We start from the raw sequence: 70,598 nt of genomic DNA, 5'->3' as shown, positions 1-70,598 counted from the left end.
TTTTCCAAATGATATAACATTAGCTATTGAAATTCAGCATCGATTCTCTAGTAGCACATTTTTATTTTTCAATTTCATTTATTTGATGTCTTCCACTAAATATTCAATGCATTCATTATATTTAAAAAACGTTGAAGTTTAGATATTGTTTTTCAATTCCTCTTGATTTTAAAGACACAACTATTGAATCTCAACAACATACCAATGCAAATATTAATTACTTAAAATTCAAAATAAATTATTTAAACATGATAAGTTACAATTGAAATTGAGTCTTATGAGTTTTTTAAATGTAAAGAGAATAATACAATATTTAGAAATTAAATGTATATAGACAAACAGTTAACGCTATACTAAAAGAAATCCTCAAATAACTAAATATAAGAGTTTAATTCCTCTATGTTTCAATTTAATAAGGATTGGTATTTGGTACTACTTGCGTTTTTTTTTTTTTTGGGAGTTGCACAAAAAAAGATCAATTGCTATACCGGTGTATTTTTATGCTTAAAAATAACAAAGGACAAAAGATCAATTCCTGATAACAAAGAACATTTTACTTTTCATTTTCATCACAAACCAAAACGCAAAAAAAAAAAAAAAAAAAAAAAAAAAAAAAAAAAAAAAAAAAAAAGCCCATTACACCCCATTACAATAAGCAATATTCTACCACCCCATTACACTGTAGACATATATAGCAACTTCTTCATCACAAACGCAAAATGAAAAAATCCATTGCACCATGAATGTCTGGTTCTTCTTCATCACAAACACAATTTAAAAGTAATATGAAAATAGAACGTGGTAGTTTCCCATCATAGGGCTATCTATCTATAGATTGAGCCATTACCAAGGAGCTAATTCGTTCAGAACTTAGTTGACTGCTTCTATAGATAGGGCGAAGCGTCCTTGGCTCAGCGTTATAGCACATAGGGCTTCGATGCTACTACAGCGCTTCGCTAACTCGAAGCGCCTCGCTATGAGAATCTAGCTTCACTAATGCTCGGCTAAGTCTTGAACCTTCGTGCTGACCGTTCGCTTTCTCAGTAGCAAAAGCGTTTCTCTTTGCCCCTTAAGTAGAAGGACAAGAAAGAGATTTTTGGTTTTATTGCTCCCGCTTCCTCACATCTGTGCTCGTCAAGCCAACTTTGCTTTTTGGGAGGTGAAACAGTGGTTGAAGTGGACTGCATTCCGGAAAAAGTGGCCTGCTTGAAAGAAAAAAAGGTTGCTTAGTAGATTCATCGCAACTTGTGTAACAGTCTAGGATAGGTACTTGCATATACCTAATATTAAATTCAAGTCTATTAAAGGTGAGATAACAATGGATCTTTTCTTTATAAGTAAATATTTGACTTTATAAAGAGAAAGAGCAATTATGTAATCTGATCTTTTCTTCAATCTAGTGCCACCCCATCCAAAACCACCCCATTGACATCCCTAAAGCAGTAGAGAAGTCAAACAGATTGAAGCCATTCTTTTTGCATATCTAATTATGTAACAGCACACTCCTACTGTTTTGAATGTGGCATAAACATTATTGACTGGCAATTGCAAACATATATATCAGGAGACTTAATAATAGAGTCAGTCAAAGGGACATGAAAAGTCACAATCCTCTGATTCATCCCAAAAACTACCCTGAATCATCTTTTCTGTCTCTTCTCTTTTAACTTATGAAACGCATAATAATTGGTCTAAATTAATATTAACAAAACTATATCTTGGTTTGTTTACTGCAAGTGCAATATCAACATAAAATATCACTCACTGTTGAGTAAAAATTAGTTCTCTCTATGCTGTCATATCACTGAATTCATAACAAAGAGAAAAAATAAACTATTTTGTTTGTTTTAAGTATTCTTCCTAAAATATGCAGCAGATATACTATGCTCAAGCTGAAACAAAAGTGCACAGGGAAATAATTTTTTTTTTTTTTATTGCTGATTCAGCAGATAACTTATTGAAACAATTTCCTCAATCACCCTCTTAATTGAAATATTGCATTAACGAATGCTAGAGATATATAAATGTGTAAGTTTTGTGCATATTTCAATATAGTTTCTCTCAAGGCAAGCTTATTTTCCTACAAGTTGGCCAACCCATGGTAGGTATCATGAATGAATAACTCCAAGCATAAAAGCAGATTTAAACACAATGTAAAGAAAAAGAAAAAGAAAAAAAAGACGTATAACCTGATTATCAGGAAGCAAGTTGATAACTCCACCTCGCTCAATCTCCACTAAACAAAAATAAATCATAGCTCAGTTTCCACACAAAAACAATTCAAAATTGACCAATAGCTCAGTTTCCACACACAAAAACATATAACTAAAATTCAAAAAACACAAAAAAAAAAAAATTCAAATTGACCAATAGCCACTGAAAGGGAGCGCATCCAAAAGCAAGTACAACATTCTCGTATAATCATTTCATTAATTTTCTTTCTGTTGTCAGCACTTAAAGTTGAACTGACTACATTTGGCGAGGGTGTTTTTGCATTTCCAATGGACATTGAATTGTTCCATTATGTTCTGTCTGTAACTAAAAAGGGATGCTAATGAAAATGGCAGCCTTCATAAATAATGGTAGAAAATCCTAATGGCCATGTGTCATGGGATGAGAAACCTTATCAATGTGATTGCTCACATTTGTTCCTCTAAATCCATTTTAAATGATGAGTCTGTAGCTTCTGATAATGTATAGAATAGGAGTTGGTTCCACTTGTCATGAGAAACCCATGGGGCTCCTGAATGGCTTTTTTATAGTTTTTTTAGTTCTTTTTATTCTTTCTTATAAATAAATTTTAATAGTTATAGCAAACTTACTGAACATTCATCTCAATGTTTGCAATTACAATATGTTCTGTGCAGCTAAATAATTTAACAAAGGAGAACACAATTCTAGTTGAGAAGTTACGCATTGCTAAGATTATGTACAACAACATAGATGGTGACAACAAAGAGATTCTATTTTCCAAGAATGATGTTATCAGTGCTACCTGTGCAAAAACATATGAGGAAGCAGTCACAGGGTCATTGGATAAAAGTCTCCAGGCAGGTATTCCTTGGATATTTTTTAATTTGTATGATAAGTGTCTTTGTATGTCTTTAGATTGAAGGGAAAGTAGGGATTGCAATGTTCTTTCATAGATTATAGATTAAAACTGGCCACGGGCCAGGATAAGCAGCCATGGGATTAGGCTAGAGACAGAAAATAGGCATTGATTTAGGTGCACACAGGACTAAATTAAAACAAATAGCTCAGTTTCCATACAAAAACATAAACATATAACTAAAATTCAAAAAAAAAGTCAAGAAATCCACACTAAAATTGACCAATAGCTCAGTTTCCATACACAAACATAAACATATAACTAAAATTCAAAAAAAAAGTTAAGAAATCCACACTAAAATAGTAGCTCAGTTTTCACAAAAAACAAATAGCATACCTTTAACTCTAATTCGAATGGAGGAAAAGAATGAAGAGAAAGGCAATAGCAATAAACCTAGAAATTGAATAGCCGTGAAAAAAAAAAGCATCGTGAAAAAAATATAGGTTTATAAGATAATACCTGTGGGCTGGTCTCGACGGGCTGGGTCGGTTGCATTGCCGACCGACATAGTTGTTGGGCCATGGGCTGGTGAAGAGTGGGTCGGTCTGTTGGGTCGGATCGGGGAAGAGGCAGAGGATCGGTCTGTGAAGGTGTCGTTGGGTCATGCCGTGGATCGGTCTATGAAGGTATCGTTGGGTCATGCTGTGGAAAGGAAGAAGCAAAGGATCGGTCTGTTGGGTCGGATCGGGGAAGAGGCAGAGGATCAGTCTGTTGGGTCAGATCGGGGAAGAGGCAGAGGATCGATCTGTTGGGTCTTGCCGTGGAAAGGAAATGGCAGAGAATCAGTGTTTTATTTTTGTGTGGGAGGAAGGTAATGGCAGAGCGTCAAAAGAGAAGGCTTTCGTGTGGGAGGAAGGTAATTGCAGAGTGTCAAAAGAGAAGGCAGTCGTGTGGGAGGAAGGTAATTGCAGAGTGTTAAAAGAGAAGGCAGTCGGGTAGTGTTTTATTTTTATTTTTTTTATTTTATATTTATTTTCTTTTTAATGTTATGCTGACATGGAAAAATGTGGAAGCTTCAAAAGCTTCGGTTTTATATATATATATAGATGATATTTGCTGCCACTTATTGCTTGAGCAATAGCTTAAGTACAACTATGATAAATTCATTTAAAGCTATTAAAGATGTGTGTTTGAGACTTATTAAGTTATGTTACAAAGTGAATATTTTATATCAATATCTATTTGTTAGCATGTGTTTGAAAAATTTAGGATAAATGAGTTAGTGAACTATAATTTGTTATTTTTTGCTTTCCAAATTACAAGTAGTGATATATCCTATTAAATTGGTACCGCTTTCTTCTTTTTTATAATAAATAAAAAAATTGAAAAAAATTGTTCTTCCATTAGACCTTTAAAGCTTTCAATTTGAAACTTTTGTTGTGAAAAATAAGTGGTAGTGATGTTTGTGGCAGATTCGGATTTAGGATTGAGGTCAATCTCGATGCCATGGTTAGTTTTCTATATCGTATGTACTTTGCGTATAGTTTATTGTTTATGATGCTTTGTTTACTCACCTATTTAGAGTAACGTTCATGTTACAGACATCTCAGAATTTGGAAGCCCATTTTGAAGAATGCTAGCACTCTAGCAGAGATGTTCTACATGGAAGTCACACAAGATCTATGTCTATTTGTACTCCCTCAAATAGCAACATAATTAGGTAGGATTTCTTACCATTTTTGTTATCATTGTTGCTAGGTTGAAAGTATTCAATGAAATAGAAATTTTTTTGAAAGGTTTGGATTGAAAGTTGCTTCTGTAACTTTGAATCTAAACCCTTGAATAAAAAAAATTGGAAAAAAAAAGTCAAAATGTCAAAATTGTTGTGAGAGAATTTCACTCTACAATAACCTAGTGGTATATTGCATGGAATCTTCATTCATGAACGGGTGCATGGAATCTCCATTCATGAACGGGTGATGTTTAAGGATGTAAAAACCAATTAACTAAATTGTTTGATAAATATATACATTACAATCTATAATATAAGCCAAGAAATAGCAAACGAAAAGGAAACATAGAATATAAAGGCATCTTTAAAGATTTTGCATTAGTACCAAGAAATATATTCACACAGACTATTAAAGGAAAAACAAACACAAACACAGACCATACACAAACTACTATTAAAGAAAGAATACAAAAAGTAAAGAGAGAAAGCTATGAAGAGAAATTTTCATATCTTGAGAAAGAAGTGTTTGTAACAAAAGAATAGTTTGCGGCAACATACATAGGTTTATACATATATAGAAGAGTAAGTCGGCACCTCCTTTACTGTGAAGGAGTTTGCATTGCATACAAACATGATTTAGAGACTTCCACGTCACTCCAATAAAATCCAATTCCTAATGGGACTCTTAATTCATGGCAACCGGCTAAGTGACATTAATCTTATTATACGTATCTATATATGATCTTCTAATATTTATCATATAAAATCAGAATTTTTGTTTTTCTTTTAAATAATGCTGACATGGAAAAAGAATCTGAAATAAAAAGAATATAAAATAAAAAGAAAAAGAAAATAGTGAGGCAGAAAGATGAAATATATCTTTCCAATGTGGGACAAAAGAATTCAAGCCAAAGGCAAGGCAAAGCAATCAAGCCAAAAAGGCCAAAGGCAAAGAATTCTTAAGTACCTACAATATATATATATATATATATATATATATATATATATATATATATATAGATTAGACTAGATTTTAGATTATGCAGATGAAGGCCATCAATGCTGGGTTAGGTGTCTCTCAACTCTCAAGACAAGACTCCTTTAACTGTGCACCGTGGCCTTTCTTCGTCCGCACAAGTCCTTCAGCTATGTTACAAAGTGGTTTGGTAAATTTATTAGATTGTGTTACAACTTTTACAAGTCGTTTGAATGTCTGAATGTGGTGGTGTGGTGCTGCCACCCACGGACATAGATAGCTCTCTATAGTATGAAGTAACTTTCTAAGTTTCTTTTTTGATACACGATATAATTTTTACTTTAGTCTAATCTAAGTGTATATGTATGTAAAGTTTCCTCTTGGAGACTCAAACTCCAATCCTTGCCCCCCACACCTTAAAAGCATTTATACCTATGAAATGACCACCACACTGAGAATACATGACAGTGCCTTTCTAAGTTTCAAACCTTCTATTTTGTCATCAAATTTTTTTTTTTTTTTTTTTTGATAATCTAATCAATATTTATTTAGTAGTTAGTACATCCCCCCATTAATTGTCAACAGTGTCAATCATGAAATCTTAATGTTTTATCAAACATATCCAGTAGGATGCTCTTCATTTGAAATGGATCTTGTTCCCTCAGGTTGATTCGGTCATCAACACATCCATTCTCCTATCATTGTAACTTAGCACCACCCCATGGAAAATAAATAAATAGCCTCATGAGATGAGAAGTTGCCCCTACTCTTATCATCAGTGAAGAGAAATGGTGATCTCACCCCCAAGAAAAACTAGCATTCTCATGAAAACATATAACAGAATTCTTAAATTTCAAAGGAATTGCAAATTTCCACAAGCATGAAAAAGGCAGCCTGAATAAGCGAATACAAGGCACAAATTAACCAAGAGAAGCCTCTCAAGTCACAGCTTAATATAGCCTCAAATGGCAACTATCCGTGTAAGTTAAATGGCCTTGTTATGCTTAAAGACGTCAATAAACTTATTCTGACTTCCAAAGGAGTATCACAGAAGTGCTTGAAATCCCCATTTATGGATCAAACACATTAGGGTTTTCATAATATTCATCTCCATACCAACAGTGACAGTTGCTGGCTCTCATTCATTGAACAAATCCACAAGGCATTCCTTCAGTGCATAATGTAGTGCAACAAACATCTTTTTCCTTAACAGTTTCAAAGTTTCCTTTGGCCTTTTGAACTTTTACAAGCTCTACGAAAAAATATAACTGGATGTTAAAGCCTGCAGTAGTCTTTGGTCTAATTGCTTTAGAAGTTTATTTCACGCCTCTCTGCAAAAAATTTCCCTGTTACTGCCTGGTCAGGGAGCAGGGCAAGCCATACTCCAGTATCAGCTCCTTCCTCGACTGAAATGTTCCCAGCATAACCTGTCATAGCAGTCTTCACCCAGCCCGGGCAATAGCAGTTAATATAAATTTTGTGACCATCTGGCCGGTCAGAGAGTACCTTTGCCATTAGCCTGGTGTAAGCATTAATTGCAAGTTTCGATACTGAGTAGTCAGTAAATGTTTGAGGCCAGCCACCTGATGTCCAAGTGCTGTCTTCTACTTGCTGTAAGAAATTAGATACAGTCCTATCAATCAGTTCCTCTGTGAGTGAGTCCAAATTGCCTAGTTCTTCTCTCAAAGTCACATCTTCAATCCTCTGTCAGACTCAACACAAGGGGGGGAAAACTTCAGTCAGGAGACTGTAAGTAGTTTCATGTGGAGCTTTGAAAAAAATTAAATTCACCATGGAGCTTGCAAGCATCACAAATGAAAAGTTACTTGAGACTAATCTTTTACACAGCCTGTTATTTTTCAAGTAGATAGCATTACAACATACCACTTACCACATGGTATCTCTTACCCTTTAAAAAAAAATGCAGAAAAAGGACAGCAGAAGTTCAAAAGAATTCAAATTTTATTGAGGAATAAGCTAAGAAAACAGAGTTTCTGACTAGAAACTTACATGCCAGAATTATTTGAGTAAAAATGAGATGAGTAAGAAGAATAAAAAGTATTCTACATTTAATTAGGCATAGCCATTGGTATAAGAGTCAATGTATTCTGCCATAGCTGTGGCAGTAAGATCGTGATTGGATAATACGTCCACTATTAGTAGATAAAACGATATTTTCAACTTCTAATCCCAATCCAGCCAGTTACATCTCCTAGCAATTAGACATCTACCGCATCACATGGCATAACATGTATCTACATTTACTTGTTAAGTTATCTGACTTAAAATATAGAATATGCACCTCTTCACAGATATACGAAGCAAGCATAGTATAGCCACAATAGGAGGCTAATGGACCTTAATTTCCATCTGGGAAATCAGACAAGGTTGAAAAGCCTTTTTGAAAATTTTTTATCAACATACATTTACAATATAAATCTTCAACTTCAAGACTACATTTTTTTTTGATAGATAACTTCAAGACTATATTTCCGGATCAGAAATCCATCCCAACAGGCAATCCCAAGAGAGAGAGAAAGTAAAGCACAATAAGAGCTTTTACTTACATTTCTTCTGCCATTCAATCTACCTAACCGCGAGCTCACACTAACAATTCGAGCACCAGCTGTAGAAGGCTTCATCATGGGTATCATAGCTTCAGTCATATTTTTGGTGCCAAAATAATTGGTCGTAATAACCTTCCGGGCATATTCGACTGAATTATCAGACCCAAGATTGAAATTAACACCTGCGTTATTTACCTGCAAAATATATTTTTGCATTATATTGGCTATCATATAAGTACATCTTAAAAACAATGACAGAGAAATTTGAAATAAAAAAAGTTGCACCATTTAGTACTGGTCTTTTAAATTTTAGTTCCTATCCAAGATTCATGTGTAGCATTTTACATGTTTAAGCCAAGGATCAATTAAAGTTAAAGTCCCTTTCCTTTTGGCAAAGGCAAATCTAATGCAAACCAAAGTCATTTTACAAAGAATTGCAAGAAAAGAAAGGAGCAGCTGGCCTTGTAAGCTACACATATACATAACACAGAAAAAAGAATGTTTAATAAAACAACAACAACATAACCAATCCTTAGTTCCAAAATTATGGTATCAATTAAACAATAGATAGAAAATTATGGTATTGAGAGCTTACCAGAATATCTAAACCACCATAGTTTTGTTGTAGCCAGTCAGAAAACTGTTTCCTAGATAAATGATCTAAGACGTCAAGTTGATGGAAGACAACATTGAGACCACCTTCTTGTAAGACCCGAGCTGCTTCAAGCCCAACATTACTGTCTCTTGATGTCAATATGACAGTCAATCCATGCGTTGCAAGCTGTCTAGAGATCTCAAATCCAATTCCTCTATTAGCACCGGTTACCACAGCAATGGTTTCTGAGGACCACCACCTATAAAAAAAATAAATACACCCAAAAGAGATATATATAATTAGAATACCATCCTTTATTTATTACCAAGAATAGTTTAGAAAGTGGTGGGTAATATAAATTTTGGATGAAGAAGAAGAAGAAGAAGAAGAAGCAGCACTCCAAGGACACCAACTGAGTCGAAGTATGAACAAGATTTCAACCATGTTTACCTGGACCTGCAAGTTTAAAACAATCCTACTTCCTGCACTTTCTGATCAACCAGGAGGGTTAATGGGGTAGAAACCTAGTTTCGAAATAGTGAAAAAAAAAATTGGGATTTTCATTTTGGGCACGCAAACTGAGGCAATAGCATTGAGTTACGAGGCTGAGGCTGAGATGATAAAAAAAATGTACAAGGATGGGGAAAATGTAGAGCAACAAAAGAACATATTATTCTTTGTATTCACTAATTTAAATGAATGGCGGCTGGTATTCTTCATTAGACTAGGTTGCTATGCTGACGCTGTTTTTATGGTTATGCAATTTTGGAATCGAAATGGTTTTGCTTTTCCTAATTCAGCCTTAACTTAAAAGAAAAGGAATATGGATTGTTCAAAACAGATGAATCAAAAACATACAGAACGGACAAATGATTGCGATTCGATTCGATTCGATTCATTTAAAAAAGAAAAGAAAGAAAAAGAAGACCTCTGGTGATCGGAATAGGGAATGGTCCTGAGAAGGGAAATTTCTTGCATTCTCTTTTCTCTTCTCTCCTTAGCTCGTTCTTTGCTTCCCATCGGAGCTGCTGCGTTGAGATTGATGTCTATCTATGAGTATGAGTATGAGTATGATTATGAGAGATGAGAGATGAGAGATGAGAGATGAGATACACCACCACCGGTGCGCCTGGTCTTATGGTATGTCATTATTATACAACCCCTATAATTTAGGTCAATACTCTTCTAATAGCAATACCCGCCCTTTTCTCACCATCTCATTTTCATTTTCATTTTTGCCCCCTTTTTTGGTATATCAGAAATTCACTGTACTTCCATCCACGCCACAACGACGCGTGGACGCATATGCTCAACTCGGCATCATTTTTACATGCCTTTATTATCATTCATTCTCAATTTTTGGTTTGGAGTCTCCACTCATATCAGGTGGGTCGGCTTCAGTTCACGTAACTTGCCAGGGAGAACCTGACCCAACTATTTGGGTATATGTTCAGGTCGGTATTGGGTTGGGTCTTTGTTTTTTTGGGCCTATTTTAGGATTTGGATTCCTTCCTTATAAAATTAAATATGAAAATTAATAATGTTTGGCCTTTGTTTTTTTTTTTTTTTCCTACCTTTCATTTAGACAAGGATAAAAACATTACATCTTAAGACACAAGGTGTTCAACAATACAAAGTGTTTCCTCTATTCAAGAAATAAAATTAGGAATGTCCCTAGCATATTGGGCTAGACTATTTCTAGACCATGGGACATGTTGAAACTGCACTGAGTGAAACTAGTAAATCTCAAACAAAGAACCCAAAATGTTATTAGTAATTTGAATGGGAGGAGCTGAAATACCACTCAAGGCATTCAAAACCACCTTTGAATCACCCTCAAAGATGGCCTTGTGGATCCCCATGTCCCAAGCAAACACAATCGCTTCATTCATAGCTTTCGCTTCCACTTTAAGGGGTCCCAAAGGAACTTGCAATTTCTTGCTCATTGCCACTACTACTGCACCATGATGATCCTAAATAATGATACCAAGTCTAGCCTCCTTTACCTCACTATAGGGTCCATCCAGCTAGGACCCACTCTAACCTCATGGATATGGACCATGCATTTTGTAACCTCATTTGCTCTATCCAGATGCTTGACAAGAATAATTCGAGGCAGACCCCCTGCTGAAGAGGTAGCCAGTGTGGCCAATGAATCTGCATGAGTGTTTCCACTTCTGGAGACGTGTGACAAGCTGAAAAGATCGAAGTCTGACTGCAAGCGTTTGACTTGGCTTAAGTACTCTTGCATCCTCGTATCTCTGGCCTCCAACTCTCCCTTTACCTGGCCCACTACTAGTCTTAAGTCCGAGAACATCTCTATTGCTTTTCCTCCCATTTTCTTCACGATGGTCATTCCTTATAACAATGCCTCATATTCGGCTTCGTTATTTGTGGCCAAAAACCCAAGTCTCAGGGATTTCTCTATGGTAGTCTTCTTAGGAGATATCAAGACTAACCCTACTCCGGACCCCCTTTGATTCGTTGCCCCATCAACGTACACCTTCCAACATGGGGGTCCTGGCATAGAGATTACCCCAACCTATTTTCCATCCATGTTGCGCTCCTCTACTACTATTTCTACTGGTAGTTCAGCAAATTCGGCCACCAAGTCAGCTAGGACTTAGCCCTTTATGGAGGTCCGAGGCATGTACTTGATGTCAAAAGCTCCCAGAATTGTGCTTCATATGGCAATCCTTCCAGTGTAATCAGCGGTCCAAAGTACGGACTTCAAGGGTAGTTAGGTCAAAACAACCACCGTGTGAACTTGGAAATAATGGGGAAGCTTTCGCATAGCATGGACCACAGCCAGTATGGCTTTTTCCAGGGGTAAGTATCTGACCTCAGCTTCATGCAGCGACTTGCTCACGTAATAGACTGGCTTTTGAAGGCCATTGTCATCCCGTATTAGCATCAAGCTTACAGCATGAGGGGCCACAACAATATATGCGTATAGGACTTCATCGGCCTCAGGACTGGACATGATAGGTGGTCGGGATAGGTATTCCTTGAGTTGCTAGAAGGCCACAATACAATCCTCGGACCACTCAAACCCTTTTCACTTGTTGATCAAGAGATAGAACGGTCTATATCTATCCGCCGACTTGGAAATGAATCAATTCAGGGCTGTGATCATCCCAGTAAGCTTTTGGACCTCCTTGGCATTTTGCGGTGGTTTTAGATCATTTATAACTTTGATTTGGTCGGGGTTAACCTCAATTCCCCTATGAGTAACCATATAGCCCAAAAACTTGCCTGATCCCACGCCAAATGAGCATTTGGAAGCATTTAGGCGCAGCTTATGCTTCCTTAAGACACCAAAGGTGCTGCTGAGGTCTTCTAAATGCTTGGACACCACTTTACTCTTCACCACCATATCATCGACATAGATTTCGATGCTCTTGCCCAACTGCGGCTCGAACATTCTTGTCATCATCCTTTGATAAGTGGACCCTATGTTCTTCAGACCGAACGGCATTACCTTGTAGTGGTAGTTCCCAGTTGGTGTCACGAAGGCTGTCTTCTCCTAATTCTCCCGGGCTAGTGGTATTTGATGATAGCCTTGAAAGGCATCTAAGAAGCCCATCCGAGGATGGCTTGCTATTGCATCCACCAACTAGTCTATTCGAGGCATGGAGAACGGGTCTTTTGAGTATGCTTTATTTAGGTCCGTGAAGTCCACACAAACCCGCTATTTTCCACTTTTCTTCTTGACCACCACGGTGTTGGCAAACTATTTGGGGTAAAAAACCTCTTTGATAGCCCCTGCACGCTTAAGTTTCGCCACTTCGTCCCTAATCGCATCAGCGTGCTCTCTTGATGGGCGACGAGGTGGCTGCTTCTTGGGAGTGATGGATGGGTTGACATTAAGATGGTGACAGATGGAGGCTGGATCAATCCCTGGAGCATCGCAGGTATCCCATGCAAATATATCGATATTTCTTTTGAGAAACTCAATCAACTCCTCCTTCTCCTGAAGAGGCAGCTGAGCCCCTACTCGAAAGAACTTCTCTAGGTCATCACCAATAACCACCTCCTCTAAATCTTCGCATTTCGCCTCCTCGGCAGCTGTACCAGAAGGTGAAACTGGGGCCTTTGATTGCTATAAATTTTTTTCAGCAGAGGCTGAGGACTCCGCATCGAACCGATGTGAGATGGCAGTCACTACACACTGCCTTGTTGTGGATTGGCAACCACAAATTTCGAGACTTTAGTCCCTTGACGGGAATTTCACCTTCTGATGCAATGAGAAAGCAACAGCCCCTAAGGTATGGAGCCAGGGCCTACCGACGATGGTTGTGTAGGGAGAGTAAGTGTCCACCACGATAAAGTTCACCTCCACTATCTCTGGGTCGGTCTGGATGGGTAGCCTAATCATACCCTTTGGAATGACAAGCTTCCCGTCGAAACTCATCAGAGGAGAGTTATAGGGCATCAAATCTTCCGGTTTTAACCCCAGCCCCTTATAGAGGTCGGGGTACATAACCTCGGCCCCACTGCCACCATCCACCATTGCTCTTTTCACATCGTAGTCCCCGATTCTGAGAGTGATCAACAGCGCATCATCGTGGGGCTGGATGGTTCCGATCTTGTCTTCTTCTGAAAAACTCAAGATCGGATGAAAATTCATCCTAACCCTCTTCGGCTCCGGTTGGGATTCCTCGACAGGCCGCCGAGCCACAGATAACACCCGTGAATGGTGCGTGCCTGTTCTTCCTGGCGCGGCCAAGATTACATTGATCGTCCCTACGGGTGGCTTTAGGGCAGTATCTCTCTGGGGTTCCTGATGGGTCTGGCCTTGGTGACTACTGGGATGATGCAAAAGGTGTTTCAGCTTTCCTTCTCTAACCAGTTGGTTCAGATAGTTCTAGAGGTTCCTGCAGTTCTTCGTGGTATGCCCGTGGTCCTGGTGGTATTGGTAATAAAAGTTCTGATTGCGCCTTGTGGACTCTCCCGCTATCTTATTCGGTCACTTAAAGTATGGCTCGTTCTTGATTTTCTCCAATGCCCGATGTACTGGTTCTCGGAATACAGTATTGACAGTCTATGTGTTGGTTACTCCAGATTGCCCTACGAAATCTCTCCTTAAGCGGTTGCTGTTATATCGGTCCGACCTGAAATCCCTCATCTCTTGGGGGATAACCTTCTCTTTTCCCCTACTTTGCAACTGGTCTTCCTCCACTCATTTATACTTATCGATCCGATTCATCAGTTGGCGCATACTGGTGGCAGGCTTGCCAGTCAGAGACTTCCTCAAGTCATGCTCGGCTGGGAGACTATTTTGAAGGTGCTGATGGCGACATCGTTAAAATCGTCGTCTATTTCATTATACGTCTCCCAATATCTGTCCGAGTAGGCCTTTAGAGTTTTTCCATCATGCATGGATAACAACAGTAAAGCACTCAAAGGCCGAGGAGCTCTACTGTTTGTAACGAAATAGGAGCCAAAAGCTTGGGTTAGCTGCCTATACGAATCTATGTAATTCGTCTTTAAGCCATTGAACCACCTCATCGCCACTGGTCCCAAGCTAGACAGGAAAACCTTACATATCAGTGCCTCGTTTTTAGAATGGACAGCCATCCTTTGGTTAAACTGGCTCACATGCTCCACGGGGTCTGTTTTGCTGTTATAAACGGTGAAGGTTGGCTGCTGGAATCGTCGAGGAAGTGTAGTCCCTTCTATGTGATGTGTGAAAGGTGACTTGGAGAGTTGATCCAATGCCCTACTCATGGCATCATTTCCCAAGCCCCTAGGAGATGGGCTTTTACGTTTATGCCTCCGATAGTGCTCTTCTTTGTGAGAAAAATGTCTCACTTGAGGGAGTTCTCGATCTTTGCCTATAGTCATCATCACTTTCATCATCGAAAGGTATGTTAGGCCTGGAATGAGATCGCCTTCGTTGTGCATGGTGCAGCTTTCTCTTCAAATCGTCTATCTCTCGCTGCATGGCCTGCTTATCATCCTGTTTCTAGGATACATGACTCCTAACTTCTTCTGGTTGCATGGCCCGGTTGTTATTTTGTCTCTAGAGCACGTGACTGCCCACACGAGAATAGCTTTTGTTGGTTTGAGTGGTGTGTACACTTCCCTCTCGAAACCTTCCATTTTCTTCATTTTGATCACGCTCAGGGTTAGGAAAGTTATCCTGTTGTTAAGATCTAGCCGGTTCGGGCTGATGGGAGCATGCTTGATGAGGGTCTAATCCTACCATGCTTGATTGTTGCTCTTACTAACACACAAGTTCTTCCCACAGACGGCGCCAATTGTAAGGACTGAGATTGAGCACTTTTGCTACTAGATGAGTGGACTCAAGCCCAACTAGCCCAATACAATAAATTTATAGAGAGTAGGTTTAAGAACTAGGTCTTAGTGAGGATTACAACAACTAGACACGGTTATGAATGGATTGAATAATAAGGATATGGACTAAAGTATGAAATTCTGTCCTCGGGCATTTCGTCCGAGGAAGTTAGTGTTCTTATTATTTCTTCAGTGCTAGATTACAAAGGTTTTTAAGATCATGCAAATCGCTCCAGTATTCTCCTCTTTTCTCCCCCCCTTTCCTGGAGGATTTCTCACATTATATATCTCCCTCCAGTCGATTTTGGCCCTCCATCTGTTGATCATACAGGTCACTACTCGAGTGCCTGTCCCATCAACCACCTTCCCAAACCTTCAGTGAGTTGCAGCAACCAAGACCGCACTGTTCAGGGGTCATTTTCTCATTAATGCGGTTAGAACATTAGTTATGGGCATTTAATGCGGATGTGACAGTTTTTCCTTGAACTGTTCCTACACCATGCTCTCGTGGTTGTCCTACAGTACTTGTCCTTTTTCTTGGGACGCTCTGGGAGACTGCCGTTGATGGCGGGCCGTTCTTCCCTACTAGGATCTGGGTTGGCCGAGGACAGAATTGTCCTCGGCGATGTTTCTGGGCCACTTGGGCTTTCTTTATTTGTCCTCGGCCATTCCTTCCTCCTTGGCGTGGGCCTTGGGCTTAGTATGAGATGGGCTGGGGTTGTCAAATTCTTTGACCCCACAGGTTTTGCATTAGAAAAATTTCAAGTGATAATAAATTAATACTTAGTATTCTCAACAAAAAAAAAAAAATAATAATAATAAATTAATTAATTATGGTCTGCAAAGAATTGATGAAATGTTGAATTTTTTTTTTTTTTTTTTTTTGGGAGAAAGTATTGATTGAAATGTTGTAAGTTAGGAAAGAAATCTATGTTAGGAGTAATATATATACTCTGGGACTACCTACCTAACAATACTGCGGGACTACCTAAATATTTTCCACACAAATGTCATATATGTCAACACATTTAATTATTGAATGAACTCATTTATATTATCCGATCCTAAATTAATAATAGGATACAAATATCTTCCATTTAATATTCTCAAAGGTAATGTTGCAGGTATATATTATTAACAAATCATTATTTTTTCTTTTTGCTATTTACTATTCACACGGGTACATTATATATTACAAAAATATGCCATACGTTTGTCTATTTATTGGTTATTTGTCAATAATAAATACATATTTTTAAAATTAATGCACCATTATCTTCTTAAATAGCAAGATTTTTTTTAACCTTTTTCATGTCAAACAAACTTAAATACATATCCATAAATGAGCAATATTACTCAACTTGCTCCTGCCATTTTTACCTTTGTAAAGTCAAATATCTTGTTCCTAAAAAAAAGGCAAATATATTATACTACTGCTTATCATGATTTTGACTTTTAAATTTTACAGAAAGTTTTTTTTTTTTTTGATAATTTGTATGGAAAGTATCGATGCAATTAGTATCATTACTTTCCATATTGGCACAATTTGCTCACAAAATCTTCTTAAGAATTTATAAGGGAATATGCTAAATAAGAACATATCACATCAATTTTCCTATTAATTACTAATTGAATTTTTTTGTGCATGTCAACCTTCTTATAAGTAAAATGTATATTGAAGTAATTTGTAAGATTAAGTCAATCATATCTTTTTAATTTCCTTAACTTATTTGATCAATTGTACATACTTAGAAAGGAGTCTAAATCTTCTATCCCACTCTTCCTACTCCACAAATAAAAGCATGCCACATGTCCATCTAATTTATTAAATGTTAAATGTATGCTTTTAATTTCCTAAAATAAATAACCCATCATATTTAGGTAATTAAAATAACAGAAGGCATAAATTTAGTATTTAATAAATTAGATGGACATATGACATGTTTTTATTTGTGGAGTATATAGTGGAGTATTTTTTTTTTTTAAGAAATAATTACAACATGCTACTAACCCTGCAACTCGAACTCTTTCTCCCCTAAACTCCCAAACATTTTGTGCATAGGGAAGTGCCAATTTAGCTACAAGACTTTTGGCTATATAGTGGAGTAAGAAGAGTGAGACAAAAGATTTGGACACCTTAGAAAGTTTAAATTAGTTTATTTGACACTTTAATTAGAATTGTTGTTTATAGCTTAGGGAAAAAAACATGTATTTAACACTTTAATTACCTATTAATTACTAATTGAATTGTTGTTCCAGATTAAGATGCTCAAATCGTGCCATCCAAATCCACCATTAAGGAATTTGGACGAAAGTAAAAACATATATACTATATGTTAACAAGGCGTAAACAGCGGCCTTATCATTTCCAATTCCAAAATGAGAGAAAAATGATATAAATGACATTACTTTCTTTTGTTCGGCTCCAAAGGGCTCTGTCCACACTGCGTATATTATATATATGTCTTCTCAAACACTTTGAACTCCACCCTGGTTCCCTAATCTGAACTGCTTTTGAATTTGCTGGTTCCTTTCTTTTTTTCAGTACGCTTTTTCCTCCTCTTTTTTTCACCTTTTTTTTTTTTAATAAAATTTTATAATCTAGTAAACATGGTACGCCAATCCAATTATATTCAATAAATCAGCTCATTGGTTAAGCTGGGATCGACGGATCATTTTAATCTTCATTTCTGTGTGTTTCATTTAGTTTGGTATTTAGACTAAAAATAGTTACACCCAAGGGATGTTTTCATGATCCTTCCTTGTACAGAATTTCAAATGTTGGTTTGTTTTACTATGTGAATGAGTACCATTTTTTTTTTTCTGGTATTTTAAAATGGACAAAATTTGGCTTCAAACATATTTGTAATTTTAAGCTCCAACCACTAATTAAAATACAACATTTCTATTTGGGTGCATGTACATAACTCACTTCTGTTGTTTATGACTTTTTTTAAGTCATGCTAGATCTCTTTTGCATATCGCTTACCTTGCCTAGTACTGTTTAGTCTTATGCGTTTACTTTATGTGTGGGTTTCACTTGTTTTTTTAAGAGATGATTGTTGAGCTTAGTATCTGGTAATCTTTGGTTTTATTTTATGACACACAGTTTGTTTTGGGCAGGAAAAAAATGCGTCACTTTTTTCGAGTTCCGTTGGCAATACTATTACTGGCATTAAGCATAACATGCTCACATGCTTTCAGGAAATATAGACAACCTGAGATAAAATCTGCAGTTTTCCTATCCCCTAAGTTTGAATTGGATCCTGGATCAGTGGTGAATAGAAATTACTACTACATTGAGTTCCCAAGAGGTCATATTGCTATCAAGGGTTTCAATGCTGAAGTAGTTGATGAAGCAGGGCATCCTGTCCCTCTTCACGAAACTTATCTCCACCACTGGGTCCTTGGAAGATTTCATCAACGTCTAAATGCAACAAATCCCGAGCAGGATTATATTCTCGTGAGGAACAGCGGAATATGCCAGAAACAAGTTGTTTACCAGTATTATGGCCTCGGATCTGAAACCCGAGGAACAAACACAGATGTACCAGATCCTTTTGGAATAGAGGTTGGTAATCCTGTTGATATTCCTGTTGGGTATGAGGAGGCGTGGTTTCTTAAAGTCCATGCAATTGATACTCGGGAAGTGGAAGATAAGTTGGGATGCACCGAATGCAGGTGCGAACTATATAATGTTACAAAGGATGAAAAGGGCCAGCCCTTAAGACCAGACTATAAAGGAGGTTTATCATGTTGCTATGATCACACACAATGCAGATTGAGAGAAGACTCTGTGGGTGCTACGAGAAACCTTTACATGAGATATACGGTGAAGTGGCTTGATTGGAATGAATTTATTGTGCCTGTCAAGATTTATATATTGGATGTCACTGATACTTGGAAACGATTGGCCAATTCAACAGGACAAAATTCAGAACACGAATGCCATGTAAGTGAACTTCTCTTCAATTAGATAATAATTGGCTATATTACTCTTTTGGTTCGTCAAATATATGTTCATTGCAAATTGGTCTCAAAAAACAAGGAAGTGGCACAAATTAAAATTTCTTTCGATGGATCTGTATTCTGTTGCATTCTTTAGTATTTTTTTTTTTTAATTCAATACTCTTTTCTAAGAGACTCAATAGAATTTCTTTGGTGCAGGTTGAGTATGACATTGAGTCTTGTAGTGCATCTGGTAAGGCTGATAATGGGTGCACTGACTCCAAAAGGGCAAGTCTGGCTATGCCAACTGGTGGCTATCTCGCTTATGGTGTGGCCCATCAACATTCAGGGGGTCTCGGTTCAGCTCTTTATGGAGAGGTGATTCAGCACTTACGTTTTCTGTTTGTAGCGATATGAGTGCAACATTTCTTATTTTCTTTGTTATCTGGTATGCCAGTTATGATCTCTTGTGGAATATCATGACTTACCTGATTTGATGATCTTCTATGGAGATGTATCAGGAATTGTCACTCTCACAAGTAAAAGTAGTTCACACGCATTCATATTTTCTCCGTACTTTTATTTCTATATATTTATGACATCAACTAGATAGTTGGATCGATGTGTAGCAAGAATCTTTTTGTTTTAGTTACGGTGAATAACCTATTGTATAGATGTTTTATAGTTCACAACAAACATATTAGGCCATGAACTTCATCATGAACTGCGTGTGCTCTAATTTTACTTTATTTTTGGTGGTCAAAATTTTATGGTTCCTCTAGCTTTGGCTTTGTTATATGATTCTATTTTTCATTTCAATTATCTAGTTCCACACATCTGTGAAAATTATGTGAAATTTTTTTATTGTCGTATTATGATGAGTTTGATAATATTGTAACAGCTTCTATTGCTCGTGCTTTTGTGTGGTGTTTCAGGATGGACGGCTTTTGTGTTCTTCGATGCCAACATATGGAAAAGGGAAGGAAGCAGGAAATGAGGCTGGCTATATTGTAGGAATGTCCACTTGTTATCCTAAACCAGGCACTGTAAAGATAAATGATGGGGAGACTATGATTGTGGAATCTAATTATAGTAGCACCCAAAGCCACACAGGAGTCATGGGGCTCTTCTACATTTTGGTTGCAGAACATTTGCCAAAGCCTGTGCTTTCCCGACGCCTTCCATTTGCAAAGCCAGTTAATAGTAAGGTATAAAGCATTTGCATTTATGTAGAATGCAAATGATAATAGATAAAGCAGCAGTCTGATTGTCGAAGACCGATTGATGCGTTGATCAATTAAAATTTTTTAGCTAGAGTGAATTAGTATCTTCAACAATGCTTAGCATTTAGCAATATTATGTCAATAGAAATAAGGCTGCTGGATTCTTAATGAATTGAGATCAGACCTCTTAAGTTTATTGGTTCTTTCGTGTTTGAGAGTAGTAGTAGCTGTTGTTGCTTGTGTTTGCCAACTTGAGAATGATATAAAATATGGTTACCACTTACCAGCACTTGTAATGTTGTTCCATGAATACTTTATGTGCCTAGCCCCCATTGAGAGAGAGAGAGAGAGAGAGCTACTTATGTAATGTGTGTAGAATCCACCACCAAGCAGCTCTAGAAATTTATCTATACTATTATTTAAGGGGCTTCTTCTGTTTAAAATTCTCAATTTAGATCTCCAAAATAAACTCAAATTCATCTGTTTTTAAGGCTTAAACCATAGGGTAGACTCTTAATTTTTAGCTTAATTAAAAATGTGGGGGCCAGTCAATCAATAATTATTAAAACCGTGTTAACTGGGCCTGTGGCCCATCCGAGGATGTTAAACCATCCGAGAAGGCCCACATAAGGTTATAAGGGGAACCAAATGAAAAGAGGAGTAGATATCACATGAGATGGGTCCAGTATTCGTCCGAGGACAAAATCCTTCTCGGCAATATGTGTCCGAGGACGACTTGAATGCCATATTGTTACAAACACACTTCGAAACTACATTACCACTAAAGGTGGGACATGGGGCCAAGGATAAGAAAGAAAAGATAAACAAATATCTTTAACAACTGTTGCTTCCACATTAATTGTTTCTCAACCAACTCTCTGGCTACATTAATATGGAGGTGATGCCTGAACAGTGATGAAGTAGCCTTACAGCTGCTGGTTGGAGGTTCTAGGAGGTGTTGGATGGGACAGGAAGGGATCCCTAAATCCAACCTACACGTGTGTGGTGAAGATGACACCAAGAGGGCAGTATATAACAGGGAAGAATGCGCCAAAAAAAAGATCGGAACTTCTAAACAATTGATGCTTAGAAGAAAATCTTACGAAATAAAGAACTGAGCTTGATTCAAGGATAAATTGATCGTAATATCTGTATTAATCCATCTAGAAACGTTAAGTTTAATCGTTTTTCTTCTGAAGTTAATCTAGTTTTTTTATATCCACACTCTACAAATTTATTGTTTGAACTTTTAGCGTTTGAACCCAATACGAGTTTGGGATCGACACAAATTGAGTCCTTACAAAAAAAAAAAAAACAGTTTTTTATTCTATCTTCACATTTCTCTTTCACAATAGTTGTTAAAGTACTAACACAACTCTTTCTCTTTGTAAAAAAATAAAAAAAATAAAACTACTTTTTTTGCCCTACAAATGAAGGATTTTTTTTATCACTAAACTGTTTTTTTTTTTTTTTCTTATCTTCATATTTCTCTCTCATATTAATAGTCAAGTATTAATACAACTTCTTTTTTTTTAAAAAATAAAATAAATAAAACTACCATGAGTAAAACATATAAACCTAAAAAATAGAAAATAAAAAAAAGTCTTATTGCACATATAAAGTGTGTGTGAAAAGACTAATTTTAATTAAGGTAGTCATTTAAAAACTTAAATTATACAAAATTTAAAAAAAATTTAAAATATATTACCGTAAAAAAAAATTCGAATATACGAACTTTTATAATTTCTTTATACATGGAAAACTCTTTTTTAAAGCACAAAAGAAAAAAAAATACCGAACAAAGGATAAGCACAAATATAAATAAATAACTAAACGACAAATTAAGTAAAGAAGAAAAAGACAGAAAAGTTAAATTTTAAACAAGAAAACAAAGTTTTTTTTTTTTTGACCTAAGAAAACAAAATTTTTTTTTTTTTTTTTGAGGAAGAAGAAAACAAAGTTGTTACGTGTCACAATCCAATTTTCATCCGTGAAAAATGCCTGTCCTTCGTAACTATCTATTAACATTGATAAGATTGTCCCAAGTACTACCTTCTAAATGTCAAGTAGTAGTACATGTCATTATTAGGTTCTATTTATATACTATTTATTTTGTTAAAATTAAAAATTTATTATTGAAAGTATTATAGATAAAAATTTATTGTTGAAAATATTATAGATATGGATAAAAGTTAGTTGAAATAATACAATAGAGTGTATAAATAGTGTCAAAAAATGCAGTGAAACTCATAAATAATAACAAAATTAAGCGAATAGTAAAATAATTTTCATTTTGAAGTGGTATCCAAATGGAGGCTTAGTATTACCTGTTAGCGTCATAAGAAGTGGGGTCAGTGTAGATTATCTTTTTCTTTCATGAAAAGAAAAAAAAAAAAAGAAGAAGAAGCAAACCTTTCTTTTTTGGTTAGAATAAGCAAAGTTAAAATATTGGTAAAATACTATTCTGGTCTCTAAATTTTATTAAAAATTTTATTTTCATCCCTAAATTTTAAGAAATTCATTTTTCATTCCCAAAATATTAAAAAATTCACATTTCATCTCTAAACTATTGAAAATGTTTTATTTATATTTTTAAACTTTACTAAAAGTTTGTTTTTCATTTCTAAATTATTGAACAAAGTTTTTTTTTATCCTTTTTTTTTGCCTCTAAACTATTAAAAAAATTCTATACAAAGTTTAGGGATAAAAAAAACTTTTTAAAATTTAAGGATGAAAAATAAATTGTTGATGAATAATGAATATAATGCATTTTTGAACAATATATTGACATATAATAGTGATATACAAATACGTCATCGCTGAGGCCATTCGCTTTGTCGTTTTCCTAAACTTTTTTTTCGAGGAAGTCGTTTTCCAAAACTTGGATGTTAAGAAATTTGGAACGAAGTACTACGGTAACACGGCGTAAGCAGTGGCCTCATCCAAAACGAGAGTCGACTAAAATACTTTCTTTTGTTGGCTCCAATTCCAAAGGGCTCTGTCCACACACTGTATATTTTATATATAAGTCTTCAAATCCGTTGAAGTTGAACTCCTCCGTGGTTCTCTGTAATCAGAACTGCTTTGGAATCCGCTGCTTCCTTCCCCTTTTCTTTTATTGGGTACGCTCTTTCCCCTCTCTTTCTTTCACTATATGTATATTTTTTTAGACTCAAAATAGTCACTCCCGAGGGATGTTTTCGTGCTTCTTCCTCGTACAGAGTATACCAAATGTTCGTTCGCTTTTCTCTGTGAATGATTACCAAAGTTTTTTTTTTTTTTTTTTCCTGGTATTCAAAATAATCCACATGTAATTTGGGCATCAACATCAATATTCATTTAATTTACTAATTGCCCATTTATACTTTTATCAATATTAGTTGTTTCTCTATAGCCTTGTGTGGTCCAGGCCAGGAAATGGGAAACCATTGTGTAGGATAGGAAAAGTGTGTTGGAATTTGGAAATTAGCTACCTTATCAGCGAGAAGACAATTTTACATTCACATGCAACACCCCCTCGACCTTCTCAAAAATTCTCAAGTACTCATTAATACTTATAAATATAGTAAAAGGTTATTTACCCCCTCTTGACAGGCAAATTACTTTTTACTATATATATGCATTAGCTTTTTTTTGAGAATCATATATATGCATTAGCTAACGTGTCAATAACAAGATAATTTTACATTCACAGGGCAACACTTTTATTAAATAATAATGGGTCCCAATTACTAGTACATTGTTTTTGCACACAACTTTGCCGAATATTTAACCAAAAAAAAAACTTTGCCGAATAGGATTGAAAAAAAAAAAAAAAATGATGATACGAAATAGGACTCCAAAAGGAAAAAAAAAAAAAAATCCATGTTTATGTGCCTACTGTAGCACCTCACCAGTCGGCCTCTTATTTACAATTTTTTTCTCTTTTTATCAAAAGTTTTCAATCTAAAAAAAAAAAAAAAAAAACCCGAATTTTTGCTATAAACCCAAATTTTAACAACATAAGAGAGGAAAAATGTCAGCATAACATTTTCAAAGCATTCATAGCATTGAATCACATATTCAACATCATAGGTTGCTATATTCTTAACATTTTGATGATGATTTATTTTTCTAATTTATTTTAAAGAGTTAAAGTGCATGTTTAAATTGTGTTTATTTAGATTAGTCCCTTGATTTAATTGTTATTAGCTATGGATTTATTTTTTATTTTTTATTTCAATGCTATGAAATATATATTTGTAGTTAATTAAGATTATGGAGAACCCAATTATAATAATACGTCCAAGTCAAATTCTAAACAAGCTCATATCGAAGTAGATTTTGCAATTGAGTAAATTAAATTAGAAATGAAAAAATGAATTAAAGTATAACATTTTATATTAGATTATGTATGGTAATTACTTTATCATATTATTGTATATAGTTGTTTATTTATTTTGTTATTAGTATCGATTAATATTTCATAGATTAATTATACCTTCAATCTTGCCCCCCTCGACCTGAAATCCTTGCTCACTGCCTCCAAAAGAAGAAGAAAGGGTGATTAGGAAGGGAGCTTAGAGAGGGAATTGAGGAGTTTGCATCAACAAAAGCTCAAGATTGTCACTTTACCAAACTAATTAATTGTACAACAACTAGTGACTAACTAACAAACTATTCTTGGGGTTGTCTTGCCCTTTATTCCTGATATTATCCATGCATACACATGATTTGGTATTTTCACACGTCCTTCTCAGTTGGGTTGAGCTGGACTTGTTGCACTCGATTTGGGTCATTATACAAGTCTAATATATTATAGACAACTTCGGCCCTTGCCTTTTTTGTGATTTCCTTTATTTTGTTAGTTTCCCCTAACATGGATAGAAACGGACTGCAGGAAGGACACAATTTCAAATTATAATTATAATCTTGACTGATATTGCCAATTCTGAGACAAACAAGTTGTTTAAGTCCTTCATGCTCTCTCTTGTGTATCACTTACCTTATCTAATATTGTTTAGTCATATTTATTTACTTTACATGTGGGTTTCACTTGTTTTTTTTTAGAGATGATTGTTGAGCTTATTATCTGAGAATCTTTGGTTTTATTTTATGACACAGTTTGTTTTGGGCAGAAAAAAAATGCTTCACTGTTTTCAAGTTCCGTTGGCAATACTATTACTGGCATTAAGCATAACAAGCTCACATGCTTTCCGGAAATATAGACATCCTAAGATAAAATCTTCAGTTTACCTATCTCCTAAGTTTGTGCTGGATCAAGGATCAGTGGTGGACAAATATTACTACAACATTGACTTCCCAAGAGGTCATATTGCTATCAAGGGTTTCAATGCTGAAGTAGTTGATGAAGCAGGGCATCCTGTCCCTCTTCACGAAACTTATCTCCATCACTGGGCCCTTGGAAGATTTCATCAACGTCTAAATGCAACAAATCCCGAGCAGGATTATATTTTCGTGAGGAACAGTGGAATATGCCAGAATAATTCTGTTGGTCAGTATTATGGCCTTGGATCTGAAACCCGAGGAACAAACACAGATGTTCCAGATCCTTTTGGTATAGAGGTTGGTAATCCTACTGATATTCCTGCTGGGTATGAGGAGAGGTGGTTGCTTAATGTCCATGCGATTGATACTAGGGGAGTGGAAGATAAGTTGGGATGCACTGAATGCAGGTGTGATCTATATAACGTTTCAAAGGATGAATATGGCCGGCCCTTAAGGCCAGATTATATAGGAGGTTTAAGATGTTGCTATGATCACGCTCAATGCAGATTGAGAGAAGTCTCTGAGGGTGCTAAGAGAAACCTTTACATGAGATATACGGTGAAGTGGATTGATTGGGATGAATTTATTGTGCCTGTCAAGATTTATATATTGGATGTCACTGATACTTGGAAACAATTGGGCAATTCAACAGGACAAAGTTCAGAACATGAATGCCATGTAAGTGAACTTCTCTACAATTATATTATACTCTCCTAATATATTGATATAAACAGTATTTGTAATTACTGATCTCCCTCCCTCCCTCTCTCACACACATATACACTTCTGAATAAGGATATGAAGGTAGAAATTATATTATAATTGGCTATATTACAATTTTGGTTCGTGAAATATATGTTCATTGCAACTTGTTCTCCAGAGTTTAGAAAGTTACAAATTAGACTTTTATTTATTTTAATAATGAAAGTTAATGGAATAGGTGTCTATTTCCTGAGAACTTGAGCTTTCCTCCTCTCTTTTAAGAGTAAATTTTTGTTAGAGCTGCATCTTAGTGAGCTTTCTGTTTTTTAATATCTCACCCTGAAGTGTAAGTTTCAAAAATCAAGAAGTCGTACAAAATTCAAATTTCATTCGACCAATCTGTATTCTGTTGCATTGTTAGTATTTTTTGTTAATTCAATACTCTTTCTAAGAGACTCAATAACAGAACTTCTTTGGTACAGGTTGAGTATGACGTTGAGTCTTGTAGTGCATCTGGTATGGCTGATAATAGGTGCACTGACTCCAAAAGGATAAGCCTCGTTTTCCCAACTGGTGGCTATATCGTCTACGGTGTGGCCCATCAACATTCGGGGGGTATCGGTTCAACTCTTTATGGAGAGGTGATTCAACACTTACCTTTTCTGTTTGTAGCGATATGAGTGCAACATTTCTTAATTTCTTTGTTATCTGCTGTGCCAGTTATGATCTCTTGTGAAATATCATACGACTTACCCGATTTGATGATCTTCTATGGAGATTTATCAGGAATTGTCACTCTCACAATCAAAAGTAGTTCACACACATTCATATTTTCTCCGTACTTTGTGTCTCTATATATTTATGACATCAACTAGATAGTTGGATTTGTTGCAAGAATCTTTTTAATTTAGTTACACTGAATAACCTTTTGTAAAAATATTTTATAATTCACGACAAAATCTCATGTTGTATTAGGCTGTGAACTTCATGATCTGCATGTGCTCTATATACATTTTTTTTTTTTGGGGGTCAAAATTTTATTGTTCCTCTAGTTCTGGATTAGTTATTTGATTCTATCTTTCCTTTCAATCATCTAGTTCCACACATCTGTGAAAATTATGTGAAAAGTATTGTCATATTTTGAGGAGTTTAATAATGTAACAGCTTCTTTTGCTCATGCTTTTGTGTGGAGTTTCAGGATGGACGGGTTTTATGTTTTTCAATACCAACTTATGGACAAGGGAAGGAAGCAGGAAATGAGGCTGGTTATATCGTAGGAATGTCCACTTGTTATCCTCAACCCGGCTCTGTCAAGATTAATGTTGGGGAGACTCTGATTCTGGAATCTAATTATAGTAGCGCCCAGAGGCACACAGGAGTCATGGGGCTCTTCTACATTTTGGTTGCAGAGCAATTGCCAAAGCCTAGGCTTTCCCTACGAGTTCCAATTGCAAAGCAAGTTAATAAGGTATAAGCATTTGCATTGATGTAGAATGCAAATGATAATAAATGCAGTCTGATTGACGAGGATCAATGGATGCGTTGATCAATTATATTTCACCTATAGTGAAGTTTCTTCAACAATGCATAGCAACATTATGTCAATAGAAATAAGGCTGCGGGATTCTTAATGAATTGAGATCAGACCTCTAAAGTTTATTGGTTCTTTCAGGGTTGGGAGTAGCAGTAGCTGTTGCTGCCAATGTTTGCGAACTTGAGAATGATACAGAATATGGTAACCAGTCACTTGTGATGTTATTCCATGAATACTTTATGTGCCTAGTCCCCACTAAGAGAGAGAGAGAGTAGTACTTGTATAATATATGTAGAATCCACCACCTTTTTGATATATAAAAATAAATTTTACAATAAGTAGTGTAACTTTTGAAGCAGTGGTTTCAAGTTCTTGTTATGGGTCTTTCTTCTTCTTGTTCTTCTTACGTGATTGCTTTTCTCCCTCTGTGTTGGATTGCTTTCTATGATGTAGCTGTAGATGTCATGAAGTTCTTTTTAATTTTATTTTCAAGGTATATGCATAGTGGAGATCTGGCAAGCAGTCACTATTGTGGAGGTCCCAAAGAAAAATCGAATTCTTAGGTTAGGTCACTCATTTGGTCTTTGGCAATGAGACTCTTTGTGTGTATGTGTTTTTAGGATAAGGTGTGTGTGAGTTCCTTTTTCTTATTTTTTAATTTAGGATTTGCCACCATTAATTGGTTTTATATTAGATGTGATTAGTCGCCTATAGGTCTAATCCATTTTAAATTACCTAATTAACTAAACCAATTTTAAGGGTTTATTAATTAAGGTAAACCAAAGGTCTCGAACAAAAGATCTTGAATTTGAAAGTTCGGTTATGTGTGATGAAGGTGTTAGGCACCCCATAACGCCTATCCAAAGAATGGATAGTATCATATTTTAATTTATCTCAAACGTTATCTCTTTAGTGAAGAAATAAGATACTTGGCATTTTGGTTATTTTTATATATATATATATATATATGTATAAATATTTCTCACATTCTAATTATAAATATATATAGCATGTGAAGGCTAAATTTAAATACGTATAATTAGCATGCAAATAAAATATTTACTACATAACTAGTATGTGGATACTAAATACTATGCAAAAATACATTACAACGTAAAAATAAAGGAAGAGGTTTGGAAGGAAAATACCTTGTCATCATCCACCACATTTTCTCATTTTTACCATGCAAAAAAGATGACAATGGATATATGTTAGTGCCAAAGAAAAGAAATGGGCCATTTAAACTTGATTAGTGCCTATGGGTTCAATGGAATTGAACTATAGCACAAATCCCTAAAGATGCAATCCTAAGGAAAGTTTTAAACAACAATGCATGGGCAAGTTTGAAAGAATTTTTCTTTGAAAATGTTAACCTTACTTTATTTTCAAAAGGAAAATTTCGGGAAAAAAAAAACATTTTTTTTTTTTTATGAAGAAAAATTTTGTTATTTTGAAAGAGAAGGTTTTATTGTTCTTAAAAAAAAAAAAAAAAAAAAAAAAAAAAAAAAAAAAAAAAAGAACTTTCATCATTTTTTTGAAAGAAAAGGTCTCTTTGAACAAGCAAAATTTGAAATAGGAGACAAATCACGAAATGTGAAAAGGGGTTTCGGAAGAGTTTTTTTTTTTTTTTTTTTTTTTTTTTTTTTTTTTTTTAAATAAAAAAATAACAAAATGCCATTTTTAGGGGGAACCCAAAAAAGTTGAGGTGCACTAAGTTTACCCTTTTCTTTTTTTTTTTTAAATCATTTTTGTAGAGAAAATCTAATTTTAAGAAAACAAAAGAAAAGTGGGTTTCAAAGGACTCATGGGTTTCTTTAGGAAAAAAATGATTTGATTTTTGAATATACCATGGTTTTATTTTAAGAATATGGTTTGAAGAAAAGAGTTTTATTTTGAAAATATTTTTCTGTAAAAAGAAAAGGGTAATCTTGAAAAAGAAAGAATTGGGAAAAAGCTTTTGAGAAATTTCATGAGTTTTTCCTTTTGAAAAGATTTGAACCAAAGATCCCATGATTTTTATGGTGGAAGGGGACTAAGTTTGTAGAGAAAATCTGAAAACATTTTTTTTTCTTTAGGAAAAAAATATTTGATTTTTGAATATACCATGGTTTTATTTTAAGAATATGGTTTGAAGAAAAGAGTTTTATTTTGAAAATATTTTTCTGTAAAAAGAAAAGGGTAATCTTGAAAAAGAAAGAATTGGGAAAAAGCTTTTGAGAAATTTCATGAGTTTTTCCTTTTGAAAAGATTTGAACCAAAGATCCCATGATTTTTATGGTGGAAGGGGAATTTGTGTTGAAAACATTTTTTTGGTAGGGAAAATTTATTTTGAATGTAACACCCCATAATTTTATTACTTATTTAATTATTATATGTAAATTATAAGGAGGCCTACAATTAAATGGATTAAATTGATTTGGGCCTAAGACATAAAAAATAAGATAAATGCTATGGGATATGAAGCCTAAGTGAGGTGGCATAAATAAAAATACGGGCCTTGATAACCCTAGCCTTTTACCTTTTAAGTTACACGTGTACGTATATAAGAAAGTTCCTTTTTGTTTTCAGCTGCAATACACTATTGAGTTGTTTCTTTTCTTCTCTACGGCTATGCACAAGTAGTTCAGGTATGGTTTGTCTTGCTCTAAATTTGAGAAGTTTGAATAGTCAATAGCTAGCAATTGTCATGAACCTAGACTATCATTCTACTAATAGAAAAGGGCTCCTATAATTGTATTATATTAAATAAGGAAGGGTCAGTATGTTAGGAAAGGGCCACAACTTTGAATTTGTGCCTAATGAAGTAATAGGCTTGGACTTATCAATTCAAGTTGTCACCATGTGAAAGGGAAAAGGTTGCTTTGTGAATTATATAAAATTGTTTATAGTCTCCCTCTTTTCACCGCCATTGACTTTGTCCAAATAAGTGTCCAATAGTGTCCTTATGCTTTACGACATCAAGAGAGTTATGGGTCATTGGGAGAATGAACTAAGATATATGTAATATACGGCTTCTATTATTAGATGGATCAGACATACATCTTTCAACATAAATGGAAGTCTTATTTTACTTGAATCTATCCCATACATGTGACCCTGCCATTAGGATCGACCTATATTGAAAGCTTATTGATATATATTAATTTCCTACTTAAAAAAAAAAAAAAAAAACAAAACAAAAGGGAGAATAATCAGATATGAATATTAGATTGATCAATCAAGGTTATATTATGTGTATTCTAAGAATTGTAGTAGTCTATATGATGGCTAGACATGTAATAAAATCCTAGAGTTGCATAGAGTTGTAGTACAAACATGCCAATTAATAGATAGTGAGAATATGTGAAATAGAACAAGTTGATCAAAGACTGAAAGTGAATTTGGATAGTTAAGTGAATAGATGAAATTTTTTGGATATATCAGTATTGTCTAGGACAAAACTGTTTAAGCGTGAAAACAGAATTTTAAGTAGGAAATTGTATATTGATGGACCTATCTTTGGTGTTGCTAGGTTCTAATTCTGCTGATTTGTTGTGATTCAAGGGAGGTTGATTTCTTTTATTTTGCAACTAAGAGGTAAGTGGTGTTTACTAATTTTAGGGGTTTTCCCAAAATAATATTGATTATTAAACTATTTTATATCAAAGAAATATGTTGATATTCCATATATAAATTGATATTTTACAAATGTTTGATGTGCACATTGACTATTCGTTTTATGAAATACCTGTAAGACAACCTGGATTTATTTAAACTTGTATGTGTGAATATATCTTTATATTTTTGAGAATCATGAGTGGATTATTTTTGTGAGCATATTGAATGTGTTTTGAAAACCTATGGCAAGTCGTGATTAGAAGCTCAATATTGTATTTAGTTCTTAGTAAGGGACAATTATACTGCAGCCAGTTCTTAGCAAGGGACAGTCCTAGAAAAAAGGGACAGTACACATTTGATAGCTTCTTAGCAAGGGACTATTGAGGATCCAAAAAGGAAGCTCCTTAGAAAGGTTTGTTTCCACACCCCAATGTTAGTGAATTCCACTTATTGAGTTATCTCACCCCTTTTATTTTCCCCTTATAGATACATTAGAAGGATTATTATAGTAGAGATTCTTGGAAGACAACAGTTGCGAATTATTTTGTGGAACTAAGGATTTTATTATGGCATTAAACATTGTACTAAAGAATTATTCTGAAGATGTTTTGTCTTTGGTGGAATAGAGCTCTGACATTTGTGATAAGATTTTAGATTGCTGGTTTCTTTTATTTAATATTTTTTTTTATGAATTATTTAGATTGAATAGACTTTTATTATTTATGATTTTGGGGTGTTACATTGAAGAAAAATGATTTTAAAAGAAAAAGATTCATGAGTTTTATTTTCAAAAGAAGAAGCTTGGGTTCCAAAAATCCTATGATTTTTTTTTTTGGGGGGGGGGGGGGAAAGAAATGTTCATTTTAGAAACCTTGCTTATTCAAAAGATTTCTTTTATCATATTTTTTGAAAATAAATTCCAATGTGATAAAAAAAAAAATTTATTTGAGGAAAGGAAAGAGATTTTTTTTTTTGAAAAATACTCGTTATTTTTGGATTCAAGAAGAAATAGAAAAGGATATATTTTTTTAGAAAGGAGATTTTAAAAGGAAAAGATTTTAAAGGTTTCATTTTTGAAAACATCTTTCGAAAATGGCAAGACTTAGGTACAGTACTTAGGTGCTATTCCTTATGTTCTCCTCTTAAAATTCTACCATGTGGATTTTTTTTCATGGGATGAAAGTATGTTTTTTAGTTAAGTAGCCACATGACAAAATCTTAAAAGGGGAATCTAAGGAACAACACCTAAGGTATTGTATCTAAGTTTTGTCCTTTCGAAAAAGGGAATGAAGTTTTTTTTTTTTTTTAAATCATTTCCTTTTGGAAAAGCATACTAAAGGAATTTTTTCACCCAAGTTATTAATTTATGGCCACATTATTAATGGGAAAAGGTAAAGAGCAACAAGCCAACAATAGTAAATAAGTTCTATAAATTTAAAGACAATAAAATAAAGGCAACTAAATAAAATTGCTAAAAATTTAAATGACAAGGAAAAGTAAAGTACTTGAATTTAAATGACAATAAAAGCAAAGTGCTTGAATTTAAATAACAATAAAAGTAAAAGTTGATTAATTTTATTTATTTTTTAATAATGATTCCTCTTAAATAAGCTTTAATCTCTTTCAAGCCTTATGGGTTTTTGGTTAAAAAGAGATGGGAGTTTTAAGCCATTAACTATTCTATAGACAACATACTCATATTGTGCTTTAGTTAAGGTTTAAAGCTCATTTAAAAGGAATAGATAGAAAATCCTTTTTTCCTTAGGTGAGGAGGTAGTAGCGCATGCACGCACGCATGTGCACACACACACACACACAGAGAACAATAGGAATAAAACGTGCAATAAGCAATAGGGGAATGGGGATTAGCAAAATGTAAATGGGATGACAATAATGTAAGGGGGAATGGAGAAGAACATTAAAGTAATTGGGATAACAACAAGATAAATATATGAACAAAAATGTAAAAGGTTCTTGGATGCCAAGAAGAGATGAGATTTCTTCACCTTAAGAGTATTTCTCATATTGTGTTAGGACATATTTGTTTCACTTGTTAGGAACATATGTCATTACTTTATGTAATTGGCTTATCCTTTGACAAAACGCATTTTACTTGTATTTGGGTAGATTTAGGATGTGTTTAAATACTTCAAGAAACCATGTTTCAAGATCAAGTGTTGAAGCCTTCAAGTTTGTCCAAGAAAACAAGTTGATAGTGCAAATTTATTAAAACTTGATAACTGACTCGAAAGCTGCATCTATCGAGCTTAAGAAAGCTGTTCAAAGATTGGTGTGCTTGACACCTGCTCGACACCTCCTATCTGTCGAGGTTTAAGAATTTCAGAATTCAAATATGATTTTCTTGGGATCTGTGAATATGTCTTTGGGCCATCTTTTCTCCTAACCCTAGACATATAAAAGGATTGTTTTCAGGGCCATCAAACAGTTCACAAGTTGCACAAGTATTGAGCAAACTCTGTTCAAGCAAATTGTAACCGGAGACGAAGTTCTTGTCCTAGTTCATCTCTTTCTCTTGAAGAAGTTGTTGTGTATGTGCACCATAGGATTTTGTGACCAAGCATCTTCTTGATCTTCATCGTGTGGATGAATTGAAGAACTTTGCAACCAACAACCTTCTTAGTTGGTGATTGAAGTCACGTACTGGGATCCGTGCAATTGGTTAGTCACGTACTTGAGAGTCGTGCATCAGAAAGGGGAACTGTCACTACATAACAAGTCCAATTAGGTATTGGGGTAAGGGTTCAACTCTAGGTTGGTAAGATACTTGAGATTCCTTTACTTGTAACTGCTTATTGTGATAATAGTGGAGTTTCGGGAGTGGTGACCTAAAAATCACCCAGTGGGGTTTTTGCCGTTAGGTTTTCCCCATTTGTAAACAAATCACTGTGTTATTTATTTTCTGCTACATACTTAGTTTATTAGTGATTTGTTTGTGCTACCACGCGTTTGCATGATAAATTGATTAATTAATAACTTGGCTAATTAATTAATTAATTTCTATCACAAGGGGTCATTCAATTTGTGGCCTATCATATTGGATCTAGGTTATGGTTCAATACCTATCTAGGAACTTAATAACAATATTACAATCAACAATAAATAATGAAAGCCTAAAGAAATAGAGAAATAGATATACAAAACCACAGCAACAATATGCTAGGAATTTAAAGCAATAAAGTAAGAAACAAAAAGTAAAGAAAAGGAATTTCATATATAAGATGAATGATGTTTACATAGGAAGAAATAGAAAGAGGGGGATGGGCTACACCATCCCTACATCTTATCCACAATGATTAAAATAAAGATGAGAGGGGCTGAATTTTTGTGTTGGGTTTCCTAAAGAGAGGAGAGATAAAATTTTTCAGAATTTTTCTAGGGTTTTTAGTTTCTTCTAATTTTTCTAGTATTTTCTATATTTTTTTCCTCCAAATACTCTCTCCAAACTTTATCTTTTTTACAAAAATTTGGGGGGGGGGGGTATTTATAGAGATACAAGAAAAATGGGAGGCTATGTGATGGTGTACACCAAGTTTAGCTATTTTGTCTTTTTCCTGGTTTCTGGTCTGATCTTTGCGCGACTGTTTGGAGGCCTTTTTGAACTTCGATTTCTTCAAACTTTATATCCCTGCAAATCTCTAGATTTCTAGTTTCCATAGGTTCTAACTTTGCGAGTTTGGAGCTATGGTTGTCAAGATATCACGTCCAAAAGGGAGGTGACGTAGTGTGGGAAATTCTTGTGACGTTTTTCCTTAAAAAAATTATTCCTTCAAATCCATGGCAGATATCATCGAGCCCTTTTTGTGAGAGGTGGTCGAGATCTCATACTTCAAGCTAGTTTAGATGGATCGCTCCAATTATTTCCCAATTGGAATAGTTGTTCGGGAAAATTTGATCCAAAAACAGCTTGTTTGACCTGGAAAAAAGTGAAACATTTAATTAGGGTTTTAGTGTTATGTTGATATTTCATTCGTTTTAACTCTGATTTTTGCCCGTGAACCATCGTTTTGAAGGGAAAAATATGACCTACGAGATGATCCGAAATTCAATCCGATCAAAAAGTCAACTTTTTGACCATACCTAGTTGGGGCTTTTGGTCTTAATTGCTATTAGAGGGATTTTAAATGTTGCAACCCTTTGATCCACTATCCAATCATGTTGCATTTATTTATTACCCTTTTTTGGCTATGAAACTTTCAATTTGCACCACTCTTTTTTCGAACTTTGGCATTTGTTTTGATACGTGAATCGGGGTCGGACAAAATACGGTATCGACAACAGTGAGATAGATAAGAGCATCCTCATCATAAATGACATTTCGTCATTCACCATCAACCTCTCTTATCTCTGGCCATTCTTAAATGATATTTATATTTGTTGGACCTATCACCACTTATGATATGTTTAAATTGAGGAGGAGGGAGGAGGAGTAAAGTAGAGTTGGCTAGAAATTAGCCTAATTTTTGGCCAATTTGGCTAATTTTCGGCTAACTCTTCTCTACTCTCCTTTACTCTCCCCCACTCCCCTCTCAATCCAAATAGACACTTAGAGATGTGCAAGCCTTGAATGGTATGTCGAAAAAAGTGATAAATTTTTTTGTCATCCTATGATGTTAATGTCATTTTTTAGGACCATGTAGGGACGGGATTTGTGTTTTAGGAGTTTAAGGACTGCCAGTATCAAGTGCACTTTTCTTTGGAACTATTCGTTTGTGTAAAATTGAGATGCCATTGCAATCATGAATATTAGGATACACTTGTGAGTGAAGTTCCAATAACTTTTCAAGTTTTTGGAACATTTGAAGAAACATATTTGTTTGTGTAAAATTGAGATGTCATCACAATCATGAATATTAGGATACACTTGTGAGTAAAGTCATACATTTAATAAAAATGACAAGAGTAAGTGAATTATATAATATAGTTGGCCACAAGTCATTGGCTTAAGTGGTGCATGTATATGTTTTATATCTTTGGACATACCAACTTTGACCTTACAAATAGGACAATTTCTTTTATATCCCTCTAAATTCTAAAATTCCATACTCTTACCAAATCCCAAGCAATAATTGACCTCAGTCACTGAATTTACCATTCCTTTTTTCTCTAAGAACTGAAATACTGAGTTTTGAACTGAAATCGTGACTTTAAGACACGTTTTCAATTCAAAAGCCTAATTGGGTGTGCTTTGTGTGTAATATGGTAGTGTGCAATAGACATTGCCCAATACAATTCATCCATCCTTAACACATGAAATCAAATCATTCTTTTCAAGCTTAGGTTAGCGATAAAATATCAAAGTTACTTTAATTCTTAATTTCAAAAAGGAACAAATACATAAAGTTGGTCCAAAAATTATTTTATTAAAATTTGTATTTTGCAACTTGTACGCGCCAAAGGCAAGGCTATTGGGTTGGGCCTCACTTAGGCTCACAATCTATTTGTATTGTGGGCTTGAGTTTCCTACTTTGGGTTGTTCTCGGCACAAAGACTTAACGAATTTTTCTCTCCCTCTCTAGACCATCCCCCCTCTCTCTCCTTTAACTTCTCATATTTATAGCCCAAAATTAGTGGAGAGACTATGATCACTTCCATGGTTAGTGCAATAGGAGGTCCAATGTCGTTAATTGTAAGTGGGTGTTTAGGTGGGAGTGGGGTGTGGTGAGAGTGGCTTTGGAAATGGTTCCCACTTCAGTAGATATGCTCGGCAGCGATATTCCCCAAGGCACTGCTAAGCATACAAGAGATGGTATCCCCGAGCGCCTTTCTTCTTACTGGGGATGTGGTTTGCTGAGCAGGGCCTGGGCGGCGAAATAGGGTGCGTGCTAATTGAGATTATCTACTCCTTAGGCTTTTGGGTAATATGAGGCCTGGGATTGTGGCCTTTATGGGCTCAGGTTGGGGCCTTAGGTAGAAAGAGGTTGATGCCATGGGCCACATTGTTGAGTCAGCATTTAAGGCCCACCTGGGCCTGGGTATCACAGTGCCGTACACAACTCATAATTAAACATTTTATATTTTTTAACATGTGCATTTAGCATACCTATTAATAACCCCAAATTATGTATTACAATTGAAAGTAATTATACAATAGTCTAATAGCATGATAATGTCGTATTTACACATCTTACATAATAGTAGATCTTATTAATTAAATTTATAGTGTGACTCGCCATTCATGTGAGAGGAGAAAGTAAAACGTTATTGTATTTATAATTTTAGGGACACAACTAACTGCACACCTAATTGAACAATATGCTGATATGTGCAACTGTGGGTAATAGACACTTTTTGCCCATTTCTATATACATGGACCCATAACTTTTTAATCAATCACTCACAATCGCATAATAAGTCAAGGAATAGTGAAATTGGGTGTGAAAATGGGCATGACCATATGATTGTTATTGAAACAAGAGGCCCCAAACTGAATGAAATTTATACATGGGAAGGTTCACTAGTATTTTTTTTTTTTGTTTTTTTTTTAATTAATTTTTTTAGATCTAAGATAGAAATCTACTTTAACCTAATCTAAGTGTATATGTGTGTAAAATGCCATTTGGAGACTTGAACCTTAGGCCTTTATCCACCCCAGTTCTTAAGAACTTATACTTATGGAGTAACCATTACGCTAAGGGTACACTAGTATTCTAAAACATGTGACCTTAACATAACAAATTAATAACCTATAAAAAAATCAGAAAAGAAAAGAAAAGAAAAGAAAAGGCCAAAAAAATTAGAAAAGAAAAGGCTAAAGGGCAAGGCATCAAAGAAATGAGGAATATTTAATCCAATATATATCTTCTTTTGTAGTCTAGACTCTAGAGGTTGATAAAAATAAATAAATAAGGACTTAATTGAGAATTGAGATGGTGAAAATAGGGTTCAAATAGACTCATAGAGAAGTTAGTGTGTAACGTAATGTGAATGAAGTAATGATGTTGACTTGTTGAAATTAATTACTATATTTGAGATTTGAGGTTTCCCTAAACTAAAATCTAAAAAGGGTTATACACATGACCTATCAACCTCAACTCAAACCAAATCGTCCATTTCCCTTCCCCGAGTCAGCAAAAGAGCTTGGCCACCAAAATTGCCACATTCAAAAAAGGTTTCTCTCTAAATTAGTTTGGAAAAAAACCTTCAAACTTTTTTTTATATCTTTTGTTTAGATGTGAAATTTGAAAATCTAACTGTTAGATTATATGTTCTTATCATATCATCTATGCTTGCAAAATTTCAAGAAGATCAAAGATTAATAGCTATAAAATCAATGACATGTTTAAATATCAATTTTTTGTGGTAAAACATTATACATAAAATATAAGTTTGTTGATCAAATAGTAAATAAAACTCGATTTGAATGAAATTTGACATGCGTGTGAAGAACATAAAAAAAAATGCAGTCTAATGATTAAATTTTCAAAATTTACATTTAGTAAAATGATATATGAGGAGTTTGAACTTTGAAGGGTTTCTCTCCAAACTAATTTGGAGAGAGACCTTGTTCGATAAGGATGGATATATGGGTTCAAGTTACACCTGGTGTAACTTGACAAGAGTTACACCATTTGTAGACCGTAGATTTGTAATTGATCTAATGGTTAAAAAAATAGCATTAAATGCTAATTGACTTACTCTTCATTCAATTAATTAATAGCAATTTTGTTTCTCTTTCCTTATTTATTATTTAAAACTTTTTACATATATTCCTTTTTTTGCCAATGACTTTACAAATATATTTGCAATACTTTTTATTTATTTTTTTTATTTTTGGTTGAGTTCGTACTACTTTTTTTTTCTTTTTCTTTTTCTTTCTTTTAAGCCGGTCATACTTTTATAGTATTATCAATTGTGAATATATATCTTGTCTCCTTAAAAATAAATAAATGGCTAAGTGTTGTTTAATGAGGTTTTAAATAAATGGGGGAAACAAAGAAGAAGAAGTAATTACAACAAATGAAGAATTAAGTACATAGTTCCTTTCGATTAAAAACTGTTTGCTTAAAATCTACGACTCTGTGGGAAAAGGCACTACTTCATTACCAATGAAGAGTTGCATCAAACTATATCACTATGTTACTTGGGATCCTTGTCCTTTGTCTAAGTCCTTATGAACGTGATTACTGATAACACAAACACAAAATAAAATATGCTAAGGACCACCAAGCTTCATATCCTTATATTGGATCTGGAGGATTTGATATAGATTTGATAACTGGAGGCATATATAATTTCCATGAAAAATCTAAACGTAACCAAAGAAGAAAACAAAAAAAAAAACAAAAATGCCAATGAACTTTGGTCCAGTTGATAACATCCGTTTTTTTTGTATGGTTTTTTTTTTTTTTTTTTTTTTTTTCCAAGTATAGAAATGCAAGTTCTTAAAAATGGCAGTATCCCTTTAATCAAGTGAAAAACAATAATTAAGGAGAGAGAGAAAATGCTAGTATTAATTATGAATGAGATGGAAACCAATAGCATTTAATGCTATTTTTTTAACCGTTAGATCAATTACAAATCTACGGTTTACAAATAGTGTAACTCTTGTCAAGTTACACCAGGTGTAACTTGAACTTATCTCTTTTATATATATATATATATATATATATAAGAAATGCTATGTCCACAACATTTTCACAACAAATCATAGGTGGTTAGTTGTTATCAATTCAAATTTAAACCTACCACTGAGATTAGTTTTTTGCCCTAATAATAACAACCAACCTGTCACTTAAGATTTGTTGTGAAAATGTTGTGAATATAACATCTCTCTCTCTCTCTCTCTCAACAATAACAACCAATAACAACTTGCCGCTGAGAATTTGTTGTAAAAATGTTGTGGACATATCATTTCTCTCTCTATATATATTCATGAGTTTTGTCTGAACTGCATTCTCTTCTGTATGACTATTATGTCTCATGTTCATTAAAAAAAGAAAAAAAAAACTCAAAATTACAAACCTCGTTTTTCCTTTATAGAAATTAGTTGTGTTCTCATATATGTCCTTGTAATTGCCTTTGTATTTGTTAGTCCTCCTTAGTAGATCACAATCAGTTTCAGAATAAGAATAAGAATAAGAATCATAATCAAATAGCCTTTCCATTACAATAGAAATGCCGTTTCAATTTGACTATTATGTTTGAGTTTGGTTCATTTAGTAATCGAGCCTAAATTTAAGGATTTAACTTGGCTTTTTTTAAAAATAAATAAATACAAACAAAGCTTTTTCCCAAATCAAGCTTGAGCTGTTTATAAATAGTTTGGTTCATTTACAGTAGTATTTAGTGGTAAGAAATCCACATTTCCCTATCATAGGTGCTTGCATGAGTTGTGAGATTCAAGTAATAGCACGCTTCATTGTACTTGAATGGCACCTATGGTATCACCTATTAGTGTCACGGGACACGGGGTTAGTGAGTCCATACTAGAAACTCCATTTTCCTCAAAAATAGAGTAAAAGTTAGAAACATTATTGATGAATTTTTTTTAATGAAAATTGAATATAAATAATGCATTTTTGAAAAATATTTTGACATATAGGGTCTATTTGGATTGAGCTTATTTTTGCTGAAACTGAAAATTAAAACTGAAAACATTGTAGCAAAATATTTTTTAAATGTGTGAATAGTACCGTGGGACCCATTATTAATGAAAAAGTTGATGAAAAGTGGAATTTGTGGGTCCGTGAACAGTACACGGATCACTGTTCACTATGGAAAAGTCAACATTTGCGGTTATTGTTCATGCAACAGTGCATGAATGGTAGCCGCATCACTCTGAAACACGTGAAAAAAAAAAAAAGAAAGAAGAAGGATGCGTTTACTGCGTTTACTGTAGCGTGAATCCCATGCCCAAAACGCAAACATTGAACGCAGTAAAACGTTCAAACCAAACGGGCACATAATAGTAATATACTAAATATGTCATAGCTTAGGCCATCGCCATGTCGTTTTCCTAAACTTGTATGTTATCAAAGTTGGGCTAAAGTAAATAATACCACGGTAACATGCGTAAGCAGTGGCCTCATCATTTCCATTTCCAAAACGAGAGTCGAGAAAAATACCAGGCTCCAAAGTCCAAAGGGCTCTGTCCACACACAATGTATATTTTATATATAGTCTTCAAAGCCTTTGAATTCCTCCGTTGTTCCCTGTAATCTGAAGTACTTTGGAATTGGCTGGTTCCTTTTCTTTTATTGGGTACGCTTTTTCACCTCTCTCTCTTTCACTATTTTTTTTTTTTTACATAAATGGTACGCCGATCCAATTCTATTCAATAAATCAGCTTATTGGTTAACCTGGGATCGATGGATCATTTTAATCCTTATGCCTGTCTGTTTGGTATTTAGAGTCGAAATAGTTACACCCGAGGGATGTTTTCATGCTCCTTCCTCGTACAGAGTATATCTCTGTTTTTTTGTCTTTTTTCTTTTTAATTGAGAAACAGAGTATATCAAATGTTCGCTCGCTTTTCTCTGCGAATGATTACCATTTTTTTTTTTTTTTTTAGTATTTCAAAATAACCCACATGTAATTTGGGCATCAACATCAAGATTCATTTAATTTACTAATTGCCCATTTATATTTTTATCAATTTTAGTTGTTTCTCTATAGCCGTGGGCCGTTGTGCGGTCAACCATTGTGTAGGATAGGAAAGTGTGTTGGAAATAAAAGAATTTACTTCATTTGAGGTAGTCAAGAAAGGGTGATTAGGAAGAGAGCTTAGAAAGGATTTTGCATCAACAAAAGCTCAAGATTGTCTCTTTACCCTACTAATTAATTGTACAACAACTGGTGACTGACTAACAAACAAATCTTGGGGTTGTCTTGCTCTTTGTTCCTGATATTATCCATGCATACACATGCTTTGGTATTTGCACACATGTCCTTCTTAGTTGGGTTGAGCTGGACTTGTTGCACTCGATTTGGGTTCATTACACAAATCTAATATATTATATAGATAATTTCGGCCCTTGCCTTTTTTGTGATTTCCTTCTTCTTGTTAGTTTCCTCTAACATGGATAGAAACGGACTGCAGGAAGGACACAATTTCAAATGATAATTATAATCTTGATTGATATTGCCAATTCTGAGACAAACAAGTTGTTTAATTCCTTCATGCTCTCTTTTGGTACCGCTTACTTACCTAATACTGTTTATGCTATGTTTGGTTGGAGTTATTTTGGGATGATGAAAAAACAAAGTGGAAAATAGGAGAGAAAATAGATAGGAAGGGTGTTTAGTTGAAAGGAGGACGGGAGAAAATTGTTGGAGTACTACTATTTTCACTCCAATTTTAGTGAGTTCGGAATGAAAATAAGAATGAAAATGAAGAGCGAAAGCTCATTGGCATTTTGGACAAAATTAACCTTCCATTTTGAACAAAAAATTGAACTAGCCAATGCCACGCTCACAAGCTCATTCGCGCTTCACCCAGCCATGTTCAAAAAATTGAAAATTTTTTTTGTCTTTTTTCTCTTGGCTATTAACCTAGCCACGTTCAAGAAGTTCACATTCTTCTTTATTTATTTAGGTTTCTTTTCACGCCAGTTTTTATTTATTTATTTAAATTTTGAGAAAACAGTTTTGATTTTTAAAATTCTTGTGATTTTTTATTATACCTTTTTTTTATGAAGTATTCATTGATACATAAATTTTTAATAATAATATAATGTATTACTTTTGTTTTATCACATAATAGTAAAATTTTACCACTTTTTTATCCCTCCAGCCAATGGATCCGTAGTCTTATTTATTTATTTACATTATATGTGGGTTTCACTTGTTTTTTTTTTTAGAGATGATTGTTGAGCTTATCATCTGACAATCTTTGGTTTTATTTTATGACACAGTTTGTTTTGGGCAGAAAAACATGCTTCACTGTTTTCGAGTTGCGTTGGCAATACTATTACTGGCAACTTGCTCACATGCTTTCCGGAAATATAGACATCCTGAGATAAAATCTGCAATTTTCCTATCCCCTAAGTTTGTGCTGGATCAAGGATCAGTGGTGAACAAATATTACTACAATATTGACTTCCCAAGAGGTCATATTGCTATCAAGGGTTTCAATGCGGAAGTAGTTGATGAAGCAGGGCATCCTGTCCCTCTTCACGAAACTTATCTCCACCACTGGGTCCTTGCAAGATATTATCAACGTCTAAATGCAACAAATCCTGAGCAAGATGACCCCAAACATAACCAACCTGATCGTATTCTTGTGAGGAACAGTGGAATATGCCAGAATAATTCTGGTGGCCAGTATTATGGCCTTGGATCTGAAACACGAGGAACAAACACAGATGTACCAGATCCTTATGGAATTGAGGTTGGTAATCCTGCTGATATTCCTGCAGGGTATGAGGAGGGGTGGATGCTTAATGTCCATGCAATTGATACTCGGGGTGTGGAAGATAAGTTGGGATGCACCGAATGCAGGTGTGATCTATATAACGTTTCAAAGGATGAATATGACCGGCCCTTGAGGCCGGACTATATAGGAGGTTTAAGATGCTGCTATGATCACACTCAATGCAGATTGAGAGAAGTTTCTGAGGGTGCTAAGAGAAACCTTTACATGAGATATACGGTGAAGTGGATTGATTGGGATGAATTTATTGTGCCTGTCAAGATTTATATATTGGATGTCACTGATACTTGGAAACAAGTGGACAATTCAACAGGACAAAGTTCAGAACATGAATGTCATGTAAGTGAACTTCTCTACAATTATATTATACTCTCCTGATATATTGATATAAACAGTATTTGTAATTACTGATCTCTCTCCCTCCCTCTCTCTCACACACACATACTCTTCTGAATAAGGATATGAAAGTAGAAATTAGATTAAAATTGGCTATATTAGAGCACTAGCATTGAAAAATGCTAAAGTCATATTTAAGGCATTTTTGACATTTTAGAGGACAAAAACACTTGCATCAAACAATGCTAAACCACACTATTGCAAATTTTTTTGCAATAGTGCTACAGTACAATTCTAAACTTAGAATTGTACTGTAGCACAATGGTAAAAGAAAAATATATATTTTATTCCACTCTCTCTCCACCCGTTGGAATAGATGCTTAGCTAAAAAAAAGTGATGATGTGAAAGAAATAATAAAGAAAGATTAAAAAATAATATTTTAATGAAAAAGTAAAATAATAGAGTTTTTTGATGTAGGGTGTATTGTAAAATGGTATGGTATAATTGATAAAGTAACTTTTTGAGATGGTAAAATAGGATAGCATAGCATTCTTTGATGCTGATGCTCTAAACAATTTTGGTTCGCGAAATATATGTTCATTGCAACTTGTTCTCCAGAGTTTAGAAAGTTACAAATTAGTCTTTTATTTATTTTAATAATGTAAGTTAATGGAATAGGTGTCCATTTCCTGTGAACTTGAGCTTTCCACCTCTCTTTTATGAGTAAATTTTTGTTATGGCTGCATCTTAGTGAGCTTTCTGTTTTTTAACATCTCACCCTTAATCATCTTGAAGCATAAGTTTCAAAAATCAAGAAGTCGTACAAAATTCAAATTTCATTCGACCGATCTGTATTCTATTGCATTGTTAGTATTTTTTGTTAATTCCATACGCTTTCTAAGAGACTCAATAACAGAACTTCTTTGGTACAGGTTGAGTATGACGTTGAGTCTTGTAGTGCATCTGGTATGGCTGATAATAGGTGCACTGACTCCAAAAGGATAAGCCTCGTTTTCCCAACTGGTGGCTATATCGTCTACGGTGTGGCCCATCAACATTCGGGGGGTATCGGTTCAGCTCTTTATGGAGAGGTGATTCAACACTTACCTTATCCGTTTGTAGTGATATGAGTGCCACATTTCTAATTTTCTTTGTTATTTGGTATGTCAGTAATGATCTCTTGTGGAATATCATACGACTTACCCGATTTGATGATCTTCTATGGCGAGTATCAGGAATTGTCACTCTCACAAGCTAGCAAAAGTAGTTCACACGCACTCATATTTTCTCCGTACTTTATGTCTCCATATATTTATGACATCAACTAGATAGTTGGATTTGTAGCAAGAATCTCTTTAATTTAGTTACACTGAATAACCTATTGTAAAGATATTTTATAATCCACGACAAAATCTCATGTTGTATTAGGCTATGAACTTCATCTTGATCTGCATATGCTCTATATACATTTTTTTTGGGGTTCAAAATTTAATTGTTCCCCTAGCTCGGGATTAGTCATTTGATTTAATCTTTCCTTTCAATCATCTAGTTCCACAAATCTGTGAAAATTATGTGAAACTTTTTGTCATATTTTGAGGAGTTTAATAATGTAAAAGCTTCTTTTGCTCATGCTTTTGTGTGGAGTTTCAGGATGGACGGGTTTTATGTTCTTCAATACCAACTTATGGACAAGGTAAGGAAGCAGGAAATGAGGCTGGTTATATCGTAGGAATGTCCACTTGTTATCCTCAACCCGGCTCTGTGAAGATAAACGTTGGGGAGACTCTGATTCTGGAATCTAATTACAGTAGCGCCCAGAGGCACACAGGAGTCATGGGGCTCTTCTACATTTTGGTTGCAGAACAATTGCCAAAGCCTAGGCTTTCCCTACGAGTTCCAATTGCAAAGAAAGTTAATAAGGTATAAGCATTTGCATTGATGTAGAATGCAAATGATAATAAATAAAGCGGCAGTCTGATTGACAAGGATCGATGGATGCGTTGATCAATTATATTTCACCTATAGTGAAGTTTCTTCAACAATGCTTAGCAGTATGTCAATAGAAATAAGGCTGCTGGATTCTTAATGAATTGTGATGTTATTCCATGAATACTTTATGTGCCTAGTCCCCACTGAGAGAGAGAGAGAGAGAGTACTAGTTGTATAATATATGTAGGGTCCACCACCTTTTAGATATATAAAAATAAATTTTACAATTAGTAGTGTAACTTTTTGAAGTAGTGGTTTCAAGTTCTTGTTATGGGTCTTTCTTCTTCTTGTTCTTCTTTCGTGATTGCTCTCCCTCTGTATTGGATTGCTTTCTATGATGTAGCTGCAGATGTCATGAAAGTCTTTTTAATTTTATTTTCAAGGTATATACATAGTGGAGATCTAGCCCTCATCATAAATGGCTCTTTGTCATTCACGATCAACCTCATTATCTCTTATCTCTAGCCATTCTCAAATGATATTTATATCTGTCGGACCTATCACCACTTATGGCCTGTTTAGATTGAGGGGGAGGGAGGAGGATTAAAGCAGAGCTAGCCGGAAATTAATGAAAGTATTATTGCAAACATTGTACACATTATTTTTTGAACTAAAATCATATATTGAAGTCACAATTTCAGTTCAAAAACTTTTGAATTGAAATCTTGAGTTTTGAACTAAAATCGTGACTTTAAGACACATTTTTAATTCTAAAGCCTAATTGTGTGTGTTGTGTGTAATATGGTAGAGTGTAATAGACATTTCCCATTCAAATCAACCATCCTTAAATATGAAATCCAATCATTCTTTTGAGGCTTAGGTTAGAGATACGATATCAAAGTTAACTTAATTCAACAAATACATGTAGTTGGTCCAAAAACTATTTTATTAAAAATCGTGTATGGCAACACATAATTAAACATTTTATATTTTTTGACATGTGCATTTAGCATACCTATTAACAACCCCAAATTATGTATTACAATTGAAAGTAACTATACAATAGTCTGAGAGCACAATAATGTCGTACTTCCACATCTTACATATTGGTAGATCTTATTAATTAAATTTATAGTGTGACTCACTATTCATGTGAAAGGAGAAAGTAAAACACTATTGTATTTATAATTTTAGGGACACAACCAATTGCACTCCTAATTGCGCAATATGCTGATGTGTGCAACTGTGGGTGTGTGAAACTCCTTCTGAAGACTTGAATCCTAACCCTTATCCACCACACTTCTTAAAAACTTATACTTGTGGAGTAATCATTACGTTAAAGGTATACTAATATTCTAAAAATGTTACTTTAGCGTACATAATTAATAACCTATAAAAAAAAATCAGAAAAGAAAGGAAAAGAAAAGGCAGAAAAATCAAAAAAGAAAAGGCTAAAGGGCAGGGCAGCAGAGAAATGAGGAATACTCAATCCAATATATACCCCTTCTCTAGTCTATAATCTAGACTCTAGATGTTGATAAAAATAGAAAAACAAGGATTTAATTGAGAATTGAGATGGTAGAAATAGAGAACACAGAGACACATGGAAAAGTTAGTGTGTAACGTAATGTGAATAAAGTAGTGATGTTGAGTTGAAACGTTGAAGGGACTAAAATTAATCCAACGGGGCTTGCTAGGCAGATCCCAAGAGTTTATCAAGAACACAAGCGGGCTTGGAGTGATTAACTCATGAGGCTAAATAAAGATGCGTTTTGGTCTCCGCCTCCATCCAATTGGATTAAACTGAACTTTGATGCTACAATAAGGGAGGAAAAACCACAATAGCATTTGTAAGCAGAGATTCAATGGGCAATACATTACAAGCATGGTTTTGACCAGTTTGTTCCCAGCAGTCCTTTGGTGAGGGAAGGTAGAACATGGAATGCCATTAAACTTACTGCTAGTAAAGGCTATGAGAATATTATACTAGAGGGAGATGCTTGGAATGTCATTGAGCCACTTCGTAATGCAGATGTTGAACCCCATTGGAGTAATAAAATTTTATGTGATGATATTTGTATTTTGTAAAGCTTTTTACCAATGTAAAATTTTCCTTTGTTTGCAGGGAGGGCAATGTCATTGCCCATATTTTGGCCCAATGGGCTGCTCTTGTAAGTTGGATTGGGCCGATTTCCATCTCAAATCTACTTTCTTCTATTTTGCAGGCTAGCGATGAAATTTGGCCTAGTTCTTTTTTTTTTCCTCCCTTGTTTTGGGTTGAGTAATAAAATATTTATTTAGGAAAAAATTATTGTGTCTGAGATTTGAGGTTTCCCTAAACTAAAATCTAAAAAAGGCCACACACATGACTCCTCATCCTCAACCTCAACTCAAACCAAATTGTCCCTTTTCCTTTCCCAAGTCGGCAAAAGAGCTGAGCCACCGAAATTGCCACATAGACAAGGGTGGATATATATATATATATATATTTGTGAGTTTTGTCTGAAGTGCATTCTCTTCTCTATGACTATTATGTGTCATATTCATTAAAAAAAAAAAAAAAAAAAAACCAAAGTTACCAACCTCGTTTTTTCCTTCATAGAAATTATTTGTTTTCTCATTTTGAGTTTTTGGTAATTATCTTTGTATTTGTTAGTCCTCCTCAATAGATCACAACCAGTTTCAGAATCAAAATCAAAATCAAATGGCATTTCCATTACAATAAAAATGCCGTTTCAATTTGACTATTATGTTCGAGTTTGGCTTATTTAGTAATCAAGCCTAAACCTAAGGTTTGAACTTGGTTTGTTTTCTAAACAAACAAATATAAATAAAGCTTCTTCCTGAATTGAGTTTGAATTGTTCATAAATAGTTTGGTTTATTTATAGTCTTATTTAGTGGTAAGAAGCTCTCATTATAATAGTAGTAGTACGCTCCATTGTTACTTGAGTGATACTTGTGGTATTACACTATTGTTAGTGTCATGGGATGCGGGTTAGCGAGTCCACACAAAAAATCTAATTTTTCATTCAGAAAAAGGTTTTTTTTTTTTTTTTTTTAAAAGATGAAAAAGTTAGAAACGTTATTGATGAAAATTGAATATAATGCATTTTTGAAAGAAAAAAAAAAATTGACATATAATAGTAATATTCTAATATGTCTTTTTCCTAAACTTGGATGTTAAGAAATTTGGACCAAAGTAAATAATACTACGGTGACATGGAATGATGGCGTAAGCTGTGGCCTCATCATTTCCATCCAAAACGAGAGTAGTTTCTTTTGTTGGCTCCAAAGGGCTCTGTCCACACACTCTGTATATTTTATTTTTAAGTCTTTCAAATCCGTCGAACTCCTCCGTGGTTCTCTGTAATCTGAAATACTTTGGAATTGGCTGGTTCCTTTTCTTTTATTGGGTACGCTCTTTCCCCTCTCTTTCTTTCACTATTGTTTATTATTATCAAAGAAACATGGTACGCCAATCCAACTCTATTCAATAAATCACCTTATTGGTTAACCGGGGATCGATGGATCATTTTAAACTTCGTGCCTGTCTGTTTGGTATTTAGAGTCAAAATAGTTACACCCGAGGGATGTTTTCATGCTCCTTCCTCGTACAGAGTATATCAAATGTTCGCTCGCTTTTCTCTGTGAATGATTACCAAAGTTTTTTTTTTTTTTGGTATTCAAAATAACCCACATGTAATTTGGGCGTCAACATCAAGATTCATTTAATTTGCTAATTGCCCATTTATATTTTTATCAATTTTAGTTGTTTCTCTATAGCCTTGTGCCGTTGTGCGGTCAACAATTGTGTAGGATAGGAAAGTGTGTTGGAAATAAGAGAATTTACTTGATTTGAGGTAGTCATCCTCCAAAAGAAGAAGAAGAAAGGGTGATTAGGAAGAGAGCTTAGAAAGGGAATTGAGGATTTTGCATCAACAAAAGCTAAGATTGTCTCTTTAACCAACTAATTAATTGTACAACAACTAGTGACTAACTAACAAACTATTCTTGGAGTTGTCTTGCTCTTTGTTCCTGATTTTATCCATGTATACACATGCTTTGGTATTTTCACTGATGTCCTTCTTAGTTGGGTTGAGCTAGACTTGTTGCACTCGCTTTGGGTTCATTACACAAGTCTAACATATTATACACAATTTCGGCCCGTACCTTTTTTTATGATTTCCTTCTTTTTGTTAGTTTCCCCTAACATGGCTATTAACGGACTGTAAGGACACAATTTCAAATGATAATTTTAATCTTGACTGATATTGCCAATTCTGAGACAAACAAGTTGTTTAAGTCCTTCATGCTCTCTTTTGCGTATTGCTTACCTTACCTAATATTGTTTAATCTTATTTATTTACTTTGTATGTGGGTTTCACTTGTTATTTTAGAGATGATTGTTGAGATTATTATCTGAGAATGTTCGGTTTTATTTTATGACAGAGTTTGTTTTGGGCAGAAAAAAATGCTTAACTGTTTTCGAGTTCCATTAACAATACTATTACTGGCATTAAGCATAACTTGCTCACATGCTTTCCAGAAATATAGACATCCTGAGATAAAATCTGCAGTTTTCCTATCCCCCAAGTTTGTGCTGGATCAAGGATCAGTGGTGAACGAATATTACTCCAATATTGACTTCCCAAGAGGTCATATTGCTATCAAGGGTTTCAATGCTGAAGTAGTTGATGAAGCAGGGCATCCTGTCCCTCTTCACGAAACTTATCTCCACCACTGGGTCATTGCAAGATATTATCAATGTCTAAATGCAACAAATCCTGAGCACGATGACCGCCAAAAAAATAAGAAACCTGATCATATTTTCGTAAGGAACAGTGGTATATGCCAGAATAATTCTCTTGGCCAGTATTATGGCCTTGGATCTGAAACCCGAGGAACAAACTCAGATGTTCCAGATCCTTATGGAATAGAGGTTGGTAATCCTGCTGATATTCCTGCTGGGTATGAGGAGGGGTGGCTTCTTAATGTCCATGCAATTGATACTCGGGGAGTGGAAGATAAGTTGGGATGCACTGAATGCAGGTGTGATCTATATAATGTTTCAAAGGATGAATATGGCCGACCCTTGAGACCAGACTATATAGGAGGCTTAGGATGTTGTTATGACCACACACAATGCAGATTGAGAGATGACTCTGAGAGTGCTAAGAGAAACCTTTACCTGAGATATACGGTGAAGTGGATTGATTGGGATGAATTTATTGTGCCTGTCAAGATTTATATATTTGATGTCACTGATACTTGGAAACGATTGGACAATTCAACAGGGCAAAATTCAGAACATGAATGCCATGTAAGTGAACTCCTCTACAATTATATTATACTCTCCTAATATTGTGATATAAACAGTATTTGTAATTACTGATCTCCCTCTCTCAAACACACACACACACTTCTGAACAAGAGATATAAAAGTATAAATTTGATTAAAATTGGCTATATTACACTTTAGATTCGTAAAATATATGTTCATTGCAACTTATTTCCAGAGTTTAGAAAATTACAAACTATTTTTTATTTTTTTATTTTAATAATGTAAGTTAATGGAATAGGTGTCTATATCCAGTGAACCTGAGCTTTCCTCCTCTCTTTTATGAGTAAAATTTTCTTATAGCTGCATCTTAGTGAGCTTTCTGTTTTTTAATATCTCACCCTTAATGATTTGCTTGCTTCATTTAAGTTGTGACAATCTAATAAATCTTGAAGTGAAATAAGTTTCAAAAAACATGTAACAATCTAGTAAATCTTGAAGTGTAAGTTTCAAAAACCAAGAACTGGTACAAAATTGAAATTTCATTCAACCGATCGGTACTCTGTTGCATTCTTAGTATTTTTGTTAATTCAATACTCTTTCTTAATGACAATAGAATTTCTTTGGGACAGGTTGAGTATAACATTGAGCCTTGTAGTACATCTGGTATGACCGATATTAGGTGCACTGACTCCAAAAGGACAAGCCTCCTTATGCCAATCGGTGGTTATATCATCTACGGTGTGGCCCATCAACATTCGGGGGGTATCGGTTCAACTCTTTATGGAGAGGTGATTCAACACTTACCTTATCTGTTTGTAGTGATATGAGTGACACATTTCTGATTTTCTTTGTTACGTGATATATCAGTTGATCTCTTGTGGAATATCATAATACTTACCCGATTTGATGATCTTCTATGGAGATGTATCAGGAATTGTCACTATCACAAGCAAAAGTAGTTCACACGCATTCATATTTTTTCCATACTTTGTCTCCATATATTTAGGACCAACTAGATAGTTGGATGTGTAGCTAGAATCTTTTTAATTTAGTTACACTGAATAAACTATTGTGAAGATATTTTATAATTCACGACAAGTTTGTGCCACTATAGTACACTTACAGTGTATTTGGTTGGTTTTTTTTTTTCTAATAAAATTTCTTTCGTTACTTATCAAAAAAAAAAAAAATCACAACAAAATCTCATGTTGTATTAGGCTATGAACTTCATCGTGATCTGCATGTGCTCTATATACTTTTTTTTTTTTGGGTTTCAAAATTTTATTGTTCCTATAGCTCTGGATTAGTTATTTGATTCTATCTTTCCTTTCAATCATCTAGTACCACACATCTGTGAAAATTTTTGTCATATTTTGAGGAGTTTAATCATGTAACACCTTCTTTTGCTCATGCTTTTTTGTGGAGTTTCTTCTTTTGCTCATGCTTTTGTGTGGAGTTTCAGGATGGAAGGGTTTTATGTTCTTCAATACCAACTTATGGACAAGGGAAGGAAGCAGGAAATGAGGCTGGTTATATTGTAGGAATGTCCACTTGTTATCCTCAACCAGGCTCTGTGAAGATAAATGTTGGGGAGACTCTGATTCTGGAATCTAATTACAGTAGCGCCCAAAGGCACACAGGAGTCATGGGGCTCTTCTACATTTTGGTTGCAGACCAATTGCCAAAGCCTAGGCTTTCCCTACGAGTTCCAATTGCAAAGCAAGTTAATAAGGTATAAGCATTTGCATTGATGTAGAATGCAAATGATAATAAATAACGCTGCTGTCTGATTGACAAGGATCAATGGATGCGTTGATCAATTATATTTCACCTATAGTGAAGTTTTCTTCAAAAATGGTTAGCAATATTATGTCAATAGAAATAAGGCTGCTGGATTCTTATGAATTGAGATCAGGCCTCTAAAGTTTATTGGTTCTTTCAGGGTTGTGAGTAGCAATAGCTGTTGCTGCTAGTGCTTGCCAACTTTAGAATGATACAAAATATGGTTACCAGTCACTTGTGATGTTATTCCATGAATACTTTATGTGCCTAGTCCCCACTAAGAGAGAGGGAGAGTACTACTTGTATAATATATGTAGAATCTACCACCTTTTAGATATATAAAAATAAATTTTACAATAAGTATTGTAACTTTTTGAAGCAGTGGTTTCAAGTTCTTGTTATGGGTTTTTCTTCTTCTTGTTCTTCTTACGTGATTGCTTTTCTCTCTCTATTGGATTTGCTTTCTATGATATAACTGCTGATGTCATGAAGGTCTTTTTTATTTTATTTTCAAGGTATATGCATAGTGGAGATCTGGAAAGCAGTCATTGTGAGATGGATAAGAGCGTCCTCATCATAAATGGCTCTTCGTCATTCATGATCAACCCCATTCTCTCTTATCTCTGGCCATTCTCAAATTATATTTATATTTGTTGGACTAGTCACCACTTGTGGTCTGTTTTGGTTTGAGAGGAAGGAAAGAGCAATAAAGTAAAGTTGGCCAGAAATTAGCCTAATTTTCAGCCAACTTGGCTAATTTTTGGTCAATTTTACTCTGCTTCCCTTTGCTCCCTCTCATTCCTCCCTCAATCCAAACAAACACTTACAGATATGCGAGCCTTTGAATGGCATGTCGAAAAACGTGATCAATTTGTTATCCATTGACATTAATGTCTTTATCTTTGGGACCATGTAGGGATTTGATTCATGTATTAGGAGTTTAAGGGCTGGTAGTATCAAGTGCATTTTTCTCTAGAAATCTAAACTCCTCAAGTTTTTGGGACATTTGAAGAAACTTATTTGTTTGTCTAAAATTGAGATGCCATGGCAATCATCAATGTTAGGATACACTTGTGAGTGAAGTCATACATTTAATAAAAATGACAATAGTAAATGGTTTATATAATATAGTTAGGCCACAAGTCATTGGCTTAAGTGGTGTTTTAAGTGGTGTTTGTATATGTTTTTACATCTTTGGACATACCAACCTTGACCTCACAATTTCATTTATATCCCTCTAAATTCTAAAATGCCACACTCTTACCAAATCCCAAGCTAGACTTGACTTCAGTCACTAAAATTCACCATTCCTTTTTTTCTCTAACAACTGAAATTATTATTGCACTCACCGTACACACATTATTATTTGAATTAAAATGTTTCAATTTTAGTTCAAAAGGTTTTGAACTGAAATCTTGTGTTTTGAATTAAAATTGTGACTTTAAGACATATTTACCATTGCACTCACCATACACATTATTATTTGAATTAAAATGTCACAATTTCAATTCAAAAAGTTTTGAACTGAAATCTTGTGTTTTGAATTAAAATCGTGACTTTAGGACATATTTTCAATTCAAAAGCCTAATTATGTGTGCTTTGTGTGCAATGTGGTAGTGTGTAATAGACATTGCCCCATACAAAAATCAACCTTCATTAAACATGAAATCAACTCAATCTTTTAAGGCTTAGGTTAGCAATACAATATCAAAGTTACCTTATTTCTCAATTTCAAAAAGGAACAAATACATGTAGTTGGACCAAAAACTATTTTATTAAAAATTGTTTTGCAACTCATAATTAAAAATTTTATATGTTTTAAAATGTGCATTAGGCATACCTGTTAACAATCCCAAATTATGTATTACAATTGAAAGTAATTATACAATAGTTTGAGAGTATAATAATGTTATATTTCCATATTTTACATAATAGTGGATCTCATTAATTAAATTTGTAGTGAGACTCACTATTTAAGTAAGAGAAAAAAGTAAAACATTATTGTATTTATAATTTTAGGGATTGCACCACCTAATTGCGCAATGTTGATGTATGCAGTTGTGGGTGGTTATATGCTAATGTGTGCAACTATGGATGGTAAGTCAATGAATAGTGAAATTGGGTGTGACCATAGCGCGGACCTTGCCCACCCCACTCCACAAGAACTTATTCTTGTGAAATGGCTATCATGCCAAGGGTATACTAGTATTCTAAAACAAGTAACTGTAGCAAATTAGCATACTTAATTATTAGGGATGGCAATGAGGTGGGGTGGGGCTGAAAGATGGGGTCTTTGCCCTCGCCTCGCATGGTTTTGTTTTGCCCCATCCTTGCCCCACCCCGCATAACGGAAACAGTTTTCTTGCCCTATCCTCGCCTGTTAAGATCCTACGAAGTCCCGTCTCACTCCTTTAAACTCTACTTCTTATTAATTTGCTCCACAACTATTACAATTTTTAAGAAATAAAATTATCTGTTTCATTAATAAAAATATATTTGAAATTACAAATAAATTTATCTCATCAAATTAAACTAATTTTTAGCAAAAATTGAATAATATTATCTAAGTATTTAATAAAACAATATCACAACAAAACAAAAATCTTATAGTATGACACATAACAAAATAATCCAAACTTTTTTTTTTTTTAATAACATCTTTATCTATTTCTAGAAACTAATATGGAAGTTATATATATATATAGACACCTGCCAAACTCTCATGGTTTAAGACCATGTGAGGAATTGGCTATAACTTTAAATTGTTTAAGTGGAATTTTAAAAAATGCCATTGCACTCACTCAGCTACTTAGATTGCTTCGTCCCGAGTGCTTTGTTCCAATTTGTTCATGATAGAAAGAACTACAAATAACATGCTATTATGCTAAGAAAGAACTTCAAATAACATGAGATTATTATGCTGAGAAAGAAGTCAAGAATTACAATTAACAGCGGCACTGGCAGTCTGGCACACAAGGACACAAACACAAACCTACACACATGTATCTCATAAAAATAGAAAACATGCTGTTATGTTCATGATCAAATCTATTATGAGAAAAACGTTAAATGGATTCAATAATTTAATATTGTATAAATCTTCTTCTAAGAGCATCCACAACAGGTGTGGTAAATGTGCCAAATGCCAAATATTTGGCACATTTGCCACATCAAACACTAAAAACGCCCCTTTATCAGATGTGTTAAATGTGCTAAAGTTTTACAACATGCTACAGTACCATCACAATTTTAGCACAGTACGGACATATGTTGCATAATATATATTATTATTTTATTCTCGTTTTCTCTCTCCTCATCACAGATATCACTCTCTCTGTGTCTTCTCATCTCTGTCTTCTCTATTCATCTTCCACAACATGCTGATCACTAATGGCCGCCACTCAACGCCGTCGATCTCACCAAAGACCACCACTCGACGCCGCCGTTCATCTGGCTTCTCTATTCCGCTTCGGGTTCTTTTTTTTTTTTTCCTTTTTTCTTTTTCCCGTTCACTTTTTTTGGTTGTGGTTTGATGGGTGGGTTCGGATAGGCAGATTGGTGGTGGGTGGGTTCGGGTTGTGGGTTATGGCGGTGGGTGGGTTGAGATGGGCAGATCGATGGTGGGTGGGTTCGGGTTATGGGTTATGGCGGTGGGCGAATCGGTGGTATTGGGTGGGTCGACTGGTGGGCGAATCGGTGGTGGTGCCAGTCTCTGTTCTGATTTGTTTTTGTCTTTGTTTTTCTATTTTGGTGGTGGATTCGGCGGCGGTTGATTTTGGTGGTTGTGTTTTTTTTTTTTTTTTTTTTTTCCTGGTGATTGTGGCCGCAACAATTTTTCTGGTTGTTGTTGCAGTGATGGTTGATGATGATGATGATTTCTGATCTGTTTTTGTCTTTGTTTTTCTGTTTTGGTGGTGGATTTGGCGGCGGTTGTGGGTTGATTTTGGTGGTTGTGTTTTTTTTTTTTTTCCTGGTGATTGTGGCGGCAACAATTTTTCTGGTTGTTGTTGTTGTTGTTGCTTTGATGATGATGTGAGTTTTTGGGCATTTACCTGGTGATTGTGGCGGCAACAATTTTTCTGGTTGTTGTTGTTGTTGTTGTTGCGGTGGTGGTTGATGATGATGATGATGATGATGAGGATGAGGGGAGGAATTTAATATATTATTTTAATGTGGTGTAAATATTATTTTAATGTATAAAATTGAAGAATAAAACATCTGATAAATGAGATGTTGTAAAATGATGTGGTAAAATAATAAAGTAGACTTTTGATGTTTCAAAATGACATTTTTTTTATAACGTCTGTTGTGGATGCTCTAAATAAAGACAAGAAAACGTTAAAGTAGTACTTTATTTTCAACTTTGTTAGAGAGAAAAAAGAGGCAGAGAGCCATGTTGAGTATAATAAAATAAGTTGATAATATGTTTGTTTAAATAGTAGGGTTTTAATGTATGAAAAAATTTACAATTTAACCCTTATTAACGCGGGATGAAATAGGGTGGGGATGTGGAGGAGCGGAGTGAGTCTAAAAAGTCTAAACCCATCCCTGCCCCCTCCCATAGTGTTGGTCTAAAATCTCGTCCTATCTCCACCCCACCACCTTTGCAGAGCGGGAAAAACTTGCCTAGGACGAAGCAGAGAGGAGCAGATGAAACTGGCGAGGCAAAATTGCCTAATTAATAACCAATAAAAAAAATCAGGAAAGGAAAGAAAAGAAAAAGGCCAAAAAATCAGAAAGGAAAAGACTAAAAGGGCAGGCAGCAGAGGAATGAGGAATATTCAAATCCAATATGAAGTAAAGTAATGATGCTGAAAAATATTCAGAGAGATTGGAGGTATCCCTAAACTAAAAGTGTAAAAAAGGCCACACACACGACCCCTCAACCCAAACCAAATCGTCCCTTATCCTTCCCAAGGCCAAGCCGGCAAAAGAGCTGGGCCACCGAAATTGCCGCATTGATTTGATTTGTGTATATGTGAGTTTTGTCTGAACTGCATTCTCTTCTCTATGACCGTGTGTCGTCATATTCATTAAAAAAAGAAAAGAAAACCAAGTTACTTACCTCGTTTTTTCCTTTCTTAGAAATTAGTTGTATTCTCATTTCGAGTCTGGTATATTGACTTTGTATTTGTTAGTCTTCCTCAATAGATCACAATCACAATTACAATTACAATCACAGTCACAATCAGTTTCAAATTCAGAATCAAATGGCCTTTCCATTACAATAGAAAGGCCGTTTCAATTTGACTACTACTAGTGGTAGTAGTATTAGTCATAATTTAAAGTCTGATAAGAATTATCGGAGTGGTTTTTGGGAAAACGAACATCGACTCAGATCAGATGGACGCAGCAAAGCCCACAAGAACTGACACTCAAAACCAAAATCAAAACCAACGGCGTCCTAATCTGAATCCCAACCCCAACCCCAACAGCAAGAACAAGAAGAAGAAAGGTGGACCCATTTCCATGGATCACGTGCTTCTGGCATTGCAGGAGACCAAGGACGAGAGGGATCTCAGAATCCGAGCTCTGTTCGATTTCTTCGATGCTGCCAACCTGGGATACTTGGACTATCCCCAGATCGAGGCTGGACTCTCGGCTCTCCAAATACCCTCACACTACAAGTACGCCAAGGATCTCTTCAAGGTTTGTGACGCCAACAGAGACGGCAGGGTTGATTACCATGAATTCCGTCGCTACATGGACGATAAGGAGCTCGAGCTCTATCGCATCTTTCAGGCCATTGATGTCAAACACAGTGGCTGCATTCTTCCCGAAGAGCTCTTGGATGCGCTTCTTAAGGCTGGTACTCTTACTCTTACCCTTTTTTATTATTATTATTATTATTTTCCTTTGAGATCAATTACAACAACTTGTCAATATGCATGCTCAAGTCTTCGATTAGGAATGAGGAAGATTTGTAATAATGTACACAAGCCCCCCAAGGTACCATGTACAACCAACACATATAATAAGGTAAGTGTGATGACAATTAAATGCTGACCAAAAGATATTATACTAACTTGGATTTCATAGGATACAAGTAAAAGTAGGTAAAAAATGGTTGGACTGGTGGACGAGATCACCTTAAATAGGATTGGCTGGCAAATTGAAATTATGTAATTAGGAAAGGATGATGCTATTGCTAGGATTACTATGGATTTTTTACTACATAAGCTTGAGTTGAATTGATGGGACAAAGTGAATATGTGGCTTTAGCGGTACCCTGTTCCCCATGGTGGTTTTCTTGTAATTTTATACTTGTACCATCCCAAACTTTGCATTCGCTTGGTACATTGGAAGCTATTGTTTCATCATGTGTTATTTGAACTCTCTTTATAAACTTTATGTGTGCCTTAACTAATTGGTGTTGAAATTTTTGTAGTGATGCAATTGATATGATTTCTTGTTTGATTCTTTTTCCTGGTTACTATGGCTGCTTTTCCTCAAGCCTGTAATTTGGAGTATATCATTTGTTTTTATCTTATAAGCCCCGGCAGTTTCTGTTTTCCAGGAATTGAGATTGATGATGAAGAACTTGCACGTTTTGTGGAGCACGTTGATAAGGACAATAATGGAATTATCACTTTTGAAGAGTGGAGAGATTTTCTTCTACTCTATCCACATGAAGCTACTATTGAAAATATATATCAGCATTGGGAAAGGGTATGCCTTGTAGACATAGGAGAACAGGCTGTCATTCCTGAGGGCATCAGTAAGCATGTTCATCGAGGCAAATATTTTATTGCAGGAGGAATAGCAGGGGCCACTTCTCGTACTGCAACTGCTCCTCTTGATCGCCTGAAGGTGGTTTTACAAGTTCAGACAACACGTGCTTCTATTGTCCCAGCTATAATGAAGATATGGAAGGAGGGAGGTTTCTTGGGGTTTTTCCGAGGTAATGGCTTGAATGTTGTGAAGGTTACACCAGAAAGTGCCATCAAGTTTTATGCTTATGAAAGTTTAAAGAATGTCATTGGAGATGGTAGAGGGAAAGACAAAGGTGATATTGGTGCTTCTGGAAGACTTTTGGCTGGTGGTATGGCAGGTGCGGTTGCACAATCTGCTATCTATCCATTGGACCTTGTGAAAACTCGCTTACAAACTTGTGAATGTGAAGGTGGGAAGGTTCCTAAGCTTGGGAAACTGACAAAAGATATATGGGTTCAGGAGGGACCTCGAGCCTTTTACAAAGGTCTTGTACCATCACTTTTGGGGATAATCCCTTATGCTGGCATTGAACTTGCTGCCTATGAGACCTTGAAAGATATGTCAAAGACATATATTCTTCAAGATACAGGTATGGGCCCTCTATGTTAATTTTCTGGTTTCAAGTTTGTCATTTTCTTCTCTTAAGCATTGTAATCTTTTTACCTCTGCATATAGATAAACCGAGAAAAATTCTTTCTAAAAACTTTGAACTGTCCTACAGAACCTGGCCCTCTTGTGCAACTAGGTTGTGGGACAATTTCAGGAGCACTTGGAGCAACATGTGTTTACCCCTTGCAGGTTATTCGAACAAGGTACAATATTTATGTGTGGAATTCATTCTTCTTTCTTGGGTTCAAATAATTTTTATTTATCATTATCTTTTCTACTTTTCCTTTGGCTCATCTGAACAAGTGATGCTTTATTTTAATGTGCACTCCTTATTGAGGTTAGTATAATATTGCCTTTCAGAATGCAAGCTCAACGTTCTAATGCTGCTGCTGCTTATAAGGGAATGTCTGATGTATTTTGGAGAACCCTTCAACATGAAGGTTATAGAGGTTTCTACAAAGGACTCTTTCCGAATCTCCTCAAAGTTGTGCCAGCAGCAAGCATTACCTATTTGGTTTATGAAACAATGAAGAATAGACTAGATCTTGATTAGGTAGTGCTGCAGTTTTGCCCAAATGGTAACTAAGCTTATTCCAGAGTAGGAAATGGTGGTGCTGTTGATGATGAAGATAAAAAAGAATAGGATAATTAATCAGGTAGGTCATATGATCATTTGAGCTATATTATATATTGTAATCCCTGTCAGTGTACAGGGCACATAATTTTGTATTCAGATAGTTTTTTCCCATGCTTATCTGAATTAACTGTTGAGGAACATTTTGAAGTCTGACTGCAAGGTGAAAGATATATCCTACTCGTTCTTTTTCTATGCTTCTGCGGCTGTTTTCAGAAAGGTTTTTTTTTTTTTTTTTTCGTTTCCCATGCTTATCTAAACCAATTTTTGAGGAGCATTTTGATGTCTGGCTGCAAGGTGATCAATATCTTACTTCTCATTCCTTTTCTATGCTTCTACAACTGTAACTTCATGAAATTTCCTCTTTTTATTATTATTATTATTATTTAGTTTTGCTAAGTAATTTAAGGAATAAGAGTAGATGAAGACCATATAGGTGTAAGCCATAAGCTCCCTGTCAAAAGAGTATTTTGACTACAAAGGTAGCTTGGACATTTATAAAGCTATCACCCAATTTCCACCTTATGAATATAGGAGGACACCTATGGATGGATCCAATATAGATCCCCCCCTTCTAAATACGTTGAGGAAGGAAATGAGTAGATAACGGCTTTATAAGTGCCTAATCTATCCTAATCCCTAGGAGTCAAAATGATTCTTTTGAGTTGGCATGGGAGTTTTATGTTTGCATATCTATCCAAAAAAAAAAAAAAAAATGTTTGCATGTATTTATAGTTAGGCATAAGAATCAAATTTTTTTTGTTTTCCTAAAAAATTTTATTGGTAGACTTGCAGGTTGGCAACATATCTTTTATTCACTAAATTGCTTATTGGTTACTTACATTTAAAATGATTGAGAGTGATAAGTAGACATTGACCTTTCACTTTGAGTGAAACATATATTGCATTTATTGGGAGGATAGATCCATCTGTTTGAGCACAAATAGTTGGCAAGTAAGAAGTTTTAAATGTGTGCTCTGTATATCTAACATATGTGATGGTGTGATTGTTGAATGATTGGCTCCCTTAATTCGCTGAAAATTCCTATAAAATACACTCAAATTGTTCTTGAATTTTTAGTCGAGTGAAGTATTTCTGTTTTGAGTACATGATTTTAATGCTTGCATATGTATCTATGTCGGTTGCGTAGACAAAATTGCAACTGAACTTCCTTCTGAGGAACTGTCTACGGCTGGTGTATGTAGGTCTAATAACACATATACACGCTTGCACCTATGGATACAAACACATATTTATTGATAATTATAAATACAAACAGGCGTTGAGATGCACCAGCAACTGCATGGGCTAAATTTTTTTTTTTTTAAAACCCTTATTTACTATAAATGATTTTTCTAATTCTGCCTACTTTATGTGAAACAAGGTTTCTTGTGGGGGTTTGAAGTTTGAAATACGAGGTAGCAGAAAGAAACTGCATATGATAGCATTAACAAAACTATATATGGTGTACATTAAAGACGGCCTGGCATAGGTAACTACTGGTAGAGATGCAATTTGGCCAGTGAAATAACAAACCTAGAAGAAAGGCTTTGCCTTCCCTTTGCCTCAATGACTTGCCCTTTCCCCCCTCACACCCAACTAGAGGTTGAAGAGGGTACCATTATCATCATGATCACTATCTTCTTTTTCTTCTTCTTCTTCTTCTTCTTCTTTGAACACATCCTGTGTGCCACAGAGCTCAAGAGTTCAGAAAGAGGGTGAGAAAGAGATGGTTATTGTATCTGTTATTTCAAATATATATATAGGCCTCCCTGCCAAGAGTCTTCAGTGACAGCATTTTGATTTTCAAACTTAAAATAACAAAAAGGAAAAGAAAGAAAACAGATCAGAGGAGAAGATCACACTTCAAATGTTCCCCCTTAAGCATTATTCTCTTATTAGGTAAGTGTTTAGTGTTTTATCTTCCATTAAGAATATCATTATTCCCTTTCTTTACACAAATTAGAACAGTACTCTATTTAAAAGAGGGAGAGATATAGCCTAGTCACTCCATATACATTAAAAAAAAATCATAAAAATCTCAAAGAGGGAAAAGAACAGGTGGTGGTTCCTCCAACATAAATGACTGAAAATAATAAAATATTGGAAAGTTGGTTAAAGCAGTTATGGAAATAAAAAATGGAATTGCACTCAACTTTTTTATTAGGACAGGACAAGGTACAATCATTTTGCACCGTCCAAGGGCACTAATCCAATTATTTATTAGTGGCAAAAAAAATGGAATTGCCCTATTTAAAATGCTTAAGAGAATCTATGAGGTCACGGGCACTCCACTAATCCAATTATTAGTGGGAGTGCTAGTAGATGAGGTACGTCCACAATCTACTTTTCCTTTGAAAGTTTTGACCATTCCTTAGTCGTTAGTTATACAATGTTTAGTCGATAAAAAATAATTGGGGTGATTGATTATACAATTTTTGAGATATATGTAAGCCTTGTTATGCAAGAAATAAGAAAATGTAGACACGCTATATGGCCGTCTAATTATAAGTTCTTCCACTTCCGGCACCTTGAGAAAAAATAATAATAATAATAATAATAATAATAATCATAAGAAGAAAGAAGAAAGCAATGCAATTATGCAAAAGCATGAAACAGCTCCACCAAATTCACGCCCACACCATCGCCACCGGCCACTTCTTTCTCCATCCAACTAGCCCCATTTTAAGTAACATCCTCCACACCTTCACCATTGTTCTCAACCCCAAGTCCAACAACAACTCTATAAGCTTATTGAGTTATGCACTCTCAATCTTTAATTCCATTCCAAACCCATCAACCTTCTGCTACAACAACATCATTAGAGCTCACACCCTCCTCTCTTCCCCTCTCTCAGCTCTTCTCCTCTTTGCTCGCATGCGTCGCTTCTCTATACCTCCTGACTTTCACACCTTCCCATTTACTCTCAAGGCTTGCGTTCAACTTCATGCCTTTCCCACTGCCAAAACCCTTCACTCCCAAGCTTTCAAGTTTGGCTTCGCTGCCAATTTGTTTGTCCTGAATTCCCTCATTCACGTTTACTCAGTATCAGACCGCATTGATGATGCATACCGGGTGTTCAATGAGAGCTCTTACAGGGACGTTGTTTCTTACAATGCAATGATTGATGGCTTTGTCAAGGCTGGTGAAATTTCACAAGCACATCGGCTGTTTGACGAAATGCCTGTAAGAGATACCGTGTCATGGGGCACCATTATAACTGGGTGTGCCCAGATGAACCGATGCAAAGAGGCCATTGATCTCTTCAACCACATGCTGGCTTTAGATTTCAAGCCTGATAATATTGCATTGGTTTCTGCTCTTTCTGCTTGTGCTCAGTTGGGGGAATTGGAACATGGCAAGACCATTCATAGCTACATCAAACAAAATAGGATTCGGATAGATTCCTTCTTGTCCACTGGGTTGGTGGATTTGTATGCTAAGTGTGGCTGTATGGAAACTGCCGGGGAGATTTTTGAGTCTAGCCCGTATAAGAATTTGTTTACATGGAATGCCATGCTTGTTGGGCTTGCAATGCATGGGCACGGCCAGCTATTGTTGCACTACTTCTCTGGAATGATAGAAGCTGGAGTTAAACCGGACGGTGTGAGCTTCTTAGGAGTCTTGGTTGGGTGTAGCCATGCAGGTCTAGTCCATGAAGCCCAGAAGCTTTTTAATGAGATGGAATCTGTCTATGGGGTCCCTCGAGAACTCAAACACTATGGGTGCATGGCTGATTTGCTCGGACGCTCTGGTTTTATTGGGGAAGCAATGGAAATGATAAAGAGTATGCCAATGGCGGGTGATGTGTTTGTGTGGGGTGGGTTGCTGGGAGGATGTAGGATCTATGGAGATGTTGAGATTGCAAAGAAAGCAGCTGAGCATGTGATGGAATTGAAGCCTGAAGATGGCGGGGTATATTCAGTCATGGCTAACGTTTATGCCAATGCAGAGCTATGGGATGATGTGGTTCAGATTAGGAGGTCAATGAGTGCTAAGAGGGTCAAGAAGAACGCTGGTTGTAGCTTTATTAAGTTGAATGGAAATACCCATGAATTCATTGCAGGGGATAGCTTGCATCCTCAGAGTAATGTGATATATTCTGTCTTAGATGGAATTGGAAAACATCAGTTTGAAGTATGTTAGCAACATATTCCTGTTTATACTGGCTGAATCTTTATTTTAGCATGTCACATAGTGTGTGTGTACAACATTTATTGACAAGGAAGGCACCAGCGGATTCAATTTGATATGCTATCTTCTAGCCAAACCGACATCCGTTTGGTATGCTAGCCTCAAGCCAAACCAACATGGAAAATGCAATTACTGGACATTCAGCTGTGGGGCTTTTCCTTCCCTGGTATACAAATAGGCAATGGGTACTATTCTTTAGGTAGTCAGCTACTGTAACTTAAGTTTTCCAATTAAATTCAGTAATCCTATAGATATTCCTGCTGGGTATGAGGAGAGGTGGTTTCTTAATGTCCATGCAATTGATACTTGGGGAGTGGAAGATAAGTTGGGATGCACTGAATGCAGGTGTGATCTATTTAATGTGTCATGGGATGAATATGGCTGGCCCTTGAGGCTAGACTATATAATAGGAGGTTTATTATGTTGCTATGATCATACACAATGCAGAGTGAGAGAAGTCTCAGAGGTTGACAGAGAAACCTTTACCTGAGATATATGGTGAAGCGGATTGATTGGGATGAATTTATTGTGCCCATCAAGATTTATATATTTGATGTCACTGATACTTGGAAAAGGTTGGACAATTCAGCAGGACAAAATTCAGAACACAAATGCCACGTAAGTGAACTTCTCTACAATTATATTAAACTACAGTAATACATCAATATAAAAAGTATTCGTAATTAGTGATCTCTCTCTCTCTCTCTCTCTCACACACACACACTTACACACACACACACACACACTTTCGACCAAGAGATATGAAAATAGAAATTAGATAAAAATTGGCTAATTACATTTTTGGTTTGTGAAATATGTGTTCATTGCAACTTGGTTTCCAGAGTTTAGAAAGTTACACATTAATATTTTTATTTATTATTTTAATAATGTATGTTAATGGAATAGGTTTGTATGTCCTGTCTATTTGAGCTTTCCTCTTCTCTCTTTTATGAGTAAATTTTACTGATAGCTGCATCTTAGTGAGCCTTCTGTCTTTGAACATCTCACCCTTGATCCTGTTTAAAAGCTAATTTGCTTGCCTCAAGAAACTTCAGTTTTCAAGTAATGGGTTCATCTTTGTGATGGTCAGCCAGTCATTTGAGTAGTATTCAAGTAAATCTTGAAGTGAAATAAGTTTCAAAAAACAAGAAGTGTTATTGAAATTTCATTTGACGAATCCATATTCTGTTGCATTTGTAGTATTTTTTTGTTAATTCAATACTCTTTCTATTATACTCAATAGAATTTCTTTGGTACAGGTTGAGTATGAAGTTGAGTCTTGTAGTGCATCTGGTATGGCTGATAATGGGTGCACTGACATCAAAAGGACCAGCGTCACTATGCCAACTGGTGGCTATGTCATCTACAGTATGGCCCATCAACATTCGGGGGGTATTGGTTCCACTTTTTATGGAGAGGTGATTCAACACATACCTTTTCTGTTTGTAACAAGATGAGTGCAACATCTCCTATTTTCATTGTTATCCGGTATGCAAGTTATAATCTCTTGTGGAATATTATATGACTTACCTGATTTGATGATCTTCTATGGAGATGTATCAGGAATTGTGACTCACAAGAAAAAGTATTTCACACGCATTCATTTCCTCTCGGTACTTTATGTCTCCATATATTTAAAACAACAACTAGATAGTTCGATGTCAAGCAAGATTTTTTTTTTTTAATTTAGTTACACTGAATAACCTATTGTAAAGATATTTTATGGTTCCTGATAAAATCTCATGTTTTATTAGGCTATGAACTTAATCATGACCTGCATGTGCTCCATTTTTTTTTTTTTTTTTCTGATCAAAATTTTATGGTTCCTCTATCTCTGGTTTAGTTATCATTCTATTTTTCCTTTCAATTGTTTAGTTCCACACGTGTGGAAATTAGGTGGAACATTTTATGTCATTGTATTATGAGGTGTTTGATAATGTACCAGCTTCTTTTGCTTGTGCTTTTGTGTGGTGTTTCAGGATGGGCAGGTTTTATATTCTTCATTACCAACTTATGGACAAAGGAAGGAAGCATGCTCTGTCAAGATAAACGATATGAGACTCTGATTCTGGAATCTAATTACAGTAATGCCCAAAGGCACACAAGAGTCATGGGGCTCTTCTACATTTTGGTTGCAGACTAATTGCCAAAGCCCATGATTTCCCTATGCGTGCCAATTGCAAAGCTAGTTAATCAGGTATAAGCATTTGCATTGATGTAGAATACAAATGATAATTGATAAAGCAGCACTCTGACTGACAAGGATCGATGGATGCGTTAATCAATTATATATGAACTAGAGTGAAGTTTCTTCAACCATGCTTAGCAATATTATATCGATAAAAATAAGGCTGCTGGATGCTTAATAAATTGAGATCAGACCTCTGAAGTTTATTGTTTCTTTCAGGGTTGGGAGTAGTAGCAGCTGTTGCTGCCTGAGTTTGCCAACTTGTGAATGAGACAAAATATGATTACCAGTAACTTGTGATGTTATTCCATGAGAACTTTATATGCCTAACCCCCAACTAAGAGAAAGGGAGAATACTACCTGTGTAATGTATGTAGAATCCACCACCTTTTAGATATATAAACATAAATTTAAAAATAAGTAATGTAACCTTTGAAGCAGCGGTATCAAGTTCTTGTTAGTGGTTCTTTCGAGATTGCTTTTCTACCTCTGTATTGAATTTCTTTCTATGACGTACCGGCAGATGTCATGAAGGTCATTTTAATTTTATTTTCAAGGTATATGCATAGTGTAGATCTGAGAAGTAGTCACTGTGAGATGGTAAGAGCGTCCTCATCATAAATGGCTCTTCTTCATTCACAATCAACCCCATTTTCTCTCGTCTCTTGCCATTCTCAAATGGTATTTACATTTTTTCGGACTTGTCATCACTCAAGAGATATGTGTGCATTTGGATGGCATGTCCAAAAACGTGATCAAATTTTTTTGTCATCCTTTCACGTTAATGTCTTTATTTTTTGGGCCGTGTAAGTATCCGGGGGTAGGGATGGGATTCATGTATTAACACTGTCAATATCAGGTGTGCATGAATGAACACAACTATACTCTATAGAATGAAATGTTATGTTAGTTTAGTTGAAATGATGATTTTAGAGTATATATGTGAAAATATGAAGAAAGAGGATATGAAATGATTAAATTATCGGACAATAAAACTATAGGATTGATTTTAATTGAAAAATTAAAATAGTCTTCTTAAGTTTAAAAAAGAAAAGAAAAAAGAATTAAATATAAAAGAGATAAACATGGTGGGCAAGGCCCCCCGCCACTGGAGCCTTGATATGACGTGCTGCTTCAAGAGGCTTCTACGGTGATGGTGTACAATTTGATATCGTGACAAGTGTCTATTTGGCTTCTATATTATGCTACGTGGCTCTAGAACCCTCTTCTAATTTCAATTAAAAAAAAGAAAAAACATGTTCACCTAATATATCTCCGCTGATAATGATCTTATCAGTAAGAGTAAAGAGTAAGAGTGAGTTCCAGTAACATCACGGCAAGAAGCAAGCTAGGAATCTCCTTTTGATCAGTTTCTGAAAGTTTTAACTACTAACTGTCTAGGATACGCCAGCCTAATTCGCTGTGTTTCTATACTTTGTATCACCGAGCGAGCGAGCAAGCATGGCTTTCAGGTCTACGGTATGTTTTCCTTACTTATTGCTCGAGTATTAATTATAGTCTTTGGCTTCTTTAACTCTTACTATATATATACGAGGTTGGTGTGTGCAGAGTATTTGGAAACGGATGGTGAGTGGTTTAGGAGGAGGAGGAGGAGGAGGACGCGCAACATATGCGACCTCAACTTCACCAAAACTCAAGGCTTTTGCTCCAACTGCAGATTTCGCGCATGATGGGAGTGTTGCAGTGAAGAAGGGTGACTTTGTGCCTGTGTATGTGGCCATTGGGATGATAACGCTGTCGATGGGTCTGGGGATCTACACCGCAACGCAACACCTGGTGAACGACCCAACAGTGCGGGTCAATAAGAAAAGAAGAGAGACCATTCCTGAGGTGGTTGAGCCTGAGCGTGTGGTGAATGAGGCCGAGATGTATGTCAAGAAATCATGTTTTAGGAAGGTGGCTCACATTAAGGAGTTCAACCATGTCATACCTGAGGATACCATCCGTAAAGATATTTACGCAAACCGCCCCCGCGTTGAGACTCTTCAGTCCGTTGGAATTGATCCAAAACAGCTTTAAATTTAATTACTACTTATATTAGTATTAATCTTTTGGTTTCTCCATCAGTAAACTAGTAATCAGCTGTATGTTTTTAAGTTATTTCTGCTTCGACTTCGACGACTTGGGACTGAAGGGTAGTACCACTATCAATCAATCCTTGTAAATTGTAATAGTGTTGCTTTGTTGGCTGCTGCTCCTCCTATGATATTGTATATATCCACTGATATACAGAAGTACTATTAACATTGTTCTAATTAGGCCAATTAGGTTTCAACAGATACGTTTTGCTGATGCTGCTCACAGTACTGCAGTGCAGCTGTCCGTTTTATCTTATCCATACCCGGCCGGTCATTTTCAGTTTCACAGTCGACCCTGACACTCACCAACTTTTCTCGATGCAACCTTCATTACTAATTACGTATGGCAATGCTTTGGTAGTTTGTAAATTATATTTGGGTGCTGAATTGGATCAATAACCTATTTTATTTATTTATTTTAAAGTTATAAAATGGAACAGCTAAAACTTGAATAATGTTATGTACTGAATTCATTCTAAATTTAATGATGATGCACTTCAATGGATGGTTCCGGTTATTATCTCGTTCAATCCTCCATGCTAATGGATAAATCTAATCAATCCTCCATTGGAGATAAATCGAATCCAAATTGACTCTACAGTTTGAATTTTAGACAAACAAACAGGGAGTCTAAGGCCTTGTTTGGTTTAAAAAAATGGTCACTCATCACTCAGATTTCATCACTCATCACTCAGTTTTCATCACTCATCACTTATTACTTATCACTCATCACTTAAAACACCCCACCTGTTTGGTACCATCACTTATTTGTCATCACTCAATATTTTTCAATTATTTGTGGGTCCCATAGTTGTACCTTGTGTAGTTTTTATTTTTTATTTTTTTTTTTCCTTCAACCCCAGTAGCTAAATTCACCGAACCCAGTGAGAAAAAAAAAATTAAAAAAAAAAACTAAACTCACTGAACCCAGGGAAAAAAAAAAAAAAA

At 35.2% G+C, this 70,598-nt stretch overlaps 8 protein-coding genes across 11 annotated transcripts; 7 read left to right on the top strand and 1 right to left on the bottom strand.

Annotated features, from left to right (window-relative positions):
- Positions 1–6,538: 6,538 nt before the first annotated feature.
- On the bottom strand, positions 6,539–10,190 carry LOC115965961 (carbonyl reductase [NADPH] 1). Its single transcript, XM_031085283.1, has 4 exons — positions 9,848–10,190; positions 8,920–9,178; positions 8,325–8,519; positions 6,539–7,461 (listed from the first exon to the last, which is right to left on the bottom strand). The coding sequence occupies exons 1-4, from the start codon at positions 9,937–9,939 to the stop codon at positions 7,066–7,068; spliced, it is 942 nt and encodes a 313-aa protein (XP_030941143.1). The 5' UTR covers positions 9,940–10,190; the 3' UTR covers positions 6,539–7,065.
- An 8,159-nt stretch (positions 10,191–18,349) lies between these two features.
- Positions 18,350–20,642, top strand: LOC115963434. The gene is made up of 3 exons (XM_031082428.1): positions 18,350–19,171; positions 19,387–19,545; positions 20,103–20,642. The coding sequence occupies exons 1-3, from the start codon at positions 18,350–18,352 to the stop codon at positions 20,379–20,381; spliced, it is 1,260 nt and encodes a 419-aa protein (XP_030938288.1). The 3' UTR covers positions 20,382–20,642.
- A 2,680-nt stretch (positions 20,643–23,322) lies between these two features.
- Positions 23,323–28,272, top strand: LOC115963954. Of its 2 annotated transcripts, none has more exons than XM_031083215.1 (5): positions 23,323–23,512; positions 25,508–26,336; positions 26,843–27,001; positions 27,559–27,828; positions 28,033–28,272. In XM_031083215.1, the coding sequence occupies exons 2-5, from the start codon at positions 25,515–25,517 to the stop codon at positions 28,042–28,044; spliced, it is 1,263 nt and encodes a 420-aa protein (XP_030939075.1). In that variant the 5' UTR covers positions 23,323–23,512; positions 25,508–25,514; the 3' UTR covers positions 28,045–28,272. The 2 variants fall into 2 exon arrangements, with proteins under 2 accessions (XP_030939075.1, XP_030939076.1); XM_031083216.1 differs by having other exon boundaries at positions 25,494–26,336.
- A 13,280-nt stretch (positions 28,273–41,552) lies between these two features.
- On the top strand, positions 41,553–46,435 carry LOC115963953. Of its 2 annotated transcripts, none has more exons than XM_031083214.1 (4): positions 41,553–41,712; positions 43,379–44,221; positions 45,152–45,310; positions 45,870–46,435. In XM_031083214.1, the coding sequence occupies exons 2-4, from the start codon at positions 43,385–43,387 to the stop codon at positions 46,143–46,145; spliced, it is 1,272 nt and encodes a 423-aa protein (XP_030939074.1). In that variant the 5' UTR covers positions 41,553–41,712; positions 43,379–43,384; the 3' UTR covers positions 46,146–46,435. The 2 variants fall into 2 exon arrangements, with proteins under 2 accessions (XP_030939074.1, XP_030939073.1); XM_031083213.1 differs by having other exon boundaries at positions 43,365–44,221.
- Positions 46,436–49,471: 3,036 nt separating this feature from the next.
- Positions 49,472–54,227, top strand: LOC115964093. The gene is made up of 5 exons (XM_031083409.1): positions 49,472–49,562; positions 50,599–51,469; positions 52,060–52,218; positions 52,893–53,162; positions 53,728–54,227. Exons 2-5 carry the CDS (start codon positions 50,621–50,623, stop codon positions 53,737–53,739), a joined length of 1,290 nt encoding a protein of 429 aa, XP_030939269.1. The 5' UTR covers positions 49,472–49,562; positions 50,599–50,620; the 3' UTR covers positions 53,740–54,227.
- Positions 54,228–58,028: 3,801 nt separating this feature from the next.
- Positions 58,029–61,368, top strand: LOC115962551 (calcium-dependent mitochondrial ATP-magnesium/phosphate carrier protein 2-like). 2 transcript variants are annotated; one of them, XM_031081406.1, is made up of 4 exons: positions 58,029–59,021; positions 59,730–60,515; positions 60,648–60,738; positions 60,896–61,368. In XM_031081406.1, exons 1-4 carry the CDS (start codon positions 58,556–58,558, stop codon positions 61,086–61,088), a joined length of 1,536 nt encoding a protein of 511 aa, XP_030937266.1. In that variant the 5' UTR covers positions 58,029–58,555; the 3' UTR covers positions 61,089–61,368. The 2 variants fall into 2 exon arrangements, with proteins under 2 accessions (XP_030937266.1, XP_030937267.1); XM_031081407.1 differs by lacking the exon at positions 58,029–59,021 and adding an exon at positions 59,034–59,191 and having other exon boundaries at positions 59,716–60,515.
- A 2,358-nt stretch (positions 61,369–63,726) lies between these two features.
- LOC115965873 (pentatricopeptide repeat-containing protein At5g61800) lies at positions 63,727–65,425 on the top strand. The gene has a single exon (XM_031085165.1). The coding sequence runs from the start codon at positions 63,762–63,764 to the stop codon at positions 65,313–65,315; it is 1,554 nt and encodes a 517-aa protein (XP_030941025.1). The 5' UTR covers positions 63,727–63,761; the 3' UTR covers positions 65,316–65,425.
- A 3,381-nt stretch (positions 65,426–68,806) lies between these two features.
- On the top strand, positions 68,807–69,910 carry LOC115965874. The gene is made up of 2 exons (XM_031085166.1): positions 68,807–69,030; positions 69,121–69,910. Exons 1-2 carry the CDS (start codon positions 69,013–69,015, stop codon positions 69,589–69,591), a joined length of 489 nt encoding a protein of 162 aa, XP_030941026.1. The 5' UTR covers positions 68,807–69,012; the 3' UTR covers positions 69,592–69,910.
- Positions 69,911–70,598: the final 688 nt, after the last annotated feature.

The sequence above is a fragment of the Quercus lobata genome, chromosome 10 (assembly GCF_001633185.2).
Source record: "Quercus lobata isolate SW786 chromosome 10, ValleyOak3.0 Primary Assembly, whole genome shotgun sequence".
Lineage (NCBI taxonomy): Eukaryota > Viridiplantae > Streptophyta > Magnoliopsida > Fagales > Fagaceae > Quercus > Quercus lobata.
Note: the sequence above shows the minus strand (reverse complement) of the source record. Positions and strands in the feature narration are given on the sequence as shown.

Coding starts and splice junctions, on each gene's coding strand:
- LOC115965873 (XM_031085165.1), top strand. CDS start 63,762: ATGCAATTATGCAAAAGCATGAAACAGCTCCACCAAATTCACGCCCAC.
- LOC115962551 (XM_031081406.1), top strand. CDS start 58,556: ATGGACGCAGCAAAGCCCACAAGAACTGACACTCAAAACCAAAATCAA. Junction 59,022..59,729: donor GGATGCGCTTCTTAAGGCTG/GTACTCTTACTC, acceptor TCTGTTTTCCAG/GAATTGAGATTGATGATGAA. Junction 60,516..60,647: donor ATATATTCTTCAAGATACAG/GTATGGGCCCTC, acceptor ACTGTCCTACAG/AACCTGGCCCTCTTGTGCAA.
- LOC115964093 (XM_031083409.1), top strand. CDS start 50,621: ATGCTTAACTGTTTTCGAGTTCCATTAACAATACTATTACTGGCATTA. Junction 51,470..52,059: donor ATTCAGAACATGAATGCCAT/GTAAGTGAACTC, acceptor TCTTTGGGACAG/GTTGAGTATAACATTGAGCC. Junction 52,219..52,892: donor GTTCAACTCTTTATGGAGAG/GTGATTCAACAC, acceptor GTGGAGTTTCAG/GATGGAAGGGTTTTATGTTC.
- LOC115963954 (XM_031083215.1), top strand. CDS start 25,515: ATGCTTCACTGTTTTCAAGTTCCGTTGGCAATACTATTACTGGCATTA. Junction 26,337..26,842: donor GTTCAGAACATGAATGCCAT/GTAAGTGAACTT, acceptor TCTTTGGTACAG/GTTGAGTATGACGTTGAGTC. Junction 27,002..27,558: donor GTTCAACTCTTTATGGAGAG/GTGATTCAACAC, acceptor GTGGAGTTTCAG/GATGGACGGGTTTTATGTTT.
- LOC115963434 (XM_031082428.1), top strand. CDS start 18,350: ATGCGTCACTTTTTTCGAGTTCCGTTGGCAATACTATTACTGGCATTA. Junction 19,172..19,386: donor ATTCAGAACACGAATGCCAT/GTAAGTGAACTT, acceptor TCTTTGGTGCAG/GTTGAGTATGACATTGAGTC. Junction 19,546..20,102: donor GTTCAGCTCTTTATGGAGAG/GTGATTCAGCAC, acceptor GTGGTGTTTCAG/GATGGACGGCTTTTGTGTTC.
- LOC115965961 (XM_031085283.1), bottom strand. CDS start 9,939: ATGGGAAGCAAAGAACGAGCTAAGGAGAGAAGAGAAAAGAGAATGCAA. Junction 8,520..8,919: donor ATGGTGGTTTAGATATTCTG/GTAAGCTCTCAA, acceptor TATATTTTGCAG/GTAAATAACGCAGGTGTTAA. Junction 7,462..8,324: donor GATTGAATGGCAGAAGAAAT/GTAAGTAAAAGC, acceptor TGAGTCTGACAG/AGGATTGAAGATGTGACTTT.
- LOC115963953 (XM_031083214.1), top strand. CDS start 43,385: ATGCTTCACTGTTTTCGAGTTGCGTTGGCAATACTATTACTGGCAACT. Junction 44,222..45,151: donor GTTCAGAACATGAATGTCAT/GTAAGTGAACTT, acceptor TCTTTGGTACAG/GTTGAGTATGACGTTGAGTC. Junction 45,311..45,869: donor GTTCAGCTCTTTATGGAGAG/GTGATTCAACAC, acceptor GTGGAGTTTCAG/GATGGACGGGTTTTATGTTC.